General features: G+C 33.6%; 3 protein-coding genes across 4 annotated transcripts in view; all 3 read left to right on the top strand.

Moving 5' to 3' along the window:
* LOC133336430 (putative uncharacterized protein DDB_G0288537) overlaps nucleotides 1-13197 on the top strand; it is a 14672-nt gene extending 1475 nt beyond the window's left edge. The window contains exon 2 of the mRNA XM_061544723.1: nucleotides 12289-13197. Within this exon, the coding sequence (XP_061400707.1) occupies nucleotides 12289-13183 (895 nt within the window). The 3' untranslated portion in view covers nucleotides 13184-13197. The remainder of the gene's footprint in view (nucleotides 1-12288) is intronic.
* Nucleotides 13198-29323: 16126 nt separating this feature from the next.
* On the top strand, nucleotides 29324-35635 carry LOC133336429 (hypoxia up-regulated protein 1). Its single transcript, XM_061544722.1, has 2 exons — nucleotides 29324-29671; nucleotides 33103-35635. The coding sequence occupies exons 1-2, from the start codon at nucleotides 29325-29327 to the stop codon at nucleotides 35633-35635; spliced, it is 2880 nt and encodes a 959-aa protein (XP_061400706.1). The 5' UTR covers nucleotide 29324.
* An 8317-nt stretch (nucleotides 35636-43952) lies between these two features.
* LOC133336432 (ubiquitin-conjugating enzyme E2 Q2) lies at nucleotides 43953-60612 on the top strand. Of its 2 annotated transcripts, none has more exons than XM_061544725.1 (8): nucleotides 43953-44117; nucleotides 57535-57651; nucleotides 57902-58162; nucleotides 58234-58308; nucleotides 59774-60065; nucleotides 60147-60295; nucleotides 60436-60502; nucleotides 60572-60612. In XM_061544725.1, exons 1-8 carry the CDS (start codon nucleotides 43956-43958, stop codon nucleotides 60601-60603), a joined length of 1155 nt encoding a protein of 384 aa, XP_061400709.1. In that variant the 5' UTR covers nucleotides 43953-43955; the 3' UTR covers nucleotides 60604-60612. The 2 variants fall into 2 exon arrangements, with proteins under 2 accessions (XP_061400709.1, XP_061400708.1); XM_061544724.1 differs by having other exon boundaries at nucleotides 60424-60502.
* The last annotated feature ends 11477 nt before the right edge of the window (nucleotides 60613-72089 follow it).

Here is a 72089-nt window from a genome sequence, read left to right as displayed (position 1 = left end):
AATATGTGAATGAAAAAATTTAAAAAAGTGAGTTTATGTTGAAACAAATTTTATTTTAAATTGTTTGAAAAAAATATATTTTTTATTAAACATAAAATAAAAATATGTGAAAAAAATACCAAAAATTGTAAAATTGAGTTAAATTAAAAAAGTGGGGTTATGTTAAAAAAAATCATTTTCAATTATTTTTTAAAAAAATATTTTTTTATTAAACAAAAAATTAAATTATGTGAAAAAAACAAAAAATTGAGATTAAGTTCAAAATTGAAAATGAGTAACAAGTGAGGTTATGTTAGATACTTCAAAAAAAGTTTTTTTATCACCAAGTCTTCTGAAAGTGTTTAATTATTATTACAAAAAAATATGTATGTATGTGTGTATACATACAAATTCATGTTTTCAAATGTGTTATGCAGTCACAACACCAAAAAACATATTTTCGTCGAATTTATTCTAGAAGGTCTTAAGTGAGGTTAAGACCGACGACAAATATTTTTTCGGCCTTGATGTTCCGTTCAAAAAACGGAAATTTTCCCAGAAAAAGGAACAAGTAAAAAATTATGTATATGTGAAAAAAAAATAAATTAGTGGACTTCATTTATTTCCAAAAATATGTTATTTCTTCGATTTTTATAAAATATTTCTATAAAATATTATCTTTGTTTTCAAAAAAATATTTAATTTTTTTAAATTAGTTTATGTTAAAACTAAATTTTTAAAAATTGCAAATTTTGAAATTTCAAAAAAATATTTTTTTTTAAAAAAATTTCTTCGAACAAAAATATTTCCTCTTTTTTTTACTAAAAAGTATTTATGTTGTAGCACAGTGTAGTATTTAGTTAATACATTTTCTAAATTGTAAAATCTCATGATCTCTCTCAATTGTGAATTGAACCCAAAAATTTTAATTTTCTAAAATTTTAAGCCAAAAATGTAAAACTGTAAATAATAAATCTTATAATTAGGAAAAGTAATTATAAAATAATGAATTTTCAAATACCAAAAACCAACAAATGTAAATTTAATTTTTAGTTACAAACTACCCCCAATTTTTTTTATTTCCTCAATGAAAATAAAGAATTTTTAAGAAAAAAAATTAAAACCCCCAAAAACAATCTGGAATTCTTTGAGAATATTCGTTAAACAAAAGAGCTAAGTATGAAAGAAAAAATATATATTTTTTTCAAAATTTTCCAATGTTTATTTCTGTTGTTGTTGTCCAGTGAAAATAAACGTGATATATTTGCTCAAATTAATTTGTGTTAATTTTTTTTCTTTTCTTGCTATACTCTTTTCACTATAATTTATTGAAAAGAAAACAACAACAACAGCAATCTGATGTCTCACTAGACTCAACTACATACACACAAGTCAATACGGAAAGAAAAACAACAACAAAAAACTACAACTAAGCCTATATATGGGTGGCAATTTAACGCTTTGTTTCTAGCTAAAAAGCGTTTCACATACGCACACATGAACTGCCGCCGTTGGCAGACTAGACGGACGGGCGTGTTTTTTTCGTCATGAATTATTAAGAATAATTTAATTATTGTTAATTTTTTTTCATTTAAAATTTGTTGTGCCTTGTGCTTGCCAGCCAGCCAATCAGCAAAAGCTAAACAAGCTCTGCCATGCAAAAACAAACAAATAAATAAATAATGACAATAGAGCAAAAACATTAAATGATAATACATTCCAAGAAGAGAAAAAAATTCAAATTAAATCATAAGCTTTATTTAAATTCCCATAGAGCAGGAAAATTGTGGCGATTCTCAGTATTCTGAGAATAATGATAAGGAAATTAATTTTTACAATGAAATCAATTTTGAAGGCATACCAAAACTATTTTTCAGTGGCGCCCAACGTAAAGCTTATTGAAAAAAAAATGTTTAATTTTTTAAACTATTTTTCATTTAATATTCAGTAGCTATTCCTCAAACATATAGCTTTTCCATTTTTCCAATGTGTAGGAGTTTGAGTATGATGATGGACAGAAAAAATAACGTATTATGAATTCAGGCCAAGCTCATGCCAAAAATATACACACACACACTCATACTTACATATTATTATTATTATCATCATCATCGTCATATGAATATGTTTGCCAACAGTTTAAATAAAATCCGAAAAGAAAAATACAAGCCATCAAACAAACATAACGAACAACACAACGAACCACAACTTAATATCTCTATATACGTTGTGTGTATGTGTGTGTGCAACACACAACCAGTTAGTTCATTCACAACAAAACGGCAAAAGCCATAACAATTGGTAGTACTACTATCATGCAAGTGGTTGTGGATACCATAAGGCAGAGAGTGGAAGCGAGAGAGGTCTGGGGAGGACACCCATGAATGTAGCAACAATATCATCACACACATGTTGTCCCTCAGCCTAAAAACCCAGCCAATAACATAAAACAAGGCAGACAGACAGACGAACAGAAGGAAAGTACAACAACAACGGACACATTCGGCAAGAAAAAACGGACACACAAAAGCAACAGACCTCCAAAGCCCCACACTCCAAACCATTTCACAGCAAAAGGATGGAGGAGGAGCATACAGCCATTCTCACATGTTGTGTTGTTGTGGTTGTAAAAATGTATTTAACTTGAAAGGCTTACAAAGGGATCATATTCCTGAATCAGATACTCCTAGCTTTTTGCTGGAATAATTTGTTATAAAAACTGTTAAAATTTTTTAACTTTTTGCAAATGGCGCCCAACGTGGGGTCCGAAAAGTAGTCATATTTTTCACTATAAATTAAATAATGTTAATTATAAACATTTAATTAGGCATTTCCAAGCACTTTTGAGCATTTACATAAAATTTTATAAGTGGCGCCCAACGTGGGGTCAGAAATTTAACCAAATTTTATCATTAATTAGAATTATACATTTTTAATTAAACCTTTTTATGCAGTTTTAAACATTTCTGGGCTATTTTGGAAATGGCGCCCAACGTGGGGTCGGAAATTTTACCGCATTTCCCCATCAATTAGAATTATAAAATTTAAATTTATCGTTCTTACGCACTTTAAAGCATTTTCCAGCAATTTTTCAAATGGCGCCCAACATGAGGTTCGGAACAAAAATATTTCTTTTAACTTTAAAAATTAATGCTGACTCATCAGAACATGACCTCTAAATCATCACACATTTCAGATGACCAATAGTTCGTTTTTTCCCAGAATTTAACAAAAAAAATAATATTTAAATTAAACACACAACCACACAGACGCTTACAAAACTATTAGCACAAAACTTAAGTTTAAAAAGTTAAACACAAACGTTCAAATGATCACGTTCCACTTGCAACAATGGCAGCGCACACACAGCAGCACAACTGTGAACAAAAAAGCTGTAGTTAGTAACTGCCTTCCGTTGTTGTTGCTGTTGTTGCCGCCATAACAACAGCAGTCAATGCCATCGCCGCCACAACAACAAACATAGCATGTTTACACACAACAACAAAAACGACAACCTAACAAATCATATCAAATAACAAAGGCAGCAAGAAAACCAATCATCATCAAAAGCTTAAAAGCAATAGCAAGTTTTTCTTCTGCTTTACACGTTTATCACCTTAAACATAAATCAACAACAAAAAAACAATCGAAAAATAAAATTCAAAATACTTTTTTATGAGACTAGAAGCATGGAACTTAATTTTAGAAATAGGTTAAGTAGAAATGACGGTAATTAAGAGGGAGAAAGAGAGAGGCGAGGAAAGAAAGAAAAAAAAATCATAAGATATTGAATTAATACATTTAAAGGGATATCGAGAAAAAAATACATTTATTTCAACCAAAATGAACAGAAAAACCTGGATCGATGTTCCCTTTTCACATCCCAACTTTCAGCAATTTTTATGTCGTCTTATTTGACTGCCAAACGAAGAAAAAACAATTTTTTATCGTCTATCTGGTACATAAAACTCTGCTACAAAACTGGCAATAACTTTTTGGTTGTTGTGCCAACAAAACTCCCCAAAGCTCAGTTCAAATTCAATGACTAAATGGAAAACTATAAAACAACGAAGAGAGCAAAAAATAAATAAATGTATTGTAAGAGAGTTTTCCAAAGTGAGATAATATGAAAAAACAATTATAATTTTTAAATTTATAAATAAAATGTTTAAGAAATCGAAAAATCAATTTCAAAAACCGAAAACCCAGTTTAAATCCCTGAATAACCGGTTTAAAAACGCGAATAACCGGTTTCAATAACCCAATAACTGGTGTCTAAATTCAAATGTCGATGAAAAATGTCAATTAACAATGTTCAAAATTAGAAAAAGCGGATCCAAACCGCCAATAACCGGAACCCAGGACCACAACCCGCAGAAAACCGCTCTAATTTATAGATATTTTGAAAAGAAAAGATAACATATGAGATTAAAATAATTTAAAAAAGTAAAAACTGCGAAAAAAAACCGGATAAACGGTTTTACAAAACCGAATAACCGGTTCTAAAAACCGAAAAACCGGTTCTAAAAATCGAAAACCACAAAATTATGTGAAAATAGTTTTAAACAAATCGTTTCCCAATTTTTAAATAAATGTCGCGGTTTTTAAAACCGAATAATCGGTTTCATAAAATGTTAAATATGCAAATCACTATTTTGTTATGTTCTCCACACTTCTAGATTTCTTTTAATTTTTTACACAATTATTAAAATTCCCATTAAGGTGATCATAACTTTTAAAAGTGACCCTTTTTTGTTTTTGTTATAATATTTATTATGTCAATAAAATAACATATTTTTTAATTTATTGTAACACTTAACAAATGTCTTCCCCTTAACCACACATCAAAAATCTCATCTAGATGTGGGTGTTTGAAAAACTGAATACAAATTATGCTGTTTTCTTTCATACAACCCTTCCTTCCTTTGCCAATATGTTAGTTATTAGTCTCTTTATTATCCATTTGGCTCTCACTCTCTCTTGGGAATTTACTCAACTCTACTCTCTTGCCGTTAGTTTTGTGCTCCCCACCGCCAATCACATTTACATAAATTTTATGGCAACCTCTTGCCGTTTTGTGTGTGTGTCTACCCCTTCTTTTGAACGATTGGGGGCTTTCTTGTGGTTCTTGTTGTTGTTGTAAAGCTATGGCACAAGTTGGGCCATCAATCAATTAAGCTGTCAAGTGTGTATTAAGCTGTATTGTTTATTTATTGACACTTTGTGTGTGTGCCAACTAGGCATAAGGACTGACCGACCGCTAGCCAAAAGGAAGTGGTGATAACAAGGATTTGAATGTGATTAAATTGAAATAAATTGTTTTTGGGGCTAAAATATTTTTGTTAATTTTTTTCTATATTTAATACTAAAAAAATATTATTATTTTGTTTAGTTTTTTTTTAATTTAATTAATTATTTTTTAAATTTTTTTATATTAAAAAATTGGTTTTAATTTGTTATTTATTTTTATTTTATTAATTAATTAATAATTATTAATTTATATATTTTAATATATTATTAATTTATTGAAATCCTCATTTTATCTCTGCACTTTAAAGTGCTTCCCCTTTGAAAATATTTGCCAAAGCAGCATAGCATCCCTTTGTTAAACACACTACTGGATTTCACTCCAAACAAAACAAGAATGAACTTTATTAAGGCAAGCAAACAGGCAGAGCAAAGCAACAACAACATCCATTAACATCACACAAAATGCCCCCAAATTCTACAAAGCACGACAGCAGCAACAACACACAATCTCTCATCCACATTACAATATTATCCCAAATATAATACAGAGTAAACAAAAACAACAACGAGCTCTATGAGAATGGCAATACCAAACGATGAGCATAAGTCGTCGTACACATATCAAACGACTAACTACTAGTCGTCGTCGGTATAACAACAACTACTACTACTGACATACTACTATGATGATGATGATAGTGATTACTATTACGACTACTATTAAAACTATTTGTATCCCCAAGTATCTCTCTCGCTCTCATTCTCTCAGTCTCTGTCTTAATAAAAAACCATTGGCGGCTGTGTGAATTCCGTAATGTTGGGGAGGCCTACTCTTGACTCTTTCTTCTCGGGCTCTCAATGTTGGTTGTTATTATTGTTGTTGGTTTTTTTTTATTATGTTTGGCTCTTGTTGAATTCCCCATTGAATGTATAGTGAGTTAGATTGTTGATTTTTAGTATAAATGTAGATGTTGTTGTTATTTTAAGTAGTTGTGCCATTATTACCTTCTCTGCCTAACCTATTTTTGGATGGCACCTACATTTCTTAACGGTCAAATTTATGGTGTTTTTTTACACTAATTTTGTAATGGAACAAAGACAGCCTTGATTATCATCGGTGTCATTGTGTTAGTGTTGTTGGTTTTTTGACTAAGCAATCATGTTTATGTTTGTCTTACTTTAAGACACAGAGGTCGCTTTTTTATTTAAGCAAATTAAAAAAAATGTGTTTTAATTTATTTATTTTTTAAAAAATCCTCAACTGGAATAAACTAAATTTTAATTAAATTTAACTTTATTGTTACCAATTAATCATTTCCTCCAAGAACCGTTTTAAACACAAATAGCCATGTCCTTTGTCCCCAATGTGTGTGTGTGTGGGTGAAATGAACATAAGAAAACCAACCCACATATTGGCATTTAAATAGCCTTTAGCATTTTCTGTGTCTCGTTTACAGACGACAGGACAACAAAAAACCAACAACAACAATAGAAACCAAAAGAAAACCCCCAGCCACACACACGCGCACACAAACATCCTACTTACAATAGCGTAATGTTTACGTTTGTAGTATTTCCTCACCCACACACAAACGCACACACACACCCGAGATGGCTCTGACACACATCGCCCTCGCATTTCCGTAAGATAACGCACATTCACACGTGCCACACAAACACATTGTTGTTAAATGTCATTTCTCATTGGCGGCATATTTCAAAAGGGAAACAAAGAGAAGACACAAGGTGAACGATATAACGCCATAAAGTATGCTTTAATAAAGTAATTGCAAAAATGATAAATATCCATAATAAATATTTTATTGTTGTTGTTATGGATTTTTAAAAACAAACGTTTTATGGTAGGGGGATAAATAAATACATATTTTTAAGATTTATTTTCCGGTGGGAGGGGTGTAATTACAACATTTAATTTTTGAAAAGCTTTCAAATAAATTCTCCTTACATTTTCTTAACACAGGTATTTCATGTAATTTATTTACTTTTTTCTGGTCAGGTGTCATTTATCTTCCCTCCTCCTTACAGTAAATTTATTCGTCTGTTTGCCAATAATAATCGTAACCAATATAACTGACAAGCCAAGCGTATAATAAGAACCTAAAATGTCAACAATATATTATTGTGTAGTGGGGACAAGAAAATTAATACAAGTTAATACAATCAAACCTACACACAATAGTCTATTTAATAAGCAAACGCATAATAATTCTTGCACATACAAGCAAATATTTATTATTATTAAAAAAACAACAATAAATATATGTACACACACAAAATAATATTAATAATAAAAAATCATCATTAAGTCAGTCACTTTGCTTTGAACAAGAGCAGCAGCATACCTACAATCACACATACGTGTGTTTGGTTGGGGGGATAACTTAACAACACATTTAGTCATTGCTTAATCTCCAACTTAAATACTCTTTGTTTTCATATGCTCTGCATCGCTCTCTCTCACTCTCTGTTACGGTTTATTTTTAACTCTCATTGCTTCGTTGTGTTCCCCCCATCCATGTAATTGTTGCATTGTACAGATGATGACGATGACGGCTACGACTTTCTTCGTTGTCGACGTCGTTGTCTTCTTCTTCTCATTTAAACACTTGACTTGTGTGTTATTATACAAATACTCGGAGATTTGTTTGTGTATGCCGCCGCCGCCGTCGTCGTCGTCGTGCCAATGCTTTTGGCTATTTTTTGTTTTCATTTTTGCACGTACACGCACACACAAACACTCACAACGATGTACCTTTTGTTGTTGTTGTTTTATTAAAACCTAACTACCGCAAGATATTTATTGTTATTATTATTAGACTACAAAACTACTACCGTGTTTTTTTTTACAGGTTGGGGAGCATCTACCTCCCTACCCCACCCCATTATTTCTCTCATTACAATATCATGAGAGTAGGGTTTAGCTGTGTGTTCTCGCTGTGTGTAATCACAAAAGGAAAACTTTTTGTTTAATGACTTTTGATGCGACGAAATGGTGGCACATCATTTACAGAGAAGTAGAAAAAAAAACAAACAACAATAACAAAATATGTTAATAATTGACCTCAAATTATATTTAAATGTTTTGTTGTTGTTCTTCTTCTACTGTTTCTTTGTTGTATATTGTGTTGTTGTGAGTGCGTGTGTGGATTTGTATGCTGTGTATTTATTGAGGGGGGTTAGTTTGTAAATCATTTAATGGGTGGAGATATATTGTAAAACGAATTAAAAAAAATCAAAAAATATTTTTTAATTAAAAAATATAAAAAATATAATATTTTGAAATTCAAAAATATGAAATCAAAAAATTTAATAAAAAATACTTTTTAATTAAAAAATATAGAAGGAATATTTTTTTAAATAAAAAAATAATAATTAGCAAATATTAAATAAAAAACATAAAATTCCAACTTTTTTGTTTTTCTTCCACCATCTAAAAACCTTTTGTTGTTGTGGTTTTTTTATCTAGTCTAGAGTATGGATGACTGTCAGTAAGCCGAGGAATAATTTGCTGGCTGGCTTACTGATGGTGGGTTGTGTGGCGTATTGGTTATTTATTTATTTTTTTCTTCTTTTTTCAAACCTTGCAAACGACCAACAAATGTGGTATTGAAGGCAACGACGCGATGACTTGAACGTAAAGTGAATCTGAAAATCTATTTTTCTTCTGCTCATTGTTGTTGTTATTGTTCCTGCTTGTGTCTCTTCCATAAATTGTGGAAAACACACAGAAGAAAAAAACCCACAAGCAAAGGGGGGAGGGGAGGAACTTTGGGAGGAAAAGCTATACTTTTAGAGGAAAGAAGCGCACACATTTCTTTGTTGTTTTTGTTGTAGAGAGTGAAAAACAAAACGACAAAGCATCCATGAGTAAGCCTTTCAATGGTGTGTTGTTATTGTTGTTGTTATTGTTATGATGATGGGGCCAGCAACAACTGGCAGTGTTGCCTGTCTGTGGATGCAAAACATGAAATAATAAAAAAATCGTTTAAATCGTTTTTTTCTTGTTGTTGTTTTTTGCTATAGATTTATTTTGCGGTTGACTAGATTTGTGTGCTTTGGGTGTCATAATAGAAACAAGCACACACTCACACAATATTGAAAATGAAAATTGTAATTTTCAGATAAAACAAAAAATGATAAATATGTGTGTGTGGTTGTGTTTGTCTCTGGCTTATCATTTTGAGGTTTGAAAACAAACAAAGAAAAGTGAAATAGTTTTTTGTTGTTGTTAGGCATTTAATATTATTATATTTGTCTTACCTGTTATGCATGTGTGAGTGAGTGTGCTTTTTTTGCTTGTTTGCAAATTAGTCGTCAATTTATAACAACTGAAAGTAAATAGAAAAAAATTGACCTGGTTATTTAAAATATATATAAATAAATAGATAAATAAAATAAAAATTAAATATTGAGAAATAATTTTATGTTCAAGAAATAAGTCTAAAAATAAAATTTAGTAAAAAACTAAATTAAAATTGATAAAAAATATTTTTTGATTTTTTTTTTTTTGAAATTTCTTTAATTGTTCTCCGATTCCTTAAACATTCCCTCCCACTCTTCGTATCATACCTCTACCTCTGGCCATTGACACCATTTTTAAACATTTTGTTTATATTTCATTCCATTGACTTGTGTCAATTCCCTATAAATATCGCAGCACTAAAAAAAAAGTTCATTAACCAATACTTGTGATCGTTGATTATTATATAATATATGTATAGGTGTGTGTGCATCAATGTATATCTTGACAAATTTTTATTGCTTTATATTATTGCTGTTTTATACAAATACGACCAACCTACGTCCACACAAAATTATATATGCCAACAACCTTATCAAGTGGTGGGAGAGAAGGTAACACACAAGTTTCACAAAAAAAAAACAAGTCAAGGTTCTATTTAGCACGCTTTTATACCTATTATGGAAGTATAAATGATTTAAACAGAAAAAAAAAATTTCAAAATCAAAAAAATCCACAGAAAAAATTAAAATAAACAACAAATCAGCAGCACACACATTTTGAACTATAAACAATCTGATTATGATTAAAAAATACATTGGGAACACAACAATTATGGGAGATTACATTTCTCACTCTCTCCCTCTCATTTAATTTCGTATATACAAGAGTGCCAAACAGATGTTAAACTGTTTGCCGAAAAAACCATGTCAGATCTCGTTCATTGAAAAACAAATGAACGACAACGGCGACGAACCCACCGAAAAAAATATGACAACAACAACAGCACTAAAAAACCTATTAAATTATCTCAACCCAACCAAAAACAAAAAAAGTTAAACAATGATTAAAAGTTAATTTTTTATATCACTTTTGTTGTTATGAATATTTTGCGGTTTTGTGTGTGCTGCTTTTTGTTGTTATTGTTGTTTCTTTGCTATTGTCATTGTCTTATTTGGTTATACAAGTCAATAAACGACATTGAATTTTTTTTTTCGATTGTTTTGTTATATACCTGGTGGTGGCTATTTGGTTGACTGGCTGGCTGGCTGTTTAAATGGATGGGGGGAAGTATAGTGCCTTAAATAGTGCAACTGGAATTTTCAGACAAAATGAGAGAGGGGACAGAATAATAAGGAAAATAAAAAAATTAGAAATTCATGAAAATTGCAAAATATTAAATATATTTTTTAATAGTTTTTATATTTTTTTAATATTATTTTTTTATTTTTATATATTCGAAATTTTTTCAAAGTACATATTTTTTTCAATTTCCATCATTTGTTGTCGTCAGGTGCAAAGAGGCTTTTGTTTTCTTTTGTAATATTTTGTTTCTTTTTTATAAACGGTTATTTTTGTTGTTGTTTCTTGGCTTTTCTCTTCCCTGTCAATAACACACATCTCTTGCAGTTTTTGTTTTTTTCTTTTCAAATACAATAAAAATGTAAGACTTATGTGTTAGGCTTAATTTCAAATTCAACTCACAGCTGCACTCATTCGTACACACAGACAGACACACAAACATGTGTAAGAGTGTATTGGAAAGAAATAACAACCAATCCATTCATGTTATATATGACGGTCAGCAGCAGACTAACGGTCGCTTTTAATAAGCCAGGGTAGAGTTAACAGCAGCAGAATTAGCCACAAACATACGCACATATCAAGTGAAAATTTTGCTGTGTTTGAATTTAAAAAATGAAGCTTTTTTCATGCGAGTGATAAACCAAAATATTACAAACACTGCTTTGACTGTTTTCATTACCAAACAAACAAATAACGTTAACATTCGCACACACTCACTCACAATTTGAAAAAAGTGTGCGTGTGCACAATATAAAAAATACATACAAACAAAAACAAACCAACAACAATTACTTTCGCTTTCTCAACGGCAAAGCACAGAAATATTTTTTTTTTTGTTTTTAGAAATTGAAGCCACCAACCCAAAACAACCAACCAGCTAGCCAGTCAGCCAACCAAAAAACAAGTAGACAAAAGAAGAAGAAACAGCAGCAGCAGGCAGATGTGTAGCTCCATTGCTACGCACTTGTTTGTGGCACAATAAACTACGACAATGGTTGTTGTTTTTCTGGGGAGGAGTGCCAACAACAACAACAAGTTTTTTTGGAAATTCTGACAATTTTTTTTTGTTCGTTTCTCTGTTGTTTCCGGTTTAATAATATCTGATGGCCGGCCATCGTGTATTGTCGTTGATGATTCCATTTACCTCCCTCCCTCCTTCTCCTCCCAGATACGACATGAAGAAGTGTACAAAAAAATGTATAGGAATGTGTTTTGAAATTAATTTTTAATTAATTTTTAATTATGAACTTGTTCCTATACATATTGTTTATGACATTTTTGTTTGGTTTTCATTAAAAATTATTAATTCTATTGATATTAACAGAATTAAAAATTAATTCTCTCCATCATATTTTATTTTTAGGAAATTTTTCCTAAATTTATGAAACATATTCCTAATCATATTGTTTATGGCATTTTTGTGGAGTTTTTTCATTAAATTTTATTTTAAATTTTAAAATATTAATTTTTTTATTCCTCTTTTTTCATTGCAGAACTGAAAACAAACCCGAATCGGCCCGTGATAACATTTTCAATCCCTACAACAGTTGCAGTCTCGATCAGCCATCCAATAATAAAATGCAACAAAATGAAAATAACAACAACAACTCTTCTCAACACAATTCCATGCAAAAGAATGAAAACTCATTTGCCTTGTCGCTATCGTTGACACCCACATCAGCCGGATCGGCATCAGCAACATCGCCATTAGCCAATAATAGCCAAACGAATACAACATCCTCTCATCATCATCATTCCGTTGATACGACACAACTAGGGAATCTCCAGGATAGTAATAATCCATTAAATTCACATTATACCCCGGCCCATAACACATCAGCTGCTGCCAACAACAACAATAACTCATCCTCTGCATCACAACAACAACAGCCACCACGTAAACGTTGTCTCTCCTCCAGTAACATAGATAAAGATCTCGAAATATTGGATCGTGAATTGAGTGCCATCAATTCACCAATGCCCATGATTGATCCGGAAATTACACAAGGTGCTGAACAATTGGAAAAAGCGTTGTCATCTCGCAAGCGTCAACGTAGCGAAGATGAAAGTGATCGTTTGGTGCGTGAGGCATTGACCCAGTTCTATATACCACCACAACGTTTAATATCGGCCATTGATGATTGCCCATTGGATATGGTGAATGTGGGTAGTCTATCACCGAAACGTCCGAAAACAAGCAATGATTTGGATTTAGAATTCGATATGAATCAAAATCAAAAAGACTTTGAGGTTATTATGGATGCATTGCGTTTGGGTTCACCCAGCCCTACGCCCAGTGTGGGCAGTGATAGTTGCGGCCAAGCAGCCATGATGAGTGAATCGGCTAATGTGTTTCATAATTTGGTCGTGACCTCCTTGGAGACATGAAAGTTTCAGTAAGAAAGGAAACTAAAGAAACTAAAAGCTTCAGAATCCAGAGAGAAGAAAAAAGAGCGCTATTCAAAACTAAACACAAACCATCAGCAGCAGCTTGCAAAGAATGGCAAATACAATTTGCTTAAAAATTAAGAGAAATAATTGCAGCTTATCTAAAAAAAGGATTTTCGTATCCTTTTCCCAACCACTCAAATTCTAGTTAATTTCAAAATTTTTGTATTTTGAGTTAGGTAAACAAACAAAAATTTGTTTTAAAATTTTCCTAACTTCTCCCCCCAACACCACCAACCACCAAATTCAAATTGTACATTCGTTTTTTATGTTTGTATTAAAAAAAAAAATCAACCCCAACAACAAAAAACCCCCCAAAACTTAAAACAAAAATTTAATTAAAATGAAAAAAAGAAAAAATACAAAAACAAAATATTAAATATTATTATCATTATGATTAATTATTAAGATTTGTAGTGAAAAATTATCAGCTTAACAATTTATATACTTAAACGCTTCAAGAAAAAACACACATTTTTATATATATAGAGCAAAAACAAACAAACCCAATACTTTATCTATATATGGTATATAAAAGAAAATTGAAAAAAATCACTGCATTATATATACTTTGTATGTATGTACAGATACATTCGTACTCTCTTGTATAAGCTATAATATAATTTAGTTAAAAAAATCAAAGCAAAAAAACCACAAAAAAATCTAAACAAAAAATTATTATTAAAAATATGCTTTAAATATTAAGATTTGCTAACAACATCATACAACAACAACAAAATACTTTTACTAATAATCAAAGAATTTATAGTCAAAAAACCCAACAACAACAAAACTATAAAAAAACTAAACAAATGAAAATTAAACATTTTCTAAACCTCCGCGCAAACCCCCCAAATACTCTCAAGAAACTGTTTAAGGACAACTGGATTTTTTCATCTTCTTCGTCTTTTAAGTTCCGCAAAAGCTAAAAATGCCAAAACAAAAAGCTTTCTAAAGAAAAAACAACTCACCTACACACACACAAACAAACTACAAAAAACAGTTTCCTAGTCACCTTAACTCACCTTTAAAAACAAATTACAACAACAACAATAGTTAATATTTTCAAAACAACACTACACACTTTAGAAAAATAACAAAATAACAAAGGTTTCACTTTTTCTTCAAAAAAAATCCCAAAACGGCATTTTGACCACAACCCCTCCCCCAAAAGCAAACCATAAACCTGTCACTGGCTTGGCAGAAAAAGGTTGCAATTTTTTTACAAACATCAACAAAAAATCAATATCCTTTCCATTTTGTCGAAAAGAAGTCCTGAAGAGAACACAAATTAGAAGAGGAGAGGTTCGGAGATCCAATTTATAGGATCGCATTCCCCTGATTCAGGGGACAAAGGCTCTCACCCTCATCCCCTAGGGAAAAGTTCCTAAAAATATATTTTTAAAAATGAAAAAGTCCTTTCAAGGCCTTGACGCCAACAGAACTCCATGTGATTTCCTTTTCAGCATCATTAGGTGGTGACCGACCTTATAAGATCAAAGATAGGCATCCATTAGAGTTTTTGAGTCTTTCAAGGCCCTCTTAGGCCGGGAAAAAGTGCTGAAAAGGAAAAAGTATTAAAAGAGGGTTTAACACACCTCCAGGTAATTCCCTTTTCGGATGGCCTTCACATTTTGAACGTCCTAATTTTCTGAATTTGGCATACTCTGAAGCTTCTCACCATCATCCCCCAAACACCTAGGGAAAAGTTCCTAAAAATATATTTTAAAAGAAGTAAAAAGTCCTTTGAAGGCCTTGACGCTAACAGATCTCCAGGTTATTTCCTTTTCGGGATCATTAGGTGGTGACATTCACATTATGGATGTCCAAATTTCCTAAGAACGTTTAAGGCATTTCCTTTGGCAAAAAGTCCTGAAAAGAAAAAAAAGAATTAGAAGAGGTTTAAACACCCCTCCAGGTGATTCCCTTTGCTGCGGGTGGCCTTCACATTTTGGACGTCCTAATTTCCTGAATTTGACATCCTCTGAAACACCGAGGAAATTTTCCCAAGAATTTATTTTTTAGATAGGAAAAAATATTTTCCCTCCCCGGGACATTAATAACAAAATGGAAACAACTTGGAAAATTTCCCCAGAATTTATTTTTCAAATAGAAAAAAATTCCTTTCCCAGGACCACCTCTATAACGAAATGGAGCAGGATTGCTTATTACCCCCTCAATGCCATTCATTTTTTTTAATTGTTATGTTCCAGGAAATTACAAAAAACAAAACCCACATTTCTCATTAAAAACCAGTATTTAAAAAAAAAAATTATAACCTAACAAAAAAATTTAAAAAAATAATTTGTTTTAAAAATTCTTTTTTGTTTTGGAAAAAGTGCAATTAGTATTTGGAGTAAAATTCAAGTAAATGTAACAATTAAAAGCCTCAAACATACAATTTTTGTTGCAAATTTAATGAAAAAAAAATAAACAAACAAATAAAAATAATATACATTTGAATGGACACAACAAACAACAACAAGAGAAATGAAACCAATAATTAAAATAAAAAAACAAAACAAAAAATCGATGACAACAACAAAGAGTAAAAAATACAATTTTTTGGAAACATTTGTAGTAATTTATTAAGAATTTAGAAATTGTTTATTTTTTTCAAAATATGGCTGTGATAGTAATTTAAGTTAATTAGATTTTAAGGCATACAAACAACTCATATAACAAGAAAGAAAAAAATCCCCCAAAAAATTAAAAAACAAAAAACTACAAAAAAATGGTCCAATTCCAAAACGGCAATTGAAATTCCCAACCAGATATTCAATTGCAGTTGAAAATTTGCAAGGGCCATAATACTTTGGACACAAATTAAAAAAAAGAAAACCCCCACAACAACAACATACATATATATTATTGACATAGCAACACAACAACAACTAAGAATTAACAACAAACAGTAGTATAAAATTTACATTATATTAACTTAACAAAAAAACATTAATAAAAAACAATATAAGTACATAACAATTTACACACACACATACTTATATGCTTTAAATTTTTGTTTTGCTTTATAATTTGTTTTTATATTGTTTTATTTTTTCTTTACATTTCATTTGAAATAAAAATGCGAAATTTTTTTAAAATTCATTATTTTTGAGTTTAATTTTTATATTAATTTTTTGATTTTGATTGTTAAAAAAGAAATTTATTTTTGTAAAATTTAATTTTTTTTATTGTTTAAAAATAATTTACGTTGCTGCCTTATTAATAAAAAACGGAAATAAAAAACAATTAATTATTTAACAAAAATTGGCTATTTTTCTTTTAAATTCCAAAAAAAAATAAAAAACACACACATTTGTATCATAAAAAAAAACAAAATTTAAATATAATTACAAAAAAAACCAACAACAAAAAAATATGTACTAACATTTAAACAAACAACAAATCTTATGTATAAACAAATGAGAAAAAAAATTGAAAACTAAATTCAATTTCATTTAAATTTTTGTTGTGTTTAGTTTTTCTTTTCTTTCCCCCGAATAATGTGTAAAAAATTGTTAAACCATTATTTCGTATTCTTCTTTTTCTCCTATATTTCCAAATAAAACCCTAAATTTATTATTAGTCTTATTATTATCTTAATTATAAAAAAAACAAACATTATTACAATGAAATAAAACATATAGTTATTTTTTGATTATCGTATAGTGTAAAAACAAACATCATGTCAAAACAAACAAACTGCATAATGTTTAAATTAATTTTTATCATTATTATTATTACTATTAATTAATTATAATTATACAAATACAAAAATAACAAATAATATTTACAAATACAACAACAACCAGAGACAAAAATTCTGCATTAAAAAAAAACCAAAAAAATTAATAAAAGTATTAAAAATTATTGAAAAAAAAACATATTGCAAATCTTTTTATTTTCCACAAAAGGGAAAAGGGAGGGAGTAAAGAGGAAGGGAGGGCAAGAACATACATAAACGGACAACAAATTTGGGGTTACAAATGGGGGATTGCTTAAAAAATATTTTACAAGGGCTTAAATTAAAAAAAAAAATCATGGGCTACTATATGCGATGGAAAAAACCTCTTTAGAGATCTTTCATTTTGCAAAAAGTAAAAATACAAAAAAAAAAGTACAACCGACCACATGTTTATACTCTTTTCGGATCATCATTTGGATGGAAAATTGTTTTAGCTTTTTTTGTTTAGGTCCAAATACATAGATTTATGTGTGAGCAAACATACAAAAAATTTCGGTCATGGACCCGCTTAGGACGTTTCGGGCAGAAAAAATCAAGGAATATTTTTTTCAAATGAAGCGTTGGAATTTTGAGCGATTCAATTTTAGACACATTAGGTTATAGAAGGTGATGCAAATATGGTATACCCATTTGTTTTTATATTGCCAAGTTTTTATTTTTTGTCAGATTAAATTGAAATTTTACACTTAACATGATATATGTGTTGTCTTTCCATGTATCAATTTGAAAATAATATTATTCTAACAATTTAAGAGATATTTGAGAAATTCCATTAACCCTTTGAGCCTCGAATTTTTTCCGTAATCATAGAACAATTTTCTGTTCACAGATTTAATGCAACTATCCTGGACAAATTTTGACATCGTTACATCCTTGATTTCGGGAGATACAATACTTTCTTTCTGAAAAATAAAAGCCCAATATCAAGAAAACCAAATGCAAAATCGACAAAAAATTATTTTATAGTATTCTCTATATTCTGTTTTACAATAGCGATTTAAATAATTTGGACTGTATACACAAATTAGTACTGTACACATTTTTGCCCTCTTCTCTATATTAAAAAGCTTATAACTTTACGAAAAATTTGATTTTTTTAGATTTTTCTTGTGTTATGTTTCGTCCATAATCAGGACTTGACATATGAAATTCAAAGAATATATATCTACTAGCAGCATTTTAAATCTAAGCTCTAAAACATTTTGTTGCTTGTGGGCAACATTGGGCCACAAAGGGTTAAAAGTGATTATAAAAAAAGTGCAGGTAATGGCAATATTTAATTTTTGTATGGAGAAGTTGTTAAAACTCATAGCCTTTGTTTCTCATCCTTGTGATTCATGGCAGACTCTCGTAGAGTACAAATGTTTGAAATAGTAATGAGATTTTGTCTTGTGCTGGATTTTTTTTCATGTAGACTCAAGGTATACCACATTACCTGCGCTTGTGTTTACTGAATAAACGTATAGTTTTTTTCCTAACTTGTTAAAATTTGTGCTACAATCGCGGATTTTAAGTGATTTTTAGTACTTACCAATTATTTGAATGCTTTAGTAATAAAGATTAAAATACATCTGTAAAACAAAAAAATATTTTTAAACTTCAGCCGAAAAAAGTCAATATCATCAAAAATTTAATTTTTTCTACTGATTCTCAACCTGAGTTAACTAATCTAAACAGATCATTGTTATTTTATTTTTTGAGAACATCAAACTATAGAACATGTTTCAGTTATTCTAAAATGTTCAGTTTACAAAAAAGTGACTATACCACATTACGAACCTATACCAAATTTGCCTCACCTCCTCAACCTTCTGAGCCATATACAGTTGTGTTTATAAAAATAGTAGCCATGATCAATTTACAAATGTCCTTCAAACAACCAAATACGCACATATACGGTTGTGTTCTGAAACCCATGTAAAGATCAAAAAACTAATTTCTCTAGTTTGGTGAAAATCATGAAAAATTTATTGTTTATTAAAATAGTAGTGGTCGAAGTGAATGCTAATAAAACGAAATAAATAAAGCCAAAAATTCATTCATTTGAAATATTTTGGGGGCCCTGGAGTCCCTTAGTAGTTAGTTAGTATTTGTGACATATAACTCATGTTAATTAAGCCTCCCATTGTAGATATCCTGAACCTGTTATGCTTCCAAACACCTTGGGAAAGTTTCTAACAATTTTTTTCGTTAAAAATTACATTGTATTTAAATACAATTTGTTAATGACCATTACAAACAGTGATTTTTAAATACATTTCTTAACCTACACTCACGTGGATTTAAAAAAAATATATTTTTTGAAGGACTACGGAAATTTTAACGCAGTATTTCAAGGAACGCTTTTCCAAAAGACGGATTTCTACACAACAACAACAGACATGCCACAAGCATTTATAAAAATATTTTTTTAAAGGATTATCCATAAACGTGGAATTTTTTAAAGAATATTTTTTCAGGAACCAATAAAAGTGTGCATTTTCCATAATATATATTTAAGGGCTTTAAGGTGCAACACAAGACTCGATTTTTTTAAAGAATAGTTTTGAATCGATTTATTTTTTATAGAATATTATCAGGGGCCATAGCTGAAAATATTCTATAAAACATGTTTTATATTATTACACATGGTCTAAGGGCAAATGCAGCAGAAAATTTTAATTTCACTAGAATTGTTCAAATTTCTACATATACAAGGGGAATGTAACAAAATTTTAGATGAAATCATTTGGTGGAGAGTATGCCAAACCACGTTAAAAGTGTAAAAAAGAGCATAGATCGTGGACAAAATATTAAAGATCGCTTAATATTTTTAGTTTTTCTTATACATACGTCCAAAAGTGTTCGTTTCTTGTATCGCCTATTCAGATTTAGAAAAAGGTGATTTTTGTAAACTCGACATCTTATTTTCAAATAAAGGAGACTGCGGAAAGAGCAGCCAAGTTCCAAAATTATTTCTGACGTGCCCTCTTACAAATTGGATGCTTCACCGTTCACGAAAAAATAGAATACCACAAAGATGCGATCATGGGGACTCAGGACTTTATATCGAGAATGAAAGATGTTTCAAAACGTATAGAACATGTTACGGACAAACAATCTTCAGAAATATTGAAAGAACAAACTTATACTGTTGAAGTGATCATTGAGACAATTTAATTGTGTGAAAGGGAAAACTTCGCTTTGAGAGCAAGTAAAGGCTCCGGAATATTGTCGTTAGTAAATATTTGGAGAATACACCCAAAAATGCACACACCTGTGTCTTACAATACAGAACGAGTTAATAGAACTTATTAGAGAATACACGCAGAAGTCTCTTGTTATAGTGGATGAAACTAAAAAGATTTTTGGCAAGGTATCTAAAAAAGCCAGAGAATGTTTCCTTTGATACGTGGAATTATATGGATTAACAGGAAAATAATTTTCGACCGTCAATATAAACACAATAATCAGTTTTGGTTTGAATCAAACAATTTGACAGGTCAAGGATATGACTGCCCGGCAATTATAATGGAGTGCAGACCATTATTAAATCAAAATTAAATGCAGCTGAAGTATATTTTGTACAATTTTGGAAATTTCCTCATTCTGTAGATCATCCAAAAAAAGTCTGCTACTTTATGTGGAATATTTCGAGAAGCAAATAAATCTTTCAAATGATTACATTAATAATGTGAAACGCGATAGATTGAGCAGCATGATTGCCTACAAATATAGAAGAGATAGTGGAATCGTTGGAAGAAATATGGGAAAATGCTAAAATTTAATTTGGATTTATTTCTGAGAAGTAGAAGTTTCAGGTCAAATGTAATGAGTTCAAACTCCGAATATTTTATAGAATTACATTACTTGTACCATGTTTGAACGAACTAATTGTAAATATAACAAGCAGATTTCTGGAAAATGAAAAAAATTAAAACATTATCGAGAATTATAAATTTATGATCCCCAAACTAACTAAGATCCTCAACCTATGTGACGAAAATCGATTTCAAAATATAAATATATTGTTACAGATTTTAATAGCAATCCTGGTAACCACAGCTTTAGCTGAAAGGAGTTTTTTTACCCCTCGTCGAATAAAAAGGTAGCTGAAAAATCAAATACATATCCCACGTTCTGCTGTCTATGCATAAATCTTAAAAAAATCTAAAAATAGAAGACACATAATTTTTTTAATGCAAAACATTTAATATATACAATACATATCATATCTTTATATATCCTTTACCACACTGCGGTACGGGGTATTATGTCTTTGTGCAAATGTTTGTAACAGACAGATATTCCTTTTGAGAATATCTGAGTTGAGTTTTGCATGTCCGTCCGTCCGTCTCTGTCCATGTAAAATTGTAAACAAAATGCAAGTCGCATTTCTTATCCGAATGGGATAAAATTTGGCACAAATTATTTATTTGGCCCAAGGATATAGATATAGCTCCATATATATTTTCGCCCGATTTTTAGTAAATGGTGCACGAACGAGTCAAATTTATACCGATTGGCACGAAACAATGCACTGAAGTTTGGAAAGCCTAACGTGTGGCAAGTTTTATTGAAATCGGTTCCAATTTAGATATAGCTCTCATAAATATTTTCGTCGGATTTTTAGCAAATGAGGCACTAAAGAGTCAAAATTAGATTGACACAACACTATGTGCAACATTATCGAAATGGGTCTGAAAAAGACGTTATTCTGGTAAGTTTGGATGAAATTAGTTTAGATTAATATATAGCTCCCATACAACCCAACATTTTTTTTTCGATTTCTTTACGAAATTTGCCATAGCGTACTAAATTAAGTCTAAAGTACTTAATTAAGTCTATTGGTGCTTCCAAAAAAGTGGACCTATATTTATAATTTTTAGTGGAGACATTTGGTAACCAATTAGAACCCATTTTACCAAATTTCAGCGAATTCGCTGGAATGGTGCGCTCTTGAACCTGAAAATATCGAAAATTGTGGGGTACCTTTATAAGGGAACTATGCCTAAACTTGGACCTATATAGCTCATCTTCAAGCAGGACCTCTTTGCAGACAAAAAAACTCTATGTAAAATTTAGGTGATCTATCTCAATTCGTTTAGAGGCTAGAGAGAATACAACATACAGACGGGCATTCTTAAATCGTCATACTTTATAGGATCGGAAATGATTATTTCGTTGATTATAAACGGAAAAACAAACTTAATATACCCTCCATACTATGGTCGAGTATATAAAAAGGTACCCGGTTATTAATCGTAGGATTAAGTCGGTTCACATATAGACAGAGATCACATATTTAATTTAGTTCAATAGCATGTCAATGATCCTTCAAAAATGAGAGGTCTGTTGGGATGCATCTCTTGAATACAGACAAAGTGATAAATGGTATCATATAGTTGGCCCGTCCGACTACTTTCCTTATTGGTTTCATTTAAAATAGGACCTTGTTTTAACACGACCCCCCTATTAAGGGCAAAGCCGAGTTTTCCAACCTGAGAGTTTATTAATTTGGTATTAGGTAAAGATTATAAAAAGTTCGGTCTGACCGAAGTTTCAGACATAAGTTTACTTTTAAAATAGTATTTGTTTAATTAGTATCCGTGATGCATTTTATCTCAATTCTATTAGACGTATTTCTTTGTCGAAACACCTATCAATTGACATATACATTTTTATATTTTTTCGTTCATTACTATAATTTATTTAATTATACCATTTGGCAAAGCTATAACCGCACTCCCTAGCCATGAAAGTAATTGCATTTTATTCGAGCAAAAAATTATTAATTATCATTTTGAACAGTTCCATTCGCGTTAGCCTTCTCATAAGCAAAATCAGTCAGTCAAAAAAAAAATGATAATGAACCCACCGAACGGGGTGAATAAACTTCTATTAGAAATATTTTGGACTGGAGCGGTTGCTCTGCGTAGATCAAACCTTTTAAAATGCTGCTATGAAGTCAACAAAACAGAAACAAATATTCAAAAATTCATGTTTTACGATTTTTAAATGTCAAAACACTTGGCTAAACAAAAAAAACACAACCAAACATTTTGTCTACAATGACAATGACCAAGTGCAAGGTTGTCTTTTTGTTGGTGTTGTTGTTTGGTGTTCGTTTACTTTTTTTGACAAATATATTGCCAGCAAGCAGTAGCTGGCCATTCAGTCATTCGGTGTCGTCATCATACTCCCCAAAAATACGATACACGCACACACATATTTACAATTGTAAGCACCAAAACAGACGTTCACACATATTTACTGTGTAAAATAATTTGGTTAGTTATAATTTTGTTCATACATACATACGTACGTACATTTACAAGCACTTGTTTACAAACAGACGGACAAAAAAGTTAATTTTTGTTTTTAGTCTTTTTTTGTTTGGGGTCCAGACTAAAAATCCTCGCACATACATCTAAACTGTTTTTTGTTTTGTTGGTTACTGTTTTATGAAAAAATACACACACATACGTTTATTTGTGGTTTTGTGAAACATAAGTACATGCAGTCATACATACACACATGATGTTTATATACATTTTTACGTTCGTTAAATGCATTCACGTGTACAAATATATTCGAAGGATGCATGTTAGTATGTGGATATACAAAAGTAAATTTTAAATGCTCTACAAATATTACATACATACACACATATTAACTTTCAAGTACCAACAGCTGTCACTTGGTGTGAATAAGTACAAATATGTACTCGTATTCAAAGGGTTTTTTGGATATTTCTTTTTTATTATAAGAAAGGGTTTTATATTGCGGTAATGCCTTTGATCACGTCGGTAGCAGACAAGCTGATAATTTATTAAAAAATATAATCGTATGTGGCTGAACTGAAATGGACAATTTTACACAGTGCTAAAACTATTAACAACTATTTTTCGACACTATACAATGTAGAGATCAGAGACAACGAAATGCTCAGTATGTGATAGATACAAGTTTACCAGCAATACACTACACAAAAACCAGAAAGCGGACAGGACAGTCGAACGGGGCTAACAATATGATACCCTACACAACTACCAAATATATATTAAATATATCAAATATATATTAAATTTAGTTCAAATTGTACCAAATTTAATCATTTCGTACCTATAAGTACGAATTTCCAAAACTACCTCAGTCATAAACACCAATAATAATTTGAAGTCCAAATTTAAGGATTCCTGCTCTATCCGTTCACCAATATCCAAATTGTAACAAATTTAGTACCATTTATTACTTTTCGTAGACGTAAGTACGATTTACCAAAACTTCCTCAATTCTACACTCCAACAGTAATTTTAGTCAGGTTACAACTCTATCCGTTCACCCAAAATCCAAATTGTACTACATTTAGTACTTTTCGTATAAATACATAAATGAGAACGAATTTCCTAAACTACTTCAATAATACACTCCAACACTCATTTTAATTCCCAATTTCAATACTCCAGTTCTATCTGCTCACTAAATCCAACTTTAACCAAATTTAGTACCATTAAGTACTTTTCGTACACATAAGTACGATTTTTTAAAACTACCTCAATCCTTTACTCCACTAGTAATCCTAATTCCTGTTTTCAGGATTCCATCTCTATAGGCTCAATTAAATGGAAATAGTAACAAATTTAGTACCATTTAGTACATTTCATACACATAAGTACGAATTTCTAAACCATTTCCATACATCAACACCACTTCCCAACCTGTATTCCATATAAAATTTCAAGATTCTAGCTATATATGTTCAATATATGTAAAATTAGTACTAAATTTAGTAATGTTTAGTTCTTTTTGTACACATATAAGGGAATTTCCAAAACCCTTTTGTACATCTTTCTAACATTCCATCAGTGACCCACATTCCAAATTTCAGAATTCTAACTCTTCCCGTTTGCTAATACAATGGGTACCATATTTAGTACATTTCAGTTCTTTTCGTACCCTTCTAGTTCGAATTTCTAAAAAAAAACACCCTTATTTGGGTGTGTCAAAATAAGGTTTTTTTTATTTGTCAACACACACTCAAAATTTCAAGCTTCAGCCGGTTCGTATGAGCGATGATCTGTCAGTGCTCTATATATTAACTTTTCTCCCATATCCGACCTCTTGCCTTAATGGGATTGTTATTATATCATTTCCAGTTAATTTTTCTTATACGGGTAAAATTTCCGGATTATGTTTTCCCGTAGTGAACATTTATGCAATAAGATTCAAATTTTGTCAGTTTTCGCCAACAATTTTGCTTCATTTATTTATCCATCATTTCCAAAATAGCCATCTTAATTAGTTGGTTTCCATGTCGAAATTGAATCGAATTACGACATCCACAGCAATAGGTGTCGCCCTTAACCACAACCGGAACTTAATATACAATTTCTTGGCGCGACATTATCGCCCTCTAGTGTATTAATCGAAAACTGAATAATATCAGAACACGTAGACACCTGTGAATATTCGAGTACATAAATATATATTATTGGTATCAATTTAAAGGTGAAACACTCGTCTTGCATATACTGCCTACTTATCCTGCCTACGTCCTTCTGGAGTAAATATATACGACATAGAATACATATTTTTGTTATTTTCACACAAAAATGGGTCAAATTGACAACCGCTATTAATCGCTCATGAATGCTCATGGCGAGAATTTGAATGTTTTCAATTTATCGCGAATGATAATGTTACAATGAATGAAGAAGCATTTGTAATCCCTCGCGAATGTTCACATTGTACAAAAAATTCACGAACGTTAAAATTTCGCTGCAAGCGTCGTCGATTCGTTCGTTCGCTAGCATTTGTTGCTGAAGAACATTCTTTTGAAAAACTCAAAATACAAATGTTTGCGAAAGCTCGCGAGCGCTGATAAAAACAACAACAAACAAATAAATCAGAACGGATTTGAGTTTAATTTGGTAATTTATTTTCTCTAAGGATAAAAAACAACTTCACTGCTATTATTCGGTAGAACGAATCATTATCATTGAGAAGTCCAGTAGCTTCCTGATCACAGACGAATCAGACAAGTCGACAGAGGTCGTCAAGAACGGTGCAAAAGGATGCCGACAAAGGCGAACTGGTCAGGAGAGCATATCTTCACACATACTGCTATTACCAGAGATATATCGATCAGGATGCAGTAAATTCTGCTAACTCCTCACTGGAACATCGGAATCCGGAAATTCCAAGGGTGTTAGAAAGAGTAGATGTCTGGCTCTCGCATGAACTAGGAATATTGACTTCGCTCAAAAATTACCAAAATGGCGGACCTTTGATTTTTTTTTTTTAATTGGCCTATTTTTGACCACAAGCTAAGTTAAAAAATAAGGAAGTTCTTTACCGATTGGATTTATCCAAGTTCATATGATAGCTATACACTCCCAAAAAGAAACGTGTCAAAATTTGGATTATTCGATTTGAGTTATCGTGTCTGCCATTCGTAAAAACACTGCTTCGAGAAAAGTGCGTTGAAAGTTTGAGAATCACTCTTGCCGTCACTAGATGCTGACACAATAAATCGGCTATCTTCAAGAGTTCTTGAGATTTTGTAGGGACATTCTTGAACTAGGGTAGATTCGAACTATATTTTAAAAAAATGGGACACCGGCAATTGGATGTCCCCTTAAATCGAGCCTCAATTCAACAGAACAGTTAAAATCCTTTAAAAAATCGGGCTTATACCGATTACTTGGAAAATATGTATATACATTTATTTTTAAATGAACGCTTATTAAAAATCCATTAAAAAATATTCTTAAAAAATGCTAGGCTTATACCGAGAATGACTCTTAACCCTTTAAGCCCCGATTTTTTTCTTTTATCTATAGAACTATTTTCAACCCATATCTAAGAAAATGCTTGAAATATGTCAATGCCGCCTTGATAAATGTTTTCCTAATTAGTGAAAACAAACATCAAGTTTGGTTTTTAATAAATAATTGCAATGTTGAAAATTTAGTAGTAGAAAATGTAGCTCTGATTATAAAAATGTGATTTGAAATTTTTTAGCACAATAGTCGAACATTTTTGCAAAATAGTCGAACACTTGGTTTTTCTCGAATATAAAGATGTTATATGGTTTTCTTGTTTTCTTTAACAAAAATATACGTTTAGAAGTAATTATAATCGGTGATTTTTAATTTTTATTCATTTTTGAAGCCGATAATTATTTTTAAATAAAAATATTCAATGAGGACGAGATCGAAACATGGGCGCATTTAATATGCGAGGTGGTATTCGATATGCGAAATTACAGTTTCCTCGGTTGGATAATGAAGCAAGGACCTACAAAATACCGCGAATGGTGCGGCACCCTTAAATATGGGCTATTCAAATACATTAACCCATATATTTTTGAATTCATTGTTACCCAAGAGTGCAATAAATGGAAATTTATCACAACCAATGCACAACCTACCTTTAACTTACTGATCGTCATTACCCACACATACTGGTCCACATTACCCGCCAAGTTATTTTTATTCGCAGTTTAGAGTTTTTTGAAATATAATGCAATAACATTTTTATAGAGAAATATAAATAATATTTGAACTGGAATATATTTAGCCAACAAATCTACTATGTTGTGAAAAGAATTTGTTTTTATTTTTTACCGTAACAACGGTATCAAAAAAGGACAATGGTGGTCCACATTACCCGAAGTTACTCTACTCTAATTGGTACTGTACACATTTTTGCACTCATCTATATATTGAAAAGCGTATAACTTGACCAAAAATACATTGAGCAGCTATTGGTTTTTGAAGGACTTTTACTAGTTGGGAACATATAATAAATTAATGTTTTTTGCCCACAATGCGTTTTTAACCCCAAACCTAATTTATTCCTTGTCATTTCTATTTGGTTGGTTGTGGTCATACATTACAATATTTTATTAAATATTTATTAATATTACTTCTTAACGCTCAAGAATATTAAGACTTTGCGAAAAAAATAAAATATATTACCTAAAATGACAATATTTTTTAAATTCGTCAGAGTTGCATATGTTTTGGCGCAGCTAAAATCGAGTTATCCATTTCGTCAATACATTTTACAGCAAAATATCAAAAAATGCTAGGAAAAATTACATTTGAAGTTTCAATTAAACCTAAAACATTGAAAAAATAAAAAGTTGAACTATTTTTCAATTTCAGTTGCAAATGTTTTGACCACTAATGTATATTCAATTTCCTTGACAACCAATCCTAAACTGTAAGGCGTTTAATACACGCTATAATTATCTTCTATTAGTAGTCAATTCTCTTGTACTACTACTATTTTTTTATAAAATCCGCGAATTTAGTAGCTTAACGGCCACCAACTTCTTTAATTCATTCGGAATGATACCCGTGCTTCCTAATCACAAGACCTTTTTAGATTACGATATTTTTTAAAAACATTTTTAGGACTCACCATTTTTAATCAAGGGCAAGAGATCATTGGTTAGAAGCTTTGGTGAGCCGAAATGTGGGTTTCTACCTTATGAAATCCTTCAATATAATACCATTAAGGACAGCAATCCCTCAATTCATCCGGAATTATTCACTGATTTGTCAATGATAAATTTTATGACCAGACTTCCTTATTTCACAACGGATTCAAAACCAATTATCAAGAAAAACACAAAAATAAAATTATTTTTTTTTTATATCTATGACAAGTTTTTCAAAAAATATTTTAAATCGATTCAAAAGACACGATTTAAAGATTCACTTGTTAACGTACATGAACCTGTTTGTAAGCTAATCATCCACAGTGAATGCTCACAAAAAGCAACAACACAAAAGAAACAAATAAAAATGTAAACAAACCTTCAACGAATACAGCTGTACGAATGTCAGTACAAAAGCTACCATCAAAATTGCCGACAGAGGAACACGTCAGTTGAATTGCTGGCAGGCAGTAGAAGCACGATTATTTTTTCGTACCTGGGATTCTAGAAACTGAAAAACAATTCAAAAGGTAATATCATTGAATGGGAGCCCAGTGCAGGAAAACTCCCCCAATAATAAAAATAAACTCGACTAAATTCTTATCACAAAAAAAAACACAAGAAAAAGTATGTGCATGTGTAATGATATAAACAGAAAATTTGTGTACCGCCTCTCATCATACAAACGACAAATGCGAGCACAAATTTGCAAAAAACATATTGAAACAACAAAAAAAAGAGAAGAGAAAGTTTTCCGGCAAAAATAACCTAACATCTCAATTAAATAAATTAAATTTTGATTTGAAAAGTTTTTCAATCGTTGAAATAATTTGTTGGTTTAAATTTTTTAGGTGACGAAAAATTGTTGGTGAAAGGAACTGAACAACACCTTCTCAAACATGATGCCGAAAAGAAAGACCACGTCATGTTGGTCTATGGCTGTAATTGCCTGTCTCCTCTTTGTTGCCGCCACTCACCTACGTGGCGCTCAAGCAGCTGCCGTAATGTCTGTCGACTTGGGTTCCGAATGGATGAAAGTCGGTATTGTATCACCCGGTGTACCCATGGAAATTGCCTTGAATAGGGAATCGAAACGTAAGACCCCTGTGACATTGTCCTTCCGCAATGGTGTACGTTCATTTGGTGAAGATGCTGTCACCGATGGCATCAAGGAACCTGCTTCGGCCTATAGTTATCTTTTGGATTTGTTGGGTAAACAAATTGATAACCCCATTGTGGATTTGTATAGGTGAGTAAAAAGGGTGAGGAAAATTTTATTGTGGGGAAGGTGTTAAAAAGTAGGATAAATAATATTATTAAACATTGTAGGTATTAGACAATGGTTTCATCAAAACAAATCATTTCAATATCCATGATTTACACCCCTCCTAGGCTAAACTCAACTCCTTGTAGAGAGATTATTATAAATCAAAATATTGTTCTATCATATAGTTAGATTCTTTAAATTTCTTTGACTACGATTATAATTTAGGGTGGAATCTTTTTGTTTTGTATGATACGTCGCTCGACATCTAGATTTTTCATACGATAAGATACGGACAAGATCGTTCAAATAAAAATATTTTCTATAGGATTTATCTGTTTTTTTATACTGAATAGGTATATGCATTGCTCTGTTCCCGAATTTGCATTAATCCACTATTAATCTAAACGGCACTATGATCAGATATATAAAAAGCTTTCATTGAACATAATTCAATTCTTTTATCCTACAGCATTATTTTATTCATGTCCACGTGTACGACTGTCTACGTACTTCACCATCATAATAACAGATTTTAACAATAACTGAATTGTTACTGTAAGGTTATATTTGCATAGAACCTGTTTCGAATAAAACACAGCAGTTATATTGACAATTGCCTTGATTATATGGTTCCGTGTTGTATGACGTATGTACTCAGTTGGTTGCAAAATGTCAAATAAATTGCAAAATCGTTCACCACTTTACAAAACAAAGCCGTTTCTTTTTGATGAAGTATTTTAAGCTCTGACATTTAAAGATCTACTATTCATTTTTAAATAATTTGGAACACTGTAATATTAGGTTAGAGGAATCAGTCGCTCCACTCAGAGACCAATTGCGATACCCATTGTGATATTCCAAAAATACGTCGTAAAGAGAGAAAGATGAAAAAGAAACAATTAAAAAAGTGTTAGTTGGTGCTGCCGTTGTGTACCGAATTAATTTTTATCAAAATTTTAACTATTTTGTTGGGTGGCACTAGAAGGAGTGAGCCGATGATTCCCATCTTCTAACTTGAATTAAGTTTGAAACAAAAATTATATGCGTATATTTGGCATCGAATCGGATATTCCACACCATTGTTATGGGATTAACAAATCTTCAAAATTTTGAACCATTGTAGGAGAGGTACTAGAAGGAGTGGACCGAAGGTTCTCAACTTTAGATTTGATCTAGGCTAGGTAACAATATTACGATATGCAAAGTTGGATGAAATTTGCCCCATAGGAGATTTACAAGTTTTCGAAATTACGACCCTTTGTGAGCGTCATAAAGAGTGAACAATTTGCAGGCAAGACTAAAATATTAGGCTGTGCATAGTGTGATTTGAATCGGATGGTTTTGTCGCATGATATGCATTTTCAACTCAATTTTGACCATTTTGTGGGTGAGGTACCGAAAGGCGTGAAACGATTTTCCCCATCTTCAAACATAATTATAACCTTGCAAGGTATTATGTCTTTGTGCATATGTCTGTAACAGGCAAAACGAAACGAGATAGACCCATGTTTCCTTTTGAGAATATGCATAGAATCACTTTCTAAGTCGATTAACGCATGTCCGTCCTTCCGTCTGTACAGTCGCATTTAAAATCCAATTTGAATGAAATTTGATGTAAATGGAGCCCCAAACTGAACATATTTGCCCGATTGGGACAAGATTTTGTACAGTGTTCTGAATTCAGTCCAGTTTGACATCTGTGATGTTTTGTTGAAATCGGTCCAGATTTAGATATAGCCCCCATATATAGTTCCGTCCGATTTTAGGTAAATGGTGCACCAAACTGAAAATATTTTCCCGATTGGGACAAAATTTTGCACAGTGTACTGAATTCAGTCCAGTTTGACGTATGCAAAGTTTTGTTGAAATCGGTCCAGATTTAGATGTAGCTCCCACATATAGTTTCGTCCGATTTTGCCCGATTGAGGCAAACTTTTGCACAAGGTAGTGAATTCAGTCCAGTTTGACATCTGCGAAGTTTTGTTGAAATCGGTCCAGATTTAGATATAGCTCCCATATATAGTTTCGTCCGATTTTAGGAAAATGGTGCACCAAACTGAAAATATTTGTCCGATTTAGACAATATTTCTAACAGCGTACTGAATTATGTCCAGTTTGACGTATGCGAAGTTTTGTTGAAATCGGTCCAGATTTAGATGTAGCTCCCACATATAGTTTCGTCCGATTTTAGGTAAATGGTGCACAAAACTAAAAAAAAAAAATTCCGATTGAGACAAACTTTTGCGCAGGGTACGGAATTCAGTCCAGTTTACCATCTGTGAAGTTTTGTTGAAATCGGTTCAGATTTACATATACCTCCCACATATAATTTTGCTGGATTTCATATAAATCTGCTGGATTGACATGCATTTTTTTATAGAATGGTATGTGTATGATTTTTTGTTGGTTCAAATATCTATGTAGATCACATTTTTTCACCCGATTCCATTTTAATGGTCATCCAAAGACGCTATATACTTTCTATCAACAGGAAATTGTACACAATATCATCTTTTGTATGTACCCAAAGTGGTAAAGGGTATCATATAGTCGGCTCCGTGCAACTTTTGATCTTTCTTTACTGGTATGAGTTTCGAAATAAATTTTACGATATGCACAATTTGCAGCTATTAGCCTAATATTGGATGTAAAAATGGTAATTTTGGCCCTTTGGGGGAGGTGCGGTACTAGCACATATACGCTAATGCGGTACTCGCACATATACGCTAATACTCCACTTCAAAAATTGGTAATTTTAAAAAGAGAGACATTATCCAGCAATGATCCCTTTTAGAGCCGCCGAGTCTGCTTCCCGGAATACAAAATTACAGCCACATCGGGCGGCTAAAACACTCATAATACCAAAATGCCGAAAAGAGGAGCAGACATTTTCTGCCCATATGTTTTTCACAATCAAAAAAAAAAAAAATAGTAATTACAGGCCGCACTTCGATTGGAAATGCGGTAAATAGGGCGGAAATAATCCCAAATTCAAATTTCAGGATTCCAACTCTATAGGGTCACCATGTTGTACTAAAAAGTCGGTTCAATCACAATTCAAATTATACCAAATTTTGTACACATTAGTACGAATTGTACCAAATTTAGTACCGTTTAATAAAATCGAACGAGGTTCATTAGTTTAATACACGAAACCGATATTCGTATTTTAGACGTACATTTCAACTTTTACCCGAACTTTGCTCAGAAAATGTTAAAACTATAGAAAATTTTATTGATAATCAAATTGTAATCTTGTAGCGATCGGTGGACGCACCATCGGTTAGAAGTAGTAAGAAAACAAGCTTTCGAAACAGACTAGAGACCAATAGGATTTAAAATTAATTTAAAAAATGTAATTCCTCCGGTGTCTTCAGCATCAATAATTAATCTCTTATTCTATTCTCTTACAGAAAACGTTTCCCCTACTATAATATTATTGCCGATCCTGAACGTAATACAGTGATCTTCAAGAAAAGTGATACCGAAGAATTCTCTGTCGAAGAATTGATTGCACAGATTTTGGTTAAAGCCAAGGAATTCGCCCAGGAGGCAACAAATCAACCCATCACTGAATGTGTTATTACCGTGCCGGGATATTTCGGTCAGGCCGAACGTGAAGCCCTATTGACATCTGCTCAATTGGCCAATTTGAAGGTGCTGCAATTGATTAACGATTACACCGCCGTTGCATTGAACTATGGTGTTTTCCATCCCTCGGGTATCAATGAAACTGCTCAATATTATGTATTCTATGATATGGGTGCTAGTCACACTTCGAGTGCCGTGGTAAGCTATCAATTGGTTAAGGATAAACACACCAAGGAAACACACCCAGTTGTGCAGGTGTTGGGTGTCGGTTATGATCGTACTTTGGGCGGTTTGGAAATTCAATTGAGATTGCGTGACTACTTGGCTGCCGAATTCAATGCCTTGAAGAAAACTACCACCGATGTCACCAAGTCACCCAAAGCCTTGGCCAAATTGTTCAAGGAAGCTGGTCGCTTGAAGAATGTTTTGTCGGCCAACAATGATCACTATGCCCAAATTGAGAACTTGATTGAAGATCAAGATTTCAAGTTGCAGGTTACCCGCGAGAAATTGGAGGAAATTTGTTCTGATCTCTGGCCCCGTGTTATCAAACCCTTGGAACAAGCATTGTCCACATCTGGTTTAAGTTTGGATGTTATTTCCCAAGTAATCTTGTTTGGTGGTGGCACTCGTGTTCCCAAGGTCCAGGAGACATTGAAACAATATATCAAGCAGGAATTGGGCAAGAGCTTGAATGCCGATGAAGCTGCTGCTATTGGTGCTGTCTATAAGGCTGCCGATTTGGCTACCGGTTTTAAGGTGAAGAAATTTATTGTCAAGGATGCCGTGCTCTATCCAATTCAAGTCACCTTCGAACGTGATCCTGGAGAGGGTGCTGAAGTGAGACAAGTAAAACGTGTTTTGTTTGGCCTTATGAACTCGTATCCACAAAAGAAGGTGATTACCTTTAACAAGCATACCGAAGATTTTGATTTCTTTGTCCATTATGGTGATTTGAATCATTTGAGTGCTGAGGAACAGTCCTACGTGGGTAGCTTGAAGATTTCCCGTGTTGAATTGCAAAAAATTAAGGAATTACTGGAGAAAACCAAAAATGAATCTGTCGATGCTAAGGGCATCAAGGCCTTCTTTACCTTGGATGATTCCGCTTTGTTCCGTTGTACTGGTGTGGAATATGTCTATGAAAAGCAAAAGATCGAAACTGAGGAAGATGATGAAGGCACCTTGGCCAAATTGGGAAGCACAATAAGTAAACTATTCTCCAAGGATAAGGAAGAGGACAAGAAGGAGGAAGGTTCACAAGATGGCAATGAAAATGCAACTGAGGGTGAAGAAGCCACCGGTGGCAAGGATGAGGAGAAGAGCAAAGAACAGGAGAAAAATGAAACTAAGCCCACTGAGGGAGAGGCTCCCAAAAAGAATGAGACCATTAAAATTGTTACTGTCAAGGAGCCAGTGGCCCATAGCCTAACTGTGCAATTCACTCAACCGCTGAGTGGCAAATCCTATGAAAAGGCTGCTGAAAAACTCAATGCCATCAATAAGGCTGAAAATCTTAGAAATCAATTGGAATCCTCGTTCAATGCCTTGGAGTCACACATTATTGATATACAACAAAAATTGGAGGAGGAGGAATATTCCTCATGTGCCACCAAGGAGGAAAAGGAAAAGATTTTGGCAGAATGTTCCGCTGCCTCAGATTGGCTATATGAAGACATTGAAAATCCCACCCCCGAAATGTATGAAAACAAATTGAAGGCTTTGAAGAAGTTAACCGATGTCTTTATGGCCCGCCACTGGGAACATGAGGAACGCCCCGAAGCTCTTAAGGCTTTGTCGAAAATGATTGAGGGTGCCGAAGGGTTCCTTAAGAGTGCCAAAAACTTGACCAAAGAAACCAATCCCGAAAAAGATGTTTTCACACAAGTTGAAATCGATACCCTTTCCAAGGTCATTAGCGATACCGTTGAATGGCAAAAGACCGAAGTACAGGCCCAAGATAAATTGAAGCGCTACGAAAATGTACGTCTTACCATTAAGGAAATTACCAATAAAATGTCCACACTGGATCGTGAAGTTAAGTACTTGGTAACCAAAATCAATCTATGGAAACCTAAGGTCAAGCCAACGAAAAAGGACAAGAAGAAGGCCAAGAAAGATGGTGAAGAAAAGAAGACGGAGGAAGGTGGAGAACAGGAGGAGGGCAGCAGCAGTGGTGATGGTGATGCCGAAAAGGTCACCACCGAACAATCTGGCGACGACACAAACAAGGAGGAACAAGTAGAGATACCAGTAACTGAAAAGAAAACTGAAGGGGAGGAAGAAGCAGAAGAAAAACAAGAAGTCCCCGTTGCAACACCCACAGAAGATCACACACCACGTTCAGATCTTTAAATAGGAAAAACAAAAGAATTTTATTAAAAAGAAAACAAAAAAATAAATAAATTGAAAGACTGTGGTATTTAAAACTTACATACATATATTAAACAAAAATCTTTGCTTATTTAAAGAAAATTCGAATAGTAATAGAGTTATAAAAGAAATACAAACAAATTATTAAGGCTATGTTAGACAAAAAGGAAGAAGAAGAAACCTTTTAGATGGAATTTACTATTCGAATATTCTTAAAAATAAGTAAACCAAGCCAATTCCTGCAAAACAAAGACAGATTGACCAAATGATAGAAACAAATAATGGTGGAATACCCAAAAAATTGTTATAAAACAAATTTTTACTGAGTTTCTGGCAAACGATTGTTGAACTTTTTTTTTTATAAAAAACAAGCTTCATTTGGTATTTTTTTGAAAAAATTTTATTCATTTTCTCTTCGTGCAAAAAAATCAGCGCAACAAACAATTTGAAACAAAGGTATTAAAGAAGTGAAAATCATAAAATTGTTTCTGTCTGTTATGATTTAAGTTTTTTAATTGTAATTAAAAAAGCAACATTTTGTAATACATAATTTATATAAATGATCTTTTTGTATTTTAGTATGAAACTCACCACAAAAAATAATAAAAAAAACAACCAACTACAAAAACCATTCCGTCATCACGAAACCTTACTCTCTCTACCTTTCTGTAATCAATTTTTGAAATTATATAAAGTCATCTAACAAAAAGAAATACATTTGCGGTTTACTAATTTAAATTCAAGTCAAAATCCATTTCAATAATCTCCTCAAAACAATATTGTAAAAATCCTGTTCATTAAATGCAACTTTCTAACCTTCATAGTCGATCATCAAAACTTGAAACAAATTCTAATAATGTAATTTAACATTTATTTAGACAGATTTCTTTTCTATTTATTATAAGTTTATTGATTAGTTAAAAAAACGAAAACATAAAACAAAAATACACTTAAATTAATAGAAAACAAAATAATATAAATAAATATCAATACATTAGACAACACAATTGTGGTGTTCTTTTTTTATTTATAGGATTTGTATCCCTCAAAATAGAAGATGGTATCAAAAGAAAAAAGCAGGTGGAAAGGTGCAAAAACTCAATCTAATTTATGGGGCAAATATATTAAGTAAAATTTGGCCTACAGATCTTATCATATGAAGAATATACAACACTTTTTCCTTCAGGTGTGTTAGCAAATTAAGTCTGACAAGACATTTTCAAAGGCCAAACATGTAAGAAAATCTGTAAAATCTATTCAAATTAGGAACAATTCTTACTGTAAACCAAAAACTGGGAAGATCAGAATTTGTATAAAAAATATAGACAAAAATTGGCCAAAAATTGCTGTAATAACTAGAGATCAAAAAATATTTATAAAAATGAACAGAAAACTAGAAAAAACTCAAAAGTTATAAATTCGAAAGACTTCGAGGAAGAAAACCAGTATGAGAGAAAATATTAATTTATAATGACATGTGTAATATCAAATTATCAACAACTTTAAGCAACCTAAGTAAATCAGCAAAATCTTAGATGTGTGTTATAGACTTATACTGGTAAACATACCCATGAATTAGCTTCGACTGACATGTTTTCCATAAAAACTACCAATTTTTAATTTCATTTATAATAGTTGCACATTATCAAGTTTAGAGCACACCGCTTTCACCATCCGCTTTATATATAGTATATATTTTATGAAACAATGGACCATAAGTGGGCAGGTAGCAAGAGAAGTTGTCCATCTTATGATTTAATGTAGGTTTGGTTTTTCATTAGTTTAAAACTAAATTTACTAGTTTTTTAATGTTTAACCTTTGTGGGAATGGACATGATTTAGACGATGTGCAAAGTTTAGAAACACTTAATTTTCTTGCTATTGGATTTATAAAATCTCGACACTTTGTTGGTCAGACGATGTTATTGTTTAGTCAAAATATTAAAAAAGTTTAGATGAAATCGAAAAGATATTGTTTGGTAGGTGCCACAAGGGATGGTACGATAAGTCCTATCTTCAGAGTTGATCTAGATATCAAAAATATTACTATCACCCATGTGACATGTTCCGAGAGTTTTTGAATTCCCATACTTTTTTTAAATTCCCATGAAAGTGCGGCTCGAAAGCATAGCTGTGTTCAATATGTTACGAAATGTGTTCAATAAAAAAACATATGTTTCATTGGAATTTGCAATTTGTTTAACAACAAAATTAAGAAAAAATATGCCTGCCCTGGTTTCTACCAGAAAAAGTCTAATGATACTGGAACGTGTTAAAATAAGCATTTATGGATATTTTGAGAGAAGTTGGTCCTTTCATACACAAGGTTACCATTCCCGAAAGCCTGCAGATAGCAGGTACCTTAAGATTCCTGGCTGTTGGTGGATTTCAGAGGGTAGTGGCAAATGATTTAAAAAATAAGTGTTGATCGCACAACAATGTGTAAAATATTGTGGAGAGTAATGAAAGTCCTGAAAGACAAAGTGTGTGTAAGCTGTGGACAGCTGCAGACCAGGAGAAGCCCTTTTTTATTTTCTTTAATTTTAGTATAAAAACTAATGTAAATACTGTATTTTTTTTAAATAAATATTGTAAAAACACGTTAAATATTACTTCAGCGTTCTTTTTCAACTTGTACGTGCTCAGAAAAACACGTACGATCTCATTTCGTTTTCAATCCACAAGGCTATATGTGCTCGAATTATATTCCCAATGTTTTTTTTGGGAATTCGGAATGGAGCACACCAAATTTGGGAAAATGTTTCACATTCGAGCAAACTCGAAATGCAGCACATGGGCGTATATGCGTAGTTTGGATCAAATTGTAATCAGAGTTAACGTGCAGTGGACATACATTTGAAAACTGACTCTAATTGTCTGAAAATGATTTGGTCCAGAGAACCAATATTTCGTTAAGGGATATTTTTGTTGTACCCAATGTTCCCAATTTGATATTGTTGTTTTTACACATTGTTCTGGGGTGACAAACTTTGGCCGAGTGAGACTCATGCTGCGTATAGATTTACAAAATCCACTCGATCTCAAATGCCAATTCCATAGATGTATGCGCTATCGAATTGACATTTGAGATCGAGTTGATTTAGCAGTCTAAAAACGATCTCAGGTCGTTTTGGATCGTAATTTGTGATTTTGTTTAGTCGGGACACCGGTGTACCCAATGATCAATAGAACTTGAAGCAATAGAAACAGAAAATGGGCAAGAGCTCTGTGGCCTTTTCCCATGTGATTTTGTTTAGTGTTGCGACCCGTTTACCCAAGGTACAAGACAAATTTAAACAATTTATCAAACAAGAATTTGAATGCGGATGAAGCTACTGCTATTGGTGGTGTCTACAAGACTGTGATTTGTCCACCGATTTTTAATGGAGGTAATTTATTGTCAAAAATGTTGTAATCTATCTGGTTGAAGTCACAATCAAACGTGATTCTGGAAAGGGTGCTGAAGTGTGACAAGTTAAATGTGTTTTGTTTGGCCTCATGAATTCATAATTCAAAAAGGAAACAGGTATATTCAAGATCAGAATGCATTTAATGTATATTTAGCTTCGCATTCCTTTTAAAATGACAATATAAATAGCAAATATAAGAAAGAATTTGAAATTTAGCGATAAAGCACTAAAACTGGTCATTTGGCGACTGTTCTGCTTCAGCAATGTAGGACGAACTATTACAAAATTCAAACAAGGCGAATGATTGTGCTCAGCGGTTTTTTGGCTGATCAATAATGGTTATTGATACAACACAATTTGTTCGTCCAAAGTTTTTGAAGAAATTCTATAAAAGCATTCCGCGTTTCATGTGGGCCGTCTATTGAATTTTTCTCTTCATCTTCAATTCAACAAATATGAACCCCTTGGTGATAATTTGCAAGAAAATCAGACGGACATATATATGGTAGCCTTTTCTAATTCGGTACACTTTGCAAATATTTTTTTTTTTTTTTTTTTTATATATTATTTTGGTTGGCCCACTTTCTATAGGGATAGAAGGTTTAGTGCCATGTATCCGTATGTAGCTTTGCTACGAATTTGACTTTATCCATAGATGGTGGTTTGTGTTTTGCAGGTTGACTTCGATTAAAATTTGACCACAATGTTCAGACTTTCTAAGCCTTGTGTATCAGTGAACTCTTCTACTGTGAAGGAGTCACATAGTAGCGAAAAGCATCTTCTTTTGCTATTAAATTTACGAAAATTAAAAATTTCATGCGCAGCTGTTTGGATTTTGTTGAACGACTCAATTTATAGGTTATCCGTATTTAAAAACACACGTGTTAGTTAAGCGAACGCTTAACAACCGCCATTTTGTAAAAATCTATTTTTAAGCCCGTGGGCGTGTAGTACTCATTTAAAATTTTTTTTACGTCTTTCTTGTGAGCCGTCCGAGGACGAACTGCTTTGCAAAATTGGATGTCAATCGAACAAACACAGGATATTTGGGCGAAAATATATAAAGGAAATATTTCAAAAGTTGAATCGATTCCAACAAAAGATAACACAGAATCAAAAACTAGCATTAAATAATTACATTTTATGAATAAAAACATTAAAATAAAAATAGGGAATGCGTACCTGTTGTCTGCACTTTTGTTCTTTCAATAAATAAAATTAATTGAATTTAAATTTTACACAAAGAGAGCTGAAAGGAGCATTGGTGCTCCTGTTCTTATTTCATAATTGTCCATATGATAAAAAAAATTTTCATTTAGATTCAATTCTATTTCACAACACTTTTCTCCACAAAAACACACAACTGACGTATACGCATATTTTATTTGTTTCACATGCAATTTGTACATATTTCGCTATTTTGTACATGATGTATATTCAATTTTTTATTATTTTCACAACAATTAATGCATTTTTCTTTACCGATCATTTTTAGTTGTTTCGTATGCAAGGGAAATGCAAAAGCTTTCGCGCTCGGTTCGGTTTTTGTTTGTTCGTTCATAATGACAAATGACAGTTCCGTTATAAAATGTTGGCGTTGCCAATACAATTTTGTTGCTCACCACAATGACGGCGTTGCGTTGAGACTCTTTATTAAAATTGCCAACTCCATTAAATATATGATTTTGTTGGTAATGGAACAAATTATTGCGGAATGGTAATCAAAATCCGTAGAATGCCAGAAATAGGATAGAGGAGTGGAACGCAATGAGACTAAAAGAAACAAATATTTTTTTCGGTAAACTAGATAAAGTTAATAATGGCACATAGGAACATGACATACCAAATTGGCATTGTTTAATGTCAAAGCTAAAATTTGACTATGAAGGGGAAACACATAAGATAATTTTCAGGCTTGGAATGTTAAGTTGGCTTTTTTATTGTAAAAGAATAAAGCAGAACGGCGTCCAAATTCAAGTTTGACTCCCATATTCCTTTATAAATTGACAATTCATACGAAGCCAACTTAACAGGGCAGGCCTGAATCCTCGTATGTGTCTCCCCCTTAAGATGGCTTCCGGCTTATCATGTTAATTTGGCTTCTTGTATTGTAAAAGAATAAAGAAGAACGGCGTCCAAAATAAAGTTTAATTCTGGCATTTCAAACGAATTTTTACTATGTTTTTCGATATCATAAAGGAAAAAAGCGTTATCGTGGTAAAAACTCGTAGATTCTTACAGTACAGTAACAGACCAAAAGCAAACTTAACAGACCAGACCTGAATCCTCGTATATTTTTCACAATTGATATTTTTGAATTCTATCATTTTATAACGAATAATATATTACTTACGCCATCCATTTCGTATAGGATGGATAGTCTACGGTATCTTGCTTGAAAAGTTATTTCATTGAATTGTTATTCTGAAGGCAAATAATTATAAGGATGTTGGGGCCTGCATGGAGGTCATTGTGTGGAGTAATTTATGGTTTATTAGTTTGCATTTCTTTAGTATAGTTTGCATCTATACTAAATTGGTTAGGTTGGGAACAGTCTAGAGAGCCTAGTTATTTTAGCCAATTCAGATTTTTTACAAAGCCTAGGACCTGCAAAAGAGACTAAAAACGGCTTACTCTCTGAACTAGGACATACTGAATAAATGTTACTGGAAAAGTAACCAGACACACCTATAATCACTTTTGTCTTGTAGCACCCTCAAAAAATTGTAATAGATGATTGATTATCTATATCGAAATTCAGTTCACATATCATAACATGTGAATCAGCCCAACTGCAAGAAACCATTCAAGTTGGCAACGCGTCACTGTATGATGTGCTGTCGCCGTTGACCACAATGATTCGGCTATACACTCTGTCACTTTCCTTTAAAATCGCCAGAAGCATCGGGTTTTATTCAATTACAAAAAAGCTAACAAATAATAATAAAATTTAGGTAAAACTTTAAGAAAAAATGCAATACCAACGAAAACGCGATAACCTACAAATATATCAAATAAAATAATTACAATAAGCATATAAATTGTTTGCGGAAAAACATTACGGAACTTTTCGCAAACAAGAAAAGGTTTTTCTATTGGCAAAAAACTTGTTCGCCATCCAGACTGTGGCTGCAGATTTCATTTCTTTGTGTTTGTGTGTGTGTGCGTGCGGGTACGAACGTCGGTTTCGTTGATTTCTTGGTACTGCCGTTGTTGTTGTTGCTGATGTTTTTGGTGTATTGTTGATGGTGGAGTACATGGATGATATTTGTGTTGTTGTTGCTGTTGTTGTTTTATTTTTGCTGTGTCGTATTCGTTGATATGAAAGCAAATGAAATCCGTCGTCGTCGTCATTCTTTATGTTGTGTTTTTCCCCCAGTGTTTTTTGTTATTATTAATTTTGTGTGTGTGTTCTTATAGAGGATTAAAGTTATTATTTTTTTATTTTATTAAATAGTGCAGTGATTTTTGTTGTTGTGATCAAATAATTTTCTTGCAAAAGTCCAAATTTACGGTACATATGTTGGCAATACTTTTTGTGCCTCCTCCTTCTTCCAATTGGAAAATAAAGTGTTGCAAAAACAATAACAACAACACAAATTCACGCTTAATAAAATTTTAACGAATTACAATTTATTCGACGACGTGACGCAGGTAGCGTACCTCCTCTCGCCATTGTTGTAGTGTAGTCGTCTCAGTTTCCTTTACGGAAGATCGATTGCAAAGGGAGACGACATACCAGCCAGTTAGCCATCGAATGTGACGAGGGCGACCCCAAAAAGTAAAGTTTGGGCTTGATGATGAGAGTTCTCCAACCAACGTGTGTGTGTGTAGTTGTGCTGCTCTGGTGTGTCCAAATAATCACGACTCACCTTTCCTTTTTGTGAGCCTCCCCCTCCGATAACACAGTGCTAAACAGCCAACTAAGCTTTTGTTGGCAATCACTTTGTTGTTCATTTCTTCTCCTGTGACAATTTAAACAATAACAAATTGAGGTATTATTTTTGTTGTTGTTGCTCTCTCTTGTGTGTGTGTGTGTGGTGCACCATTAAGACAAGGAATCATTTTGGATACACGCAGCAGCTGCGCAACGCAGCATCAAAGCAGAGACATCATCATTATCAACAATAACGACAACAACATCGTCATCATCACCATTATCGACGTTGTCATCCACGCAACAACAAAACGAAACATGACAAGACCTACGCGTTTAACAGTAAATCGCAATACACAGAGACATGATTGAACCATGTGAGAGTGAGACAGAGAGCGAGAGGAATAAAACCAAACAAACCAACAACAACAAATCAACTTAAAGAAAACAAAGTGCAAATGAAAACCAAACTCTTGACTTGACAACGTTCAAAGTAAACCAAAAATTCACAATAAATAAAAAAAGAAAGAAAAACGTATTATTATTGTCCACCTAACAAAGAATACTTTCATGAAACAAAAAACAAATAAAAAGAAGTGAAAAAGAAACAAAAAATAAAATGATGAAACATTTGTTTCATGCTAAATTTGTTGCCTTTGTGTGTATGATGACAAAGTAATGTCAGTGATGGAATGAAGACAAAAAAGAATCAGAAGTTGCCATCAAAACTTTTACTACCTACCACAATTTAAAATAGTGTTAAAATTAAAAAAGTTTTAGAAAAAAATATTAAATGTAATTTTTATTTTATTCTGCATCTCTAGGCATCCCCATCCTTACGTATAATTTTTTTTGTCTCGCAATTGCGACGAAGAAAAACAAAAACAACAACTAGGTGATAATACGCGCGCGCCTTTTATTTTTGTAGTGCGTTAAAACGCGCGCGTGTGCGATTTTTTGATAGCAGCAGTCGAGTCGCATCGTTCGTCGTTGCTCCTCTTGAAAGACACACACAATGGCGTGTCTCAATACCCTAAAGCTGGAAATAAAAACATTGGAGAAAATCTTCACAAAGAATCACGAACGTTTTCAAATACTTAATTCCAGTGTTGATGAGTTGACATGTCGTTTCATTGGCAAGAGTGGCAAACGTTATGACATTCATGCAAATATCACGGTAAGTTTTTGGAATGTAACAGCTGTTTGTATGCATTTTTTTGTTATTATTTTTTGTGTATTTTAAGGGCCCCATACACTATAAATCATACCGTCATGCCGATGAACCCCTTTTTATATATGTTAGATTGACTAGTGTATGGCAAACTCTTCAATCACTATTCCAAAAAATCGATTTTTGTCCCAAAAATTGCAATTTGAGTCGTAAATTCAGTTGTTTTTTTATTCCGTCAGAATTTTATTATTATTGTACACAAAATTATGTATTGACAACTTTCATTGTGTGTGTCACACATACATAAATAAACTTTCAAAAAATAACACATACTATGATAAATGCTGTACGGCATGATGTATAGTGTATGGGGCCCTTATATACATCATGTGGATCAAAAAATTGTTCAAAACCTAGGTTTATGGATTTTTAGACTTAAGTCAAATTTAAGGAACGGTCTAATCGTTTTGAAATTCAAATAGCAATAGAAGCCCTGATTACAACGAAATATTTTTTGCGCCAAGTCCATAGATTTTTAGATATGAGCCTATAAATTTTTTTTCTGGGGGAACGGTTATATGGGTACCATTTTTTGAAGCTTATGAAAATACCTTTTCATTGAGTGGGGAAATGTGGCTTATGACAGAACGGTTGTTCCATATCCCATCCAATTTGAAAGACCATTTTCCGAGATGTTGTCCTCTACTTGATCTCTCCATCGGATTCGTGGCCTCCCCCTTTTGCTTGAACCATCACTTGGCTCGCTTTTATATGCCTTTTGAGCTGGGGCATCTTCATTCATTCTCACAAGATGTCCTAGCCAACGTAGTCGCTGCAGCTCGATCCGTTTTACTATGTCGATGCCCGTGAATAGATGGTATAGTTCATGGTTGATTCGACGGATTCGGAGAATTTTTCTCTTAAACATTCCCAGAGCTGCCTCATCTACTTGCGCAAGTACCCATGCTTCAGATCCATACAACAGCACGGATAATATCAGCGTCTTGTAGAGTGTGAGTTTGGACTGGCGAGAGGTGGCCTTGCTTTTGAGTTTCTTACTCAGACCATAGTAGCGTCAGTTGGCCCAACTATTCTCCTCCGGATTTCAAAGCTGATATTATTAGTTTTGTTTATGGCGGTACCGAGGTATATAAAATCGTTCACTATCTCGAAGATGTAGTTTTCAATTTCCACAGTTGGTCCGAGTCTACCGGACATCTTGCGCGTTGATACCATCAGCTTGATCTTTTCGCCATTTGCCAGTCCCACTTTGGCAGTGTTCGACCCATTATGTCGATGTCGTCGGCGTAGGCGAGTAACATATGCTGTTTGGTGTACAAGTGTAATTTCTGTTCACATTTGCATCTCGCATCTCTCTTTTCAGCAGGATGTTAACCAGGTCACGCGACAAACTGTCATCTTGTCTGAATCCAAGTTCGGTATTGAAGGGCTCAGAGAGGGCCTTTTCTACTTTAACTGCTGACATTGTACGAGTTAAAGTTATCCTGCATAGTCATATAAATTTTGCATGAATGCCGAACGCAGACATGTCTTAAAACATCTCAGAATGAATGGGGCTGTCAAATGCGTGTTTTTCGTAAGTCTTTTCCAGGATCTGGCGCATTGTGCAAAATATGGACAATGGTGGATTTGCCAGGCCTGAAGCCGCATTGGAATGGTCCAAAATGTCATTGGGAAAGAGACTTATTCATCTAAAGTTGGCACATATCGTCTTGTCTACTTTTTTGTGTACGGGACATAGGTTGCTGAGGTTCCAATCATTGGACATGCATTCCTCTAGCCAAATTGCACAAATAAGCTAGTGCATGCTCCTGACCAGCATCTGACCACCGGTCTTGAATAGTTCGGCTGGTAATCCATCGGCACCTTCTGCTTTATTATTCTTCAGCCGATTGATTGCTATTCTGACTACATCTTGGCTAGGTGGTATACACACTACACCAGAAGCTTTTCAAAATGCTCCTTCCAGATCCTTCCAGATCCCAGGTTTCCATTTTCATCTCTACAGGAGGATGTGCCTGCGCCAAAGCCTTCGGTTTGGTGTTTTACTCGTTGGTAAAATTTCCGGACTTCATTCTGACTCCTGTACATCTCGATTTGCTCCCGCTCACGTTTTTCTTGTTCTTTCTTCTTTTTCCCGAAAATGCGACAATTTTCCATCGCATTACGGGTTGCTTCTGTCTGCTGTGTTGCGTTGCGTTTTTCGCATCAGTAGCATTACGACACTACTGATTGCAAATCCTTCTACCAAAAATGATCAATATCGGTACATTTTTATAGCCATATAACGGTACACCAATTATTCGGTATTTTGGGGAGTTTTGGCAAGTTTTTCATTTAAATTGGGTTTAATTGAGTATTCTGAATCCTCATTCTCATAGCAAATCTTTGTACCAAATCAATATTGGTTCATTTTTTAACTGTACCCCCCATATTTCGTTTTTTTTTTAGGGGAATTTTGGCCCCTTTTTTATTTGGGATAGCCCTCATATAACTTTATCCACACTTTTCAGTTTTTTTGTGGCATTTTTTAAGTGATTTACTTCTATGTTGATTGATTTACTATTCATATCTGAAGTTTTATAGATTCTGGAATGCATGTTTGATGATGATTCCGAGAATGCTTACAATTTGTCAACCAATTTCTGCTATTTTCGAAAATGCATTCCATTGTTGCATTCCTGAACATTTCGTACATTTAAATAGAATTCGCTGAAAAACAGTTTGGTATACGAAAAAATAAATATGGAGAAATAAAATTAAATTTATTTGTACGGATAGCATTGAGGTTATGGGGTTATTGGAAAGAATGAAATTTGTATCATAGTCTAATAAATTTCTCTATTTGGACATTTTATATTTTTCTTCAAGGACATTTCTTATGCCTAATAATATAAAATTTGAGTTATCTAATATTTCTGTGTGTTTTACAAATATTTCATTTATCATGCAAAATCCAATTTCTTAATTACAGTGTGGATTTTTAAATAAAACAAATAACTCGATTCTATTTACATTACTTTTGTTGCGGTTTAATGTAATTCACTTTTTTGCATTGCTTTTACTATTTTCATAATGGATATCGTGTTACATTAATTGGCATTTTCATTAGTATGTAAATTAAGTACACACCATTCACAAAAAATATAAAAAATGGAAAACTACTGTTGTTTTAATTTTCACTACAATTGTATTGGCGATAACAAAAAACAAAACATTGTGGTTATTATTACTAATTGCAGCGATTTCGAATGTTTTAGAAATATTTGTTTGCTGCTATTTTCACTTATAATTCAATCATTATGACGAAAAAAATGTATATAAATTTCTTATCTTGCGGTCATATATCGCCCGAAAATAAATAATTGATGACATCGACTGCTATCTAAAATAAACTGAAGAAATCCGGATGGGATAGTTCGAAATCACTAAAAAATTGTGCAGTTATAAATATTGCAACTATGAGTTTTTAAAAATCTGCTATCTCATAATCTTTATGATTTATGGTCCGCGATTTAATTACCTTAAAGGCCACCTGACAATCGATAGGTATAGTAATAGGTCTTGAAATGTACATCCGCAAGATAAATCAGTAAGCAATGCAGTAATGATGGTATCTCCGGACCTGTTAAACCTGAGCCTTTCCGGTATTCTACGTCCACCTGGTGGCATTGAGACCATAACTTATGCGAATGGTTGTACAATCAAGGTCGGAAGGCATTTATATAGGAGTTTTTAGAAAGTTAACGGTATCATGGGCATCGGGGATGTAGCTAACCTTGAATGTAAACAATACATATTTGAAAATTACCAGACGTCTGCTCATGTCGCGGTAATAAGAACAAGGCTTTCAAGTTCTAGTGACGACTTAGGGAGCAAATAAACACAACTTATTGGCAACTTATAAAGAAATAGGCTGACCTATTTTTTTATCTGTTTATTTAAATGCTACGAAATGGAAAATCACTCAATTATATTTTATCGAAATGCTACCCTGATAATTGCAAAGGGTAGTTCCTCATTACTTTGATATATCACGTTCATGAATTGTCGAATACCTTTCCTTTCTCAGCGTGAACACTTCGGTGTAAAAAAATCAGTCGTCCTAGTCCACCTAATCTCCAACCACATTGGCATGTTAGGGAAGTGATAAATGACAGATACTTAAGATCAAGTAGGTTTGAATTGTATTCAGACTGACGGAGTTGAGGAAGTAATTCAGGAATACAGTAGTGAATAAAAATTTTGGAGATCATCCGCAATCGACAGCAAAATAAGACGTTGTATTGGATGCATATAGAAGTTAGAAACAAAATACGACCGATTGGACATAGCTGATATTGTCATCCATGGTGTTTAACTTCTCACAGAACTAAATTTCAAGCCATTGGAGCACAGAGCTTCCACAATCCAACGCTATCTTACTCGTCATTTTGTAGTAAGTAAATTATTGGTCTGCTGTATCCTATCCTAGTAGTTTGGGCTGCCATCTGTTGTTGCCTAGAAACAATGTTCTCTTGAATATATTTGTAGTGGTTATGGTCCTTGCTTATTAATTGCTGCCATTTTAATCTTGGTGGCGCTTTTTCCTGGCATTCCTATTTTGTTTTATCTTCATAGATCGGTTATTTGAATGTCTTGGAACCTCGGATGCATTGTTGACATCTGGGCGCTTCAACAGCAACGGGTTTAGTTATAGTCCTTGTCATGGTGTCACGAAAGGTCTAAGAGTGTACTTTCAGAATATGTGGACCATATAGGCAAAAAAAATTTCGGAGATGGGAATTTTCAAACATTTTCAGAAAATCGGAAAAATTCCCATCTCCGAAATTCTTTTTGCCTATATGGTCCACATATTCTGAAAGTACACTCTTAGACCTTTCGTTTGAGCCCCCCCTCAACCCCGAACCCTTCTTCATTTTTTTACTGTGGCCCATTTTATCGGAAATTTTCCTAAAGTGACCCTAAACATTTTCAGAAAATCGGAAAAATTCCCATCTCCGAAATTCTTTTTGCCTATATGGTCCACATATTCTGAAAGTACACTCTTAGACCTTTCGTTTGAAAGGTCTAAGAGTCATCTCCGAAATTTGCATAAGGCCGGCCGCAATTTAGTTCTGCAAATTGGTGGCGCATTGTCAATTACGCTCACATACTGCGCACAATCAGGGCTGCCATATTTGCCGATTTATCGGCATTTTGACGATTTTTCACTCTAAAAATGGAAAATGCCGATTTTCCGATTTTTGCCTCAGAATTGCCGATATTTCAACAATCGACCAAAATTGTCTAACTTTTTAATTTAATACGGCGTTACCATACAAACATATAAAATTGGCAGCTTTAAATCATTATAACTATCGGCGACTCGCCGCAGCCGTTTTCAATGGCTTAGATATCTGCATTTTTTGTCAGCATTGTACTCTGTCTAGTTTACATTTTACATCGAATAAGGCAAATCTTTAGACTCCGAGTTTAGGGAGTTAAACTTTCTGAATTTTGAAGAAATTTTTGAAAATGCAGAATATAATTTAAAAATTTTTCGGAAAAAAATTTACGAAATTAAACGTGGGGCTCCAATTTAGCTTTTCCAGTTTTGTCTAAATTTGTACAAAGAATTATGGTTCTTCCACATTCCACAGCAAATGTGGAACGAATTTTTAGCTCATTTGAGAATGATTCATTGGAAGGGATTCTTTATTCTTAATATTACCTCAAACTAAATAATTCAAATTGTTTTAATATCAAAATTGATAATGAAATACTAAAAATTTGTAATAAAAATATGTACTAGTTTCTAATTTTTTTATGACCTTAATACCACACTGTGTTATACGTAAATCTGAAAGATCTCACTAGTGTACATAATAATTACTATATTTTAGAAAAATCTACATTTTTTGTAGAAAAATTAATCTTTTATGTTATTTTTTTATACAGAATTGAATTTGTTATCTTTTTTTAATGTAATAAACAATATTGATTTGTTATAAACCAAAAAAAATATGAATTTATTTATAAATTATATGCTGCCGATTTTTTGCCGATTTTTAAAAATACAAATGCCGATTATGCCGATTTTTTTCTGAAAAATTTACGATTTTTCATGAAATTTAACTGGCAGCACTGCGCACAATTCTGTTCTGCATTCTCAGTTACGCTCACACACGCTCTCTCTCGATTTAGTTCTGCAATTTCGCATTCTCTCACTCTCTCTGTCTTAACCCTATGTGAACCACCGAAAAAATTTGGTGGTTTGTGTCTTTGCTAGTTAAATTTTAAATTTATCTTCACGGACATTCTCAATTTTTGTTTAATCAACATTTCAAATAACTCTTTTCAATACTGTTACGAATCAAATAAATACGTATATTTTGTTGTAATAACATAACTTTGTTTTGCCCATTATAATTTTCTTCTTCGTACTTATAAATTATTTAGTATTTCATTATATTATGTCGCCCGGCTCTCACATAAACTTTTTTCAAGTACCCTCCATTTACGCATGCATGAGTATTTGCCAAGAACTTACACATTGATAATCCTAAACTGCATCATTACCACTTGAACACGTATAAAAATGCGTCTCTAAGTAGTTCTATACAACATCATATCTATAAAATATCCTCTTTGCTCTCCGTTCGTTCCATCCTTCCTGCCCATTTATCGCCGTCGTGGTTGTTGTTGTCGTACAACAAACTTGACATTGTCATTACAAATATTTTATCCACCTACCCGACTGACTTTCTTTCTTCATCCGTTTTTCTTTTTGTTCTGTCTACCATGTTGTCGCTTTCATAGACGTTCGTTCGGCAAGCCTATGAACCAACCAACCAGCCTATTTATTACTGCAGATACATTTATTTTACAACAACAACAATTTCAGTTGTCAATGATGCGGAGGAGAAGAATGAGGTTAGGGTATAGAGGGAGCATAGGGATACAAATGGAAGAAATGAAGAGTTAAAATAAAAAAGAGCTCAAGTGAAGTATAAATATTAACATTGTTCTATTTCTTTCGCTCCTACAATTTTTTTTGCCATCATAGGGAGGAGTGTAAGATTATGATGCGATATATTATGATTGTTGTTCTTTGTTGATATCACCCCACCCACCATCAACCATTTAGTAGACAATGACACACAAATTGTGTTCATTTGTATTTAAATTGTAACATATAACATGGCGCTAATTTTGTGTGTGTTGTTGTTGGAGTAAAGGATCTGTAACTTTTGGGGATAAAAATTGTCATTAGGTGTCATTATTTACAAAAGTTATCCTTTGCGGATATATTGACTGGAACTCCTATAAGGCAAGTTTCAAAAAATATAAGAGTGAGATTAATCGTGTCAAGAAAAAGTCTTGCATTAATTTCTATGAGTTGATAGAAGGAGTCAACGACACTGCTAGGTTTCGAAGATTACTATCCAAGGATCCGAAATTCATCGGGAGTATCAATAAACAAGATGGAGCGTGGTCGAACTCCGGTTCTGAGACTCTTAATCTCTTAGCAGAAACCCATTTCCCAGGTTGCTACCGATGTGGATACCATCAGCATTGAATGTGATGACACTCAACCTCTTGCGACTATAGATTTGGATCTCATTGGCATGGTGGTTAGCAGAAATAAGATACGCTGGGCAGTCAACACATTCAAACCGTATAAATCACCAGGACCAGATGGTATCACACCGACGATGCTTCAAGTTGCCTCGCCAAGTGCTCGGCGTGCTTGATTCTCTCGTTCGTTCAGGGTCTATGGAACGAGGTAAAGGTTACTTACATTCTTAAAGCGGATGAACCAAGTCACTCTGCACCAAAGGACTATAGACCCATTCCCCTATCATCCTTTCTTCTCAAGACTCTCGAAATATTGATCGACCTGGAGATTAGGAGTCATGTAGATACTACCATATATAAAAGGCAAGACTGTGGAATCTGCACTGCATGAGGTGGTAAGTTATATTGACTCGAACTTTACGTTGGCCGCCTTTCTAGATATAGAAGGAGTTTTCAATAACGTTAAACTTGAGTCCGTAAACCACTCACTTAAAAAGGTAGCATTCCTGAAAACGCTTACTTGTTGGATAGATCAAATGCTAAATAGCAGAATTATAAATTCAAATGTAGGGAATTCGAAAATCAGGAAAATAGTAAAAAGAGGTAATCCTCAGGGCGGGGTACTCTCACCGTTGCTATGGCTATTGGTAATTAACAACATACTGATGAAACTGGGCGGAAAAGTATCAAAGTTGTAGCCTATGCGGACGACATGGTGATAATGATTTTCGGAAATTTTCCGTCAACAATCTCGGAACTTATGCAAAAACAGCCTTATCGACGCTGTCACGCTGGGCCAAGGCGTAATGTTCACTAGGAAACGTAAGAACGGTGTCTTTGCTCCACCAATACTGAATGGGTTGCAGCTTCATCTGTCGCCCGAAGCAAAATACCTCGGCACAATCCTGGACTGTCAATTACGATGGAATAGGAACGCCGAGAAACGTGCGAAAAGAGGGCAGATTGCACTCTATTCAAGAACACCATTGGGAAAGGTGGGGGCTAAAACAATCGACTATACACTTGATGTATAACACGCCACAAGTGACATCCAGCAAACTAGACAATGTACAAAGAGCCGCCTCGATTCGAATAACTGGAGCCGCGAGGAGCACTCCACAAGCAGCTCTGAACGCAAGGCTGAACTTAAGGCCTCTGTGTCTCAGCATTTAGTGTCAGGCAGTACGTCCTAGTGTCCTAAGCCTGCATGAACAAATCTATGGCGGAACTGTACCTGTACATCCATGCCCGATGTATCCTGAACATTGGACCAACGCGTAAAACTAAGCGATTTTATATAACCAGTCCTGAGATTTGACGATATAGATGTCGTTATCTCTAGTAGAGACGACTGGAACTGTAGCAACCCTCCTCTGGACGGTCTAGCTTTTTATACAGACGGATGCGAGATGGAAGAAGGTACAGGCGCTGGCGCCTACTGTGAAAGACTAGGACTTGAGTTTACCTACAACTGTATAGCAACTGTAGTGTTTTCCAAGTTGAAATCTTCGCTATTTGGAAGGCAGCGAAATTGATAAAAAGTCTGGATGCAGAGATCGTTGAATCGGTGACTATCTTTGTGGATATTCAAGCGGCTCTTAAAGCCATATAATCCTGTTACATCAAATCTAAGGTCGTTCTCAAGTGTAGAACAGTTTTGGAAGAACTTACTTACAGCTATCGGCTGTGTTGGGTACCAGGACACCGTGACACCATCAGAGCAGACGAATTAGCTTGACGAGGATCTCATTCTACTGATCTTGCAATCGATTGCTCAATCAAACCACCCATATGTCATCTTTATCGGAACTTTGATGCGTTCTTCGACGTACGAGCTAATGAACTCTGGCACAACGAACCTAGGTGCAATGTGTCAAAATCTATTTGGCCGACTCTGTCTACCAAAAGGACACACTCAATGTTGAACCTAAGAAAAGCTGAAATTTGATTAATGACAGGAGTCAGTACTGGTTATTGCAATATAAGGGCCTTTACCAGTAAATGGGTCTCTGATTTTACTGATTACTGCAGACTCTGTGCTGACGAGGAGGAGACGGAAATAATTGAACATCTCCTGTGTCGCTGCCCAGTCCTGGCCTACAGGCGGCACAGACTAGTGGGTGCTCACTTTCCACCGAGTCTTAGGTTCTTCTCAATAACGGAACCTGCTCTATCTACAATATCATTAGAAACCTAAAGTGGTTGGAAAACTGCAACCTTGGCACGTAATATATCTTCTGTCCGATCTCTATAGCCATCGATATTATCTCATACTTACCTTCTCACACTTCCTTGTAAGATTCTCATCTCTCTCTATCCCCCTTCTTTTCTCCCTCATAGATCTTTTTCTTTCAGAGTGCTGCAGCCACATTAGTGACTGCACATCCCCAAACCTAACCTAACCTACCTCGTCCCATAGATCCGGGTAACGGAATATTCAATTTCATCCAAACTTTGGAAATGGTAATGTATTTACCTTACATAGATCAAGCTTAAATATGGAACCCGTGAGCCATTCGTTCTGGTACTTTTCCCACAAAGGGTCAATATTTGAAAATGTGTCAATCCAATAGCAATATAATGAAATGTCTAGTTTGATTCAAACTTTGCAAATCGTAATATTTTTAAATTCTAAGATGGAGTCTATAGGGTAGCATCAAACGAAGTAGCTCAGGAGCTTGCTCACTGTAGCTGCTATTGCCAAACCACCTCTTAAATACTATGTGAAGACCCGCAGTATTGATATAGGTTTACGAGGCAGAGTAGCGGTTCCTCATCTCTCTTTTCGTTTCTCTTTTTCGATATTTATTTTTTATTATCGCAATTGACGGATTGCCGAGTGTTTACTTCCGTATTCTAATGAATTAAAAAATTCCTACATACGAGTATTGCTCATACCTGATTTATTTATTTATTGCGGTTTTTTGAATACCTTTCAGAGAAGTAGCTGCTGCTAAACAAATAAAAAAATCAAGTACATTTAACAAATTGCATTTGTTAAATGTACCGCCATTTGATGAAAGAGTTTTTGGTTTTACTGAAAGGGTAGACACGACACACAAAACCGGGTAATAAGTATATAATATACGACGTATACACACATGTGATGCATTGTTATGTGGTTCCGCTGCCTGCTGCCGCTGCTTGGATGGTTGGTTGTTTAGTTCAATGCTCTAATTAAAGGTTAAATTACAATTTCACTTGCTTGGTTAGCGGCTTTGTTGTGTCACCGTCACTGTTGGTCCCTCATTGCCTGGATGGGCAATTTGTTTGTTGCTTTCTTCATCATTTCTATTGGTTGTATACTCCTTGTATGCTGGGCATTTGTTCCTGTATATACTAGTAGCTCCACAAAGTAACAACAGCAGTCATTACCCTTCTTATTTGTTTTTACTCTCTTTTTTTTGCTTTTACTTTTCATATTGTGGGGGGTCACAGTTAAACTGCAGTGTGTGTACTTTATTTGCTTTTTTGGTAATTTTTAACCCTTTTGAGCAATGTAATAATTTGTTTTTTCACTTTATTGAAATTTAAAACTTAGCAGCTCCTACATAGACGACGATGATGACGGACCCTTTTTCGTGCATTCCCTTTTTTGTTAATCTTTGAGATGATGAGAAACATCAGTACTTTAACCCCTGTGTGTATTTTTTAAGTGATTCATATCCGATTATGTACATAGCTATAACGGGACGGCTACGTCACTCTGCACACTGTTTGTTTGCTCTGCGGCCCAACAAGTCTTATATTTCAAGGCGAAGTTTTTTTATACAAAAAATAAATAGGGATAAATCCCAAATGACGTTTTTCTTTTGTTCTGCGAGTTAAATTAGGCAAACGAAGAAGTATTAAAAACAACAACAAGAGCATATATGTTTTCAGTGGAACAAAAGACGGCCCATGACATTGTTGCAATGGGGTTTTAATGAGTTCACTGGGTAGTGTTCTTGTTGCTACTCCGCCAAATAGTGGACTAAATGTTTGGCAGAATACAGCCGATAATAATATAGGAGCCGGTGAAGAAAGAATAGGAAGCTAACAAGAAGTATTAAAGACGAAGGTGGGAATAGTTTCGATGGCTCAAGAAGGAGAGAAAAAACATATTACGTGCTAAGGTTGCACTTTCCCAACCACTTTGGGTTTCTAATGATGCTGTAGATTAAAGCAGGATCCATAGTTGAAAAGAAGAAGAGACGGTGTAAAGTGAGCACCCACTAGTCTTTGCCGTCTGTAGGCCAGAACTAGCCAGCGACACAGGAGATGATCAATTGTCTCCGTCTCCCCCTCATCAGCACAGAGTCTGCAGTAATTAGTAACATCATGGTCCCATTTACTGGTAAAGGCCCTGATATTGCTATGACCGGTAATGGCTCCTGTCATTACTCTAATATCAGCTTTGCCCAGGTCCAACAGTGAGTTTGTTCTCTTGGTTGTCAGAGTCGGCCAGATAGATCTTAACACATTGCACCTAGTTTTGTTGTGCCAGAGTTCATTGGCTCGTTTGTCGAAGAACGCCTCAAAGTTCCGAAAAGATGACAGATGTATGGTTTGATTAAACAATCGATGGCTAGGTCTGTGGTTTGAGATCCTCGTCTAGCTAATTCGTCGGCTTTTTCATTACCCATGATGTCACTGTGTCCTGGTACCCAACACAGCCTACAGCTGTAAGTGTTTCCAAAACTGGATATTTTCATATTCCTCAGATGGGAGAATCTTACAAGATCAGCTATGTAGTTGTTTATCCTCATAATCTCACAACAGCTGGCGCTAGACATCTGAAGACTTTGACCGAAGGAGGACAAATTCTTCCTTCTCAGGAATTTGCAGATCTGTTCTTCATATACAGGAATGTTCACAGACGCGTCCAAAGGTTTGCGGAGAGTGGGAAGCCCAAAATTATTCTTTGGGTAGCTGTGAATATGAAATAAACAGTCTCGGACAATCAGCGGGTCCTGGGGGAGAATCTCTTAGGAAATGCCTATGATTCCAGGACTGACGAGGCGAGAATGGCGCCTTCAAATATCCAATTCCTACCTTCCTAAGTGCTCTCCCTAACACTGGGGAGAAATCCCTGACACAATCATCCACTGCTATGCACTGTTTGTAAGATGAAATTCGTCGGAAACACACACAGAATTGTAGAAACCCAATCATAAATTTTTGAACTATTATAACGAACCAGTTCACACATCGATGCATGTGCCTGAGTTTCTGGCACAAATACAAATCCATTATCATGTCTCAACTTTCGTATTCTTTTTTACTTTTCCCAAATGAATAAGACACGGATGAAGGGAATGCTGGAGCAAAGAGCGCATTTTAGAAGGGTTCTTCGAGAATTGGAGAATACAAACAACTCCGCTTAGAAGTTGTTAGGTATGATGTAGGGTATGGACATTTTGTTTCCCTACCTCCTTCATATAATCCCTATCCCGTATACGAAAACTAATTTCTAGCTACTGTATTTAATAATAACATGTGTCAACTTGGTTATATGAAAAAAAACAGAATTGCTGCTTTTGTAGGCCTCTTAAGCAAATACGATTAATTGTTTTGTTTAATTATTAACTTATTGACAGTTTAATGAACCCCCAAGTTCAATGTGTCATAAAAGATATTTTTAATAAAAACGCATAATAAAATCGAAATACATGTTTTGTGTTTCCTACACAAAACAAAAACCGGGGGAAATTATTGCATTCAAAATATATTTATTTTTAGACATAATCGTTTTTTTTTTCTTTTGTCGTTGTTGGTAGACAATTAATTAAGTGATTAGATTCCCTATTACCAATTTGTTTATAATATATTTATCACATTTTTTGTTTTTGTTTACTTTCAGGAAACTTATCCATCATCACCCCCAGTTTGGTTTGCCGAAAGTGAAGAGACAAGCGTAACAAATGCTGTTCAAATACTAAGCAATACAAATGGTCGTGATAACCATGTCATAAACCAGGTCAGTTCGTTGTGCTTTGCCGTGTGCTAACTTTGCAACTCTCGCAAATGACCTTTCTTTTTTGGTGTGGTTGTTTGTTTATTTATCTGATTGGTTTATTATTAGGTTTACATTTTCTTATTTTCTTCTTTTTTGCGTGTGTGTGTTTTTTTCTTTATTGGTGTTTATGGTTTGTTGTGACCCAATTTTCTATGGCACTGTGCTAATTTATCATACTATGCTTACTTTTTTTTGTTTTTGTATCTAACAGGTTGGCATATTATTACGAGAATTATGCCGCCTACATAATGTACCACTGCCGCCCGATATAGACAACCTCACAATACCGTTTCAATTGCCACCACCTAATAGTTCATCATCATTGAATCAACAGCCTGCAGATCAGAATCAAATTGAGGATATCGAATCAGATCAAGATGATATCGAAGATCCCATTGGCGATAGTGAACAGGAGAGCGAGGCGGATGAAGATCTTCCTCTTGAAATGGACGATGTTCGCAGTACGAATAAAGTAAGTGTGCCGATCTTGTATGTATTTGGAATAATTGCTGAAATTATTTTTTTGTTTTCCATTTTTTCTAGAAGGACGAAATGGAAGTTGAACACTTAGCAACACTAGAAAGACTGCGTCAAAGTCAACGACAAGACTATCTAAAGGTAAGTGTTACAATTGTGTGTTGAATAGGTGAAATAAAGAGTTAATAACCCAATGCCGGCGGAAATCGTTGGTGAGACCACAAGCCACGTGTCGTCGAGATCAAGCGATTGTGATCCGACTGTTCTAGGTATGGATGCCTTGCAACCTGCCGCTGTTATATCAGCCTTCTGGAAGCATTTCTACCGACTTTCTCCGGGCCCGGCACACTACATTACATTTAATTGGAGTGGAGGATGGTGTTAGGAACTTCTCAACACTCAGGGATCCCTTGGAGGTTGCTGATTACTTAGAAGTCCTCGCCATAATCGTCCTGGTTGACTCAGACTACTCACAATCTTCTCCTTTGGAAGGGCTACTCTTTGTTAGAAGGAATTCCTTATTTATAATCGAATCCCTGTCCCGTCCAATAAGCCGGTTACAGAAATCAACTGCTCTCCTATAAATCTTCTTGTCCGAAATCTCTGGCATTGACGCGAATGGTAGTTCATTGTGTTGGTGATTCATCCATCTTTTCGATGGGAAGGTCATCAACACCAGTCTCTACTTCCTTATAAGTCTCGAGATTTCACTGCACGTCGTCGGAATGATTTGGAGAAGTCACTAGGGTAGTCATCGTATTAATCACCGTAGTGCTGTGTGGTATCCATAGCGTCTTCCTCGTATGTCAAGGGCGAGTCATCCCAGAGTTGAGTCGGGATACTCTCCTGACAAAGGCGGAATAATGTCGAGATGAAGGTCCCTATGCCTCTCTAGGTTTGCATTGACATTATGGAGAGTAATGAGATTTGATGAGACAAATAATGGTTCGGTACGTAGCATTGGTCACCGTTGATAGGGGTTGATTGAACTCTGATCCTGTAGAGTTCGAGACTGAGGGTGCCAAGGCAGCAACATCAATCGAAAAATCGCATCCTTTAATATTTTGTTTTTAAAAAGTCGGCTCCATTAGAAGTTTTATTGAGTGAGGACTTGAGGTCAGCCATGACCTCAAGTCCATGCCCATGTTGAGGCGCCTATGTATCAACAAGGCTCCATTCAAATATAGTCGGAACCCTTACTGCAAACCGTAAACACTCATGGGCACGAGGTTGCCTAACACCCCATCGTTAGAGAGGCCACTTAGGAAGGGAGTGACTTAAGACCTGATAATTGGATAGTTGGAGGCGCTATTCTCACCATGTCAGTGCTGGTATCATAGGCACTCGGCCATTTCCTTCGAGACACCCTCAGGATCCGCTGATTGTCCGCCGCTATTTATTGAAGAAGAAGAATATTTGGCTTTCCACTATTCGCAAACTGAGGACGAGTCCCTTAGCATGCTAACGGACTGGATACTTCATTTTAAACTGATAGAGGGCAAATATGAAGTTTGGACCTATTAGGAACAAGTTCTAATTCTTTTGCATATCATAATCATTTTATTTTAAACTAATATTCGTTTCCCTTCGTTTCTTCTTTCTGTAGGGTTCTGTTTCCGGTTCCGTTCAAGCAACCGATCGCTTAATGAAAGAATTACGTGATATCTATCGTTCTGATTCATTTAAGAGCAATATGTACTCCATAGAATTAGTAAATGACTCCATATACGAATGGAATATACGCCTTAAGTCCGTTGATCCTGACAGTCCATTACACAACGATTTGATAATGCTCAAAGAAAAAGAAGGCAAAGATAGTATTCTTTTAAATATCATATTCAAGGAAACCTATCCATTCGAGCCGCCCTTTGTGCGTGTGGTACATCCAATTATATCAGGTGAGGGAATTTGAAAAATTTTCAAATTTTTTTTCATGGGGTATTATTTAACATTGCTTTGTGTTGTGTTTTGTTTTGCAGGTGGTTATGTCTTATTGGGTGGAGCGATTTGCATGGAGTTACTAACAAAACAAGGCTGGAGTTCGGCCTATACCGTGGAAGCTGTGATTATGCAAATTGCTGCCACACTGGTTAAGGGCAAGGCCCGCATACAATTTGGAGCCACCAAGGTAAGTATAAGAGTATTCCTCCTTTTACATAGTTTTTGGGTTTTATCTATCTATCAAATGCTTTTGTTTGGTGTGGTGGTTTACTTTGCATTGCATTTTTCTTTTGAATAACTAAATTACCTACTCAGGCCTTATCGCAGGGTCAATACAGTTTGGCGAAGGCGCAACAGAGTTTCAAATCATTGGTTCAAATACACGAAAAGAATGGTAAGTGTTTGATTTATATATTACAATAAAAAACAAATATAAATTAATTTTTGTTTTGTATTTCACCAGGTTGGTTCACTCCCCCCAAAGAGGATGGCTAAGACTTAATGGATGATTATGATGATGTATAGAACCCACAACACATACATATACATATATATTTCTATAGGACCCCACCACCACCATTATCCATCTACGCTCCCCCCGCAAAACAAACCCAATTCTACTACTCGTGAAGCTGCTTAGTTTGTTTCATTCTTCTCTTTAAGTTGGATATTTTTTGATGCCAAAAAACCAGATTATCACCAGCAATAGAAAAACTGACAGACAGATAGACAAACATTAATTTATTCATCATAAAATTACAAAAAGCAAATTGTCGTCTACTACTCTGATGTTTATTCGCGCTTCTTATGTGTAATTATAAATATTTTCATTGTAATTGTGTACTACAACTACTCTTATATATATCTATTATATGTCATGGATGTTAGCTTGTTACAACATCTACAACAACTAAACATCAAATTTGCTGTGTCGTCCACGACCAACCAACCAGTCAGTGAAGGCAGACAAGCAAGAATAGCTTCCTATATTTGGATTTATAGAAACAACAACAAGCAGCGAAGTTCAGAAACCACAAGGAATAATCCATTTATCATTTTGGACTTTGCTATACAAAAGCGTATATAAAGAAACATACTATCTCTTATATTTTCCTCTGTCCCCCAACAGCCCCCCCCCCCCCTATATTATATTGCAAAAGTAGTTTGTAGTGTGTAATATTATTTGTCTCTAATAAGTTTTTTTTTTAATTTTATAATTATTATTTTTATTTTCTTCTTATTATTATTAAATTTGTATGTTTTGTATTCTGTTTAATTCAACTGTTCCCATGTAACAACCAACCCCCACCACACCCTACCCCCAACATTGAAGCTGCATTCATTAAACGAAAAAAATAAAATAATCACTTCAATCATCCCTTCTTCCTCTTCTTCATCCTTATTATGTCCTTCACATTACATTTGTAATCCAGTAGTGTTTCTATTCTGAAATGTTCGTTCTTTTTTTTACGTTTTTGGTTTTAAACAAAAATGAAGCAAAAAACAAAAACAATTATATAAATATACATATTAAATAATAATAAAATTACTTAAATTATAGCTACTAATGGATATAAACAAAAAACACATGAAGTATATATTATTATAAAAGAACAGCAACAACATGAAAAATATTTTTATTTGTGTTTTGCAAAAAAAAGAAACAAGGATTGAAGTTGACAAAAAATAACAAAAACAAATGTGGAACAGAAAAACAACCAATATCTGTAACTTTTAAGTTTTACATATACATACAAACAGAAAACAACAACAATTATAAATAAACAAGAAAAATTTGCAAACAAAAATACATTAAACTAAGTTAATATTATAAATATGCAACAAACAAACAACAACCAGAACATTACAACAAGTAAATAAATAAAATAATTTTAAATTAAAAAAACAGCCAAGCAACTAAAAATAATTACTAGCGAGATTTATTATATGCCAACAAAAATTCTGATTATTTCGTTATATACCCTTCCCACACTATAGTAACAGGTTTATTTGTGCATTTGATTATAACATGTAAAATAGGATAGACCCATTGTTATTTTTGATGAATGTACATAGAATCACTTTCAAAGTCGATTTATGCATGTCCGGATGTATTAATAATCCGGACTAAATGACATTTTGTACAGCTCACTTTTTTCAAATCCTGTTGAAATTGCGAGGACTTCAGGCAGACAAATTATATACAACTCAGAATTGGCCTTTTTGAGTTGTACACACCAAGTAAACAGTTTTACTAGTTAGAAGTACTATTCCATGAACAACATTCGTTTGTGTTATTAGGGTGCATATAACCCGACTTTCCCTATTGAGTTCTTCAAACATCTCTGAAACATTCCGATTGGTTTTAGGTATTTTCAAAAGGCACATTATGGTTGAGAGTATAAAAAAGCTGTTTTTACTTGTTTCAAATCAAGAGATAATCAAGGATTGTGTCAGGGCTCCCAAATAGGTTTCCAAATTTGTGAACATTCGTAATATAAGACTACGGAAAGTAAAGTACTAAAATTATTAATCATAATCGACGAAATGGCTGAAGCTAGAATCCAAACATATCAATATACATAGAACGGATAGGACAATATCCATAGAATAACTTCTGAGTCGATTAATGCATGTCCGCATTTATGCAATTACCTATGTTTCAGATCCAAGTACATCAAAGACCAGCACGGTGTGAGCATAAAAAAGAAAGGTGGCCTCTTGTTTTATATGCCTTTTGAATTGATTACTACAATCGCTGCGTTAGTCGATGTCATATGTTTTTGACGGCCATAATCACCATTCTTCTTCCATAGATTTTCTCTCAAAGAGCTGATGTTATTAGTTTTGCTGTGATGGCGGTTGATTACTCAGGCGTTACTAGCATATGTTTGCCAACACCATTCTTCTACGGATTTTAAAGTTGATGTTATTAGGTACCTAGCTATATGAAATCATTCACGAAGTTGAAGTTTTCAAGTTCCACAGTTGGTCCGAGTCTACAGGACGTCTTGCGCGTTGATACCATCAGCTTGGCCTTCTCGCCATTTATAGCCAGTCGCACTTTGGCTGACTCCTTAATTCGTTCAAAGGTGGCTGTTACAGATCCAAATGTTCGACCCATTATGTCGATGTCGTCGTCATAGGCGAGTAGCATATTCGTATTTCATATGACCTTAACCAGCAGGATGTTAAACAGATCACACGACACGACTATCAGCTTGTCTGAATCCACGTTCAGTATTGAAGGGCACTGAGAGAACCTTTCCGACTTTAACTGCTGATCTTGTGCCAGTTAAAGTTATAATGCATAGTCATATTACTTTTGCAGGATAGCCAAACGCAGACATGGCTGTAGCCGACGAATAGGTGGATTGTGTCCATTTATGTTTCGTGGGTCTTTTCCAGAATTTGGCGCTGTGTGAAATTCTGGTATATGGTGGAATTTCCAGGTCTGAATGTCCAATAATGTGATTGGCCATTGGCTTCAGTCGTTCACACAGCACGCTGGGCAGCACTTTATATGCGATGGGAAGGACCAAGGACGAACCCTATTGAAATTGGTGAATGATGTATGTTAAGTTTCGTGAAAATCGGTTCAGATTTAGATATAGCTCCCATATATATTTTCATACGATTTAAGGTAAATGGGGCACCAAAGTCCCTATATAACTTTTGATATGCACCAAATTTGGCAAAGTGTAGTAAATTAAGCCTATAAGGATGTGTGTTTAGTTTCGTAAAAATCTGTTCAGATTTAGATATAGCTTCCATCTATATTTTCGGCCCATTTTTACGTAAATGGTGCACTAAAATCCCTATATATCATCATCATTCGATTTGCACGAAATTTTGCATAACGTACTGAATTGAGTCTAAGAGTGATGTGTGCTAAGTATCGTGAAAATCGGCTCAGATTTAGATATAACTCCCATATTTATTTTCTTTCGATTTAATGTAAATTATGGACTTAAGTCCCTATATACTTTTCGATTTCCAAGAATTTTGGCATAGCTTACGGAATTAGGTTCGGAATGATGTGTACAAAGTTTCGTCAATATCGGTTCAGATTTAGATAGCTTCAATATATAATTTCGACTTATTCGTGTTAATGGTACACCAAATAATCAATGGGTGTCTGATTGAGATTAAATTTTAAACAGTGCAGCATACCGAATAGATTGTGTCAAGATTGCTTTAAATCGATAAATTTAAATTGAATTGCAGAATGGCATGTGTATCAAATATTTAAGTTCTTTAAATTTTCATGTCAATGGTCCTATAAGGGTCCTTTTTTGTGATTAAAGAAAAGTATTTTTGATGGCGGGCATGATAACTCCCCTCTGAAACATCGGAATCCGAAAATTCGAACGGTGTTAGAAAGGCTTTGGCTCTCGTATGAACTAGGGTTATTGACTGACTTAACAAAATGGAGGACCTTTGAAAAAAGTTTTTTTTTGGAAAAATAGGCTATTTTTGACCACAAACAAAGTTAAAAAAATAAGGAAGATCTTCACCGATTGGCTTTATTCTAGTTCACACGATAGCTATACACTCACAGAGAGACGTGTACAAATTTGGAATCGATTGGGTTATTAGTTATCGTGCCCGCCATTTGCAAAAACAATGTTTGGAGAAAAACCGAGTTTAAAGTTTGAGAAGCCCATCAGCCGTCGCTTGATGCTGACACAATAAATCTGCCATATCTTCAAAATTTGTAGAGATTTTCGCTTGAAATTTTATAGGGACAGTCTTGAATTAATGTATGTTTGAATTAAATCAAGGCACAAAATACAATTGTTAGAAACCGTGAATGGTGGGGGTCCCCTTAATACATCTCATGAATATACCCAAAGTGGTGAAGGGTATCATATAGTCGGCCCAGTCCGACTTTACTACTTTCCTTACTGTTTTTTGTTAAGATGAGTTGGAAACGTGTATAAATGAAAAATATTATTAGACATTGAAAAAGTATGTTATAATAATGTGGTGTATATCTTCGGTCCTTTAATGTTTCAGAATTAAATTAGTACCTGGCGCAAATTATATTGATCTGTGTAAATTAATTCACCACTTTTCGTTCGTTTGCAACCAATACAGCTAAGTTACAAACCCTATAATATATTCTTCCGGACAGCAATAACAAACGATAGAGGGCGGTAATAGAAATGTAAATAGAAAACATAAAAACTCTTACCTTTTAAACTCCCATATGCTGCTACAAAAAAATATTGGGTTAACACTCGCGATATATTCAAATTTATTTTTTAAATTTAAATTTGTAACACCTTTTTTATTTTTTCTTTAACTTTCCACCCTGAAACACTAATTTATGACATTGAATTTCGAAAACTACTTTTTGACTTTTTTTTTGCTTTATCTACGACTTCGATAATAAAACCACTTTTTATGGTTGAAACCCGCACTAAATGATGAACACTTTTAGCAAGAAACACATACATTTATCTAATGAAGCTTTTGTAGTGAACCTTAACCGAACCGAAAGCGAACAACGACAACAACGGATAGTAAACCGAGAGGAAATGGAGCCCCTGCTCTCTTTGTCGCGGACACGGAAACGCAGTTGCGAAGGGAACTATTTTCTTTTTTTGTTAAAAAGTTGTTTTGTAGCCAAACGCCCACAGATCGAAAATCAAACTAACAGCAAAGCAAGAAAGGATACAAGGATACATACACACGAACACTAACATATTCTAATAAGAAAACATTTTTGCAATAGAAAGAAAGGAAAAGGAAAGGAAAAAATGGATTTTATCCACTATTTTTTGCTGCATTCAAATTTTTTAAACAATTTCAAAAACATTTTAATACTTTTTTCCATTTTTAATAATTTTGCAACACAAATTTAACCGATCACTATCACGGACGTCTACACTTGATGAACGCGACGATAGAACTAAATGGGTTGCCAATTTTGAAACTCTCTCTTACCGGCATGATGGGGTATATCTGGGACTTAACGAAGGAATTTTGGAACGCATATTGAATGCATGTGTACTGGAAATGGGCAATTTCTCTGGGAGTAGTTCTAATGGAAATAGAATATGAATATAGTTATTTTAACCATGAATTAATGGAACGAGGACTAAATACACACCCTTTTTTCATTTTAAATTGTATATAGGCTAGAAGAGAATAAATTATTCAAACTCTTATTTTTGTTTTTTTTTATTGACCAAATGGCCCAACCAAAATGGCGCATAAGGAGAAATGGACATGGCTGAATGTGGCACACAGAATGCAAGGAATGGAACATGGTAAAGCCTTACGATTATATTTTTTTTAGAAGACCTTTGTCTTAAGCTACCAAAACAGGAGTGAAATTTGTTAAAGAATATTTTTTAAGGACCTTCAGAAGAGTGGAGTTTTTAAAGAATATTTTTTGAAGGACCTACAGAAGCGTGCATTTTATAATGGATATTTTTTCAAGAACCCACACAGGCGTGAACTATTTTTTTCACGTACCAACAGAAGCGTGGATTTTTTAAAGAATATTTTTTCACGTACCAACAGAAGCGTGGATTTTTTAAAGAATATTTTTTTCACGTACCAACAGAAGCGTGGATTTTTTAAAGAATATTTTTTTCACGTACCAACAGAAGCGTGGATTTTTTAAAGAATATTTTTTCACGTACCAACAGAAGCGTGGATTTTTTAAAGAATATTTTTTTCATGTACCAACAGAAGCGTGGATATTTAAAGAATATTTTTTTCATGTACCAACAGAAGCGTGGATATTTAAAGAATATTTTTTTCATGTACCAATAGAAGCGTGGATTTTTTAAAGAATTTTAGTTTCTAAAGAATATTGGTTTTTTAAAGAATGTTTTTTTCAAGGACCAACACAGGCGTAGATTTTTTAAAGAATTTTAGTTTCTAAGTCTGCTTTTCCACAGGCAGATTTTTATTTGGCAAATTTTTTGTTTTCTCTTTTGAAATTTTCGCTTGCTTTTCCCTTAGCAAATTTTTCTTTGCCAAATTTGCGAATCAAAATACAAAAGAAAGAAAATAAAAGTCAAAAGTGTTTGCATTTTAAAGATTTTTTTTAATATTTTATTTATTTTTTATATATTTTAATATATAAACTGCAAAAATTAAAAATTAAATTTCACTTAAAGCAACAGGTTTGTAAACAAAAGCCGGCTGTGTGTCAGTAAAGCGAATAGGTTCAAAAGGAAATGTCAACAAAATTGTTTTCAACGAACAGATCAAAGCAGAATTTGCGTGTACGGCAAATTCTGAACAGGCTTATTTTCGTTTTTCTTCCTCACACCCCTCTCGCCTACAAACTCAGTATTTGCCAAATAAAAATTTGCCTGTGAAAAGCAGACTAAAGAATATTGGTTTTTTAAAGAATGTTTTTTCAAGGACCAACACAGGCGTGGATTTTTTAAAGATATTTATTTTCTAAAGAATGTTTTTTTAAGAATATTTTTTCAAGGACCAACACAGGGTGGATATTTTAAAAAATATTTTTTTCAAGGAAATACAGAAACGTGATTTTTTTTAAAGAATATTTTTTTTAAGGACCAACAAAGGCGTGGATACTTTAATGGATATTTTTTCAAGGTAATACAGAATCGTGAATTTTTTTAAAGAATATTTTTTTCAAGGACCTACAGTATCCTGCATTTTTTTAAGAATATTTTTCCAAGGACCTACAGAATCGTGCATTTTTTTAAAGAATATCTTTCCAAAGACCTACAGAAGCGTGGATTTATTTAAAGGGGTTTTCTTCAAGGACCTTAAGAAGCGTGATTTTTTAATGAATATTTCTTCAAGGGCCTACAGAAGCGTGGATATTTTTAATGAATATTTCTTCAAGGACCCACAGAAACGTGGATTTTTTAAAGAATATTTCTTCAAGGACATAAAGAAGCGTGGATATTTTTAATGAATATTTCTTCAAGGACCTACAGAAGCGTGGATATTTTTAAAGAATATTTTTCAACAGAATTGTGGATTTTTTAAAGAATATTTCTTCAAGGACCTACAGAAGCGTAGATTATTAAAGAACAATTCTTCAAGGACTTACAGAAGCGTGGATATTTTTAAAGAATATTTTTCAATAGAATTGTGAATTTTTAAAAGAATATTTCTTCAAGGAACTACAGAAGCGTAGATTTTTAAAGAAAAATTCTACAAGGACTTGCAGAAGCGTGGATATTTTTAAAGAATATTTTTTAACAGAATTGTGGGTTTTTTAACAAGTATTTTTCAACAGAACCGTGGATTTTTAAATAATATTTATTTAGGGACAGAAGCCTGGATTTTTTAAAGAATATTTTTTTTCAATGTTTTTTCAAGGTCCAACAGCACCGTGAATTTTTTAAAGAATATTATTTCAAGGACCAACAAAGGCGTTGATTTTTTAAAAAAATATTTTTTTCACGGACCTCAACGAAGAGTCCTCAACGAAGAGCCACAACGAAGAGTCCACCACATCAAAACACTTTTCCAGAGTTCCAAATTTCAATATTAAGAGCTAAATTTTTTAAGTAATAATTCTCTTTTGGCCTATATGAAACTAGCTTTTCCAAGAGAAAATGTCCCATTTCAATACACACTCTTAAATATCAAAGGAAACTGATGCGATCAATCTTCATTTCACCCTCATTCGTTAAGTGCCATAGAAGTTCCAGAACTGTCCCCTCAAATAGATATTTCGTCACGTTCTCATTATGTGTCCATCATGCTACCCCGCATATTTCATGGAAAAATATATGTTCTGGAAAAAAGTAACAAGTGTGTGTGTGTGTTTAAAATTCACAATTTGCACAAGCCCAGATTCCATTTCCCCTTAGTCGCCATTTTTTAAATTGCTCTCTTTTGGCCCACATGAAATCTGAAGAGTAAAACAAGGTGCTCATGTGTATCTCATTCCCCGTTCAAGGTTAAAAAACTCCAATATGTTCACATTCCTTTCGTTTCTCATAACTACTCCAGAAGAAAATGCTCCTTTTCAGTACACTCTCTTAAAAATCGATGGAAAACAATGTAATCAATATTCGTTCCAAAATTCCTTCGTTAAGTCCCAGATATTCTCCATCCATACCGGTAAAAGAGAGTTTCAGAATTGACCACCCATTTAGTTCTTTCGTCGCGTTCATGAAGTGTAGACGGTTGAATCGGTTAAATTTTTGTTACAAAATAATTAAAAATACAAAAGTAATAAATTGTTTTTTTTAATAATTATTGAAATTATTCAACAAAAATAGTGAATAAAATCCATTTTTTTATTTCGTGCATAATAAAATATTCTGTAATATTCCTTTCTTTCTATTGCAAAAATGTTTGCTTATTAGAATATGTTAGTGTTCATGTGTGTATCTGCTTGCTTTGCTGTTTGTTCGATATTCGATCTGTGCGCGTTTGGCTACAAAAAGCTTTTTAATAAAAAAAATATCTTCCCATTACGACAACGTATCCGTGTCCGCGACAAATGGAGCTACAGCTGCATTTCCTTTAGGTTTACTATCTGTGTGCCGGTTAATAAATGTTTCGGCATCGGTATCGGTTCACCACAAAAGCTTCTTTAGATAACTTTGTATATATCTTTTGAAAAATCTTCATCATTTAGTGCGGGTTCAAACCATAAAATGTGGTTTAATTTTCGAAGTCGTAGATAAAGCAAAAAATGGTATTCGTAATTCAGTATCTTAAATATGTGTCTCAGTCGGGAAATTTAAAAATAAATATTAAAAGTGTAAAAAATGAAAAATACCCAATAAATTTTCTTATTGTAGCTGAGAAGAAGGAATTTAAAAGGTAAGTGCTTGCAAGTTTTCTAACCACGGATGGAGGTTGGCAACTCTATTGTTTGTTATGGTCTGATTGCTGCTGTGTGCCACAAACTTTTACTGGTCAACAAAGGCGTTTATCTCTATTCATTCTGTTGTGACTTAGATATTTTTTGATAAAATATATTCTGTACTACTCGAACAATCGATTTGATATAATAAATGCCAATATCAATCGATATTTTCTCACATACTGCAAAAATATTCCGGCCTTCTTCAATAAAGGATGTCGAAATTGAATTGCTACTTAAGTTAATTCCAATTTTTTAATTTTTTATTTCAAATATTTATATTTTTTAATTATTTATTGTTTTCTACTAATTCTAGTAATTTCTGGTACATTCGGACCCTCAATATTCTATAATAAGGGTTTTTTCGAATTTTGGGTGTACTGTACAAATTGTTGCCAAATTTGATAGATTTTACAGATTTTTTAATTAATTATCAGTAAATGATTTTATTGGTGCTTAGTTTACTTAATTTAAAGAAATTTTTTAAATTTTTCAAAAAAAAAAATGCAGTAAAGAAAAGACGATGTGTTTTTATAAAAACCCGTTATTTATGGAAAAATTGCATGAAATAATTTTCTATTTTCACACTAAATCTCTTAAGTGCGGTAAATCAAAGTGTTCTGAATTGGAAAAAAATTAAAAAAAACTTTCAACAAATCGAGGGCGGATCAAAAAATGTTTACCACAGTTAATGTTTTAACCCTTTGAGCCCCGATTTTTTCCGCAATCTTAGAACAAATTTCTGTTCACAGATTTGATGCAACTATCCTAAATAGGATATGCACAAAATTTTACATCGATATATCCTTGCATTCGGGAGATACAGTACATTATTTCGGAAAAATTAAAGTCCAATATCAAGAAAACCAAATGCAAAATCGTCAGAAAAATCATTTTATATTATTCTCTATATTCAATTTTACAAGAATCAAAAAGAATTCTGAGGGTAGAATTTGTACAATTTGAATACGAAGTGATTTCAACAATTTGGACTGTATACACAAATTAGTACTGTACACAAATTTACTCTCTTCTCTATATTGAAAAGCTCATAACTTTACCAAAATTTTGAATTTTTTTGATTTTTCTTTTGATATGCGTCGTTCATAATCAGGTCTTGACATATGAAATCCAAATAATACATATCTACTAGCTGCATACAAAATATAAGCTCTAAAGCATTTTGTTGCCTGTGGGCAACATTGGGCCACAAAGGGTTAATGACGTGAACACCTCGGTATATTGTGAGACTTTTCAGCGCATTGCTTCTTATAAATCCAATATTAACCCTTTAATGTAACTAACCTAAGTAGGATATGAACAAAATTTGACGTCGCTACATCCCTGCATTCGGGTGATACAGTACGTTCTTTCCGAAAAATAATAGTACAAAATAAACAAAAGCAAATGCAATATCGACAAAAAAAATCACTTTTAATTATTCCTGAGGTTCTTTTTTACAATACCCAACAACAATTCGTACATTTCGAATACAAATAAATAACTTGGACTGTATACACAAATTGGTATTGTACATATTTGGGCAGTCATCTATGTATTGAAAAGCGTATAACTTGACCAAAAATTTGATTTTTTTATATTTTTCTTTTGATATGTGTCGTCCATAATCAGCTCACGTATTAACTATAAGCTCTGACGTATTAACTATAAGCTCTGAAATAATTTGTTGCCTGTGGGCAACATTGGGCCACAAAGGGTTAAGCAAATGGAAAGTCCGATTTGACCCGAACTTTACACATCGTAATATTTTCACCAATCAAGTCCGAAGATGAGAATCAAGTTCACTCCTTTTAGTAGCTCCCCCACAAAGTGTCAATATTTTCAGTTTTTTAATTAAATATTAAAAGAATGGAATATCCGATTGACCCACACACTCTGCACATTGTTGAATTTTTACCAACTCGAATATCCATCCACTCCATCTGGTACTTTTGAAAAAATTGTAATCCAATTTAATGCATAACACGCACATCTTTAAAGTTTAAATGAAGTTCGAAGATGGAGCCCATCGGGCCACTCTTTTTAGTAACTCCCACACAAAATTGTCAACATTTTTCTGAAAATGAATTTTATAATATAATGCGAACATACTATCCGATTTGAACAAAACTTTGCACAACCTAATGCT

This window comes from Musca vetustissima, unplaced genomic scaffold, assembly GCF_032173495.1.
Source record: "Musca vetustissima isolate MV318-11 ecotype Yass unplaced genomic scaffold, APGP_CSIRO_Mvet_v1 utg23871, whole genome shotgun sequence".
Taxonomy (NCBI): domain Eukaryota; kingdom Metazoa; phylum Arthropoda; class Insecta; order Diptera; family Muscidae; genus Musca; species Musca vetustissima.
Note: the sequence above shows the minus strand (reverse complement) of the source record. Positions and strands in the feature narration are given on the sequence as shown.

What these genes read in the sequence shown, in the direction of transcription:
- LOC133336432 (XM_061544724.1), top strand. Translation starts at nt 43,956, where the DNA reads ATGGCGTGTCTCAATACCCTAAAGCTGGAAATAAAAACATTGGAGAAA. An exon ending in GGTACATCCAATTATATCAG is followed by an intron (nt 60,066 to 60,146) that starts GTGAGGGAATTT and finishes TTTGTTTTGCAG; the next exon opens with GTGGTTATGTCTTATTGGGT. An exon ending in TACAATTTGGAGCCACCAAG is followed by an intron (nt 60,296 to 60,423) that starts GTAAGTATAAGA and finishes TTACCTACTCAG; the next exon opens with GCCTTATCGCAGGGTCAATA.
- LOC133336429 (XM_061544722.1), top strand. Translation starts at nt 29,325, where the DNA reads ATGCCGAAAAGAAAGACCACGTCATGTTGGTCTATGGCTGTAATTGCC. An exon ending in CCCATTGTGGATTTGTATAG is followed by an intron (nt 29,672 to 33,102) that starts GTGAGTAAAAAG and finishes ATTCTCTTACAG; the next exon opens with AAAACGTTTCCCCTACTATA.